This window comes from Schistocerca piceifrons, chromosome 3 (genome assembly GCF_021461385.2).
Source record: "Schistocerca piceifrons isolate TAMUIC-IGC-003096 chromosome 3, iqSchPice1.1, whole genome shotgun sequence".
NCBI classification, from domain to species: domain Eukaryota; kingdom Metazoa; phylum Arthropoda; class Insecta; order Orthoptera; family Acrididae; genus Schistocerca; species Schistocerca piceifrons.
The window spans coordinates 825495834-825567922 of NC_060140.1; the positions used below are offsets into that span (position 1 = coordinate 825495834).

At 39.0% G+C, this 72089-nt stretch overlaps 1 protein-coding gene across 3 annotated transcripts; it reads left to right on the forward strand.

Annotated features, from left to right (window-relative positions):
• The first annotated feature begins 22036 nt into the window (after positions 1 to 22036).
• Positions 22037 to 57602, forward strand: LOC124788087 (general transcription factor IIH subunit 3). 3 transcript variants are annotated; one of them, XM_047255186.1, is made up of 9 exons: positions 22080 to 22176; positions 22264 to 22350; positions 22454 to 22631; positions 35657 to 35884; positions 35972 to 36095; positions 36382 to 36504; positions 55577 to 55712; positions 57143 to 57179; positions 57257 to 57602. In XM_047255186.1, the coding sequence occupies exons 2-9, from the start codon at positions 22341 to 22343 to the stop codon at positions 57321 to 57323; spliced, it is 903 nt and encodes a 300-aa protein (XP_047111142.1). In that variant the 5' UTR covers positions 22080 to 22176; positions 22264 to 22340; the 3' UTR covers positions 57324 to 57602. The 3 variants fall into 3 exon arrangements, with proteins under 3 accessions (XP_047111143.1, XP_047111140.1, XP_047111142.1); XM_047255184.1 differs by having other exon boundaries at positions 22040 to 22350; XM_047255187.1 differs by lacking the exon at positions 55577 to 55712 and having other exon boundaries at positions 22037 to 22350.
• Positions 57603 to 72089: the final 14487 nt, after the last annotated feature.

Sequence of the window (72089 nt, forward strand, 5' to 3'; positions counted from 1 at the left end):
AATAGAAAAATTTAAGTCTTAGTAGTAGTAATAGTGTAGTAGTAGTAGTAGTAACAATAATAATAATAATAATTTATTCAACATCAAATGATTCATTACATATGTATAAAAACAGGTTACTATTCTTGATACATAAGATGATAACAAATCTTCTGAATATCTCATTGGTTAAAAAATGATTAAATTACAAGTAAAATGATTTACTTAACCCTATTTATATATTTCTTCAAAAGTCGTCTTATTTTGCATGTAAGTATAGTATTCGTCTAATGTATAAAACGGACTTTATAACAGGAATTTCCTTAGCTGAAATTTAAACTTAACTGTGGGTAGGCCATAATTTTACTGGGCAGTGCATTGCCTAGCTTTAAACCTGCATATCATTGACCCTTTTCTCAGAGTACTGTTCTGTGGCTGCAGACGTAAATTTTTTCTTTATTTCTGGTATTGTCCTGATGCAAATCAGGCTTGCAGTCTTTTAAAGAGTAATATGGCTTTTAGAATGTACATGTTTACTGCAGTTAACATACTATGTTTTGGAAACAAGCCACAGCATGATTCCTTATATTTTGCTCCACAGATGATTTTTGTAGCCCTTTTTTGAAGTAGCAATAGCTTATTTAGATTTGCTTTGGTTGTTGCTCCACAAATTTCTATTCCATAATTCAGGTGAGAGGAAAATAAAGCATGGTATGCAGCTTTTAGGACAACAATATCTTTGCAGAACTTGTGAATCATATCAACTGCAGATGTATTCTTTGACAGCTTATATGCCAGAGTGGCAACATCTGCATCCCATTTTAGATTGCTTTAAATTGTTAAGCCAAGGAACTTTTCACAAAACCCTTTTTCTACTAATTGATTGCCTATGTACAATTCAATTTCATCATTAAAACTATTGTTGTTAGTAGATGTCACTGTCCCAGTGAATGTTATATTCAATACTTTCAGGTCCAGGACCCTACTTAAACATCAATATACCTTTAAAGATTGTGTCGTGAGTAAAAGTCAACAACAATTAACGAAATTTTTAGATTTTTCTAAGGTCGGGCGTAACATATCCTCTCCATTATTAGTACTCATTACTGTAAGTGCACTGATATTGATAACAGTGTGCTAAAAGATATTTTCGAATTCTCTGTTCTAGTTATACATCAGTACCTTTTTAAAATGTATGTTGTTAATACAAGTTAACAACAATTAAAGAATTTTGTTTAGTTATTTATTTTTGAAAATGTGTTGGTATTGCTAGGATTATTGTGACAAGTTGTTGTTTCCTTTTTATGCATTATATTTGGAAGACCAGCCCAGCCATCTTCTTCACATGCTGCGAGGTTTTCCTGTTACTTGTCCTCTCAGTGTGGACTCCAGTTGGACAATACAGTTGTGTGCACTTGCTGCCTGGACTCCAATCAGAAAGTGCTGTTTGGATCTAGGCTCCATGTACACGTAACAGCAAAACTCATGGCACCTGAAGAAGATAGCTGGGTCAGTCTTCGAAATATTGTAGATAAAATGGAAACAGTAATTCGTCACAACACCATGAAGTACAGCATTAAAATAGGAATCCTTGTGTAGACTCCCTGTCTTCTCTGCTGCCAAAATCTGCATTCACATAGAAGAGAACCATCTCTGCTTGTCTGCCATAGTGCAAATGAAAATCCAGCTTTCCTTTAATGTCTCTTTTGGCACTCCACTGGTTGACTTTGGTATTTGCTGAAATAATTTACTGCTACACTCAGGTCCAATCATGTTATAAGCATAGCATAAGTAAAACACCCTATTAACCAATGAAACATGTGTGTGTGATCTTGATCATTATTCAGGTCTGGTCTGCTTTCCTTTGTGGGTTTGATCTCCTCTGGTGTCTTAACTAGGTTACATTTGTACATGTCAAAGTGTTCTAGTAGTTTTCACGAGTATACAGGTTGACTGATAATCATTCCATCACCTTTTGAAATCAATGCCAGAAATTATTTAAGTTCTCCCATACTTCTAATAAAAAATTAATTTTCCGAAATCTTTTTAATCTTGTTCATCATATCAGAATTATTTGTAGCTATTGTAATATCATCTAAATACAATAGCAACTATCATCCAAATTGACCATATACAACTGTGTGTCAGTGTCTGACTGTCATAGTTGAATACCTTTGACAAGACTATCAAATGTAGCATTCCACGTATGAGGAACCTTCTTAAATCTGTCCAAAACCTTTTCGATTTGAAGATTTGATTCTTTCGATTGTGATACCTTGAGAGATATTCATGTAGCCATCTTCAGGTAGCTCACCATTTGGCAGATATATAGATCCTCCTCATTGACGACTGACACCAGTGTTCTCAAAATAGCCAAGTGATCAACAGGTATGTATGTGTCATCATAATCATAACCTTTCATTTGAGCACAGTCTTCGATTACAGGCCCCACCTTCCCCTTCTTTATTACATTTAATTTTGGAGACCCAATATCTATCAATTTGTTTCTTCTCTGGGCAGCACGCAGTCAACTCCCATGTCTCATTTAATTCCAGTGGCTTTATTTCTTCATCGATCACTTGCCTTCTTTCATGTTCATCATGTCTCCCTTGTGCATCTTCATAGCATTCAGGAACACCATCGACAAATGGTTCACTATGCAAGGCCAGTACTCCAGAATCGTCAGATCACACAGACATCCTTCATTCCCTGTTGGTTCACCGTGGAGTTTGCATCTCCTCAGGTGTCTTGACCAATGCACTTGAATTTTCTGTCTTCTTTTCGTATTTCTTGTACATGCCTGTCTTGCATCTACCTGTCCTGTTTTCTTCCTCTCCTGAAAGCCACTGTTCACGAGTTGTCCCATCGAAAGTGAACTTCATTTCAACAAAAATTGCATCCTTTCCAGAAATTACTTTCTTCGGCCCTGTGCACCTAAAACTGTTTTTATTTGGACAATAGTCAATAAAAGTGCACGTAACTAAACAAGAATCTAAGTTTCTTAATAAAAGTTCCTTTGGAATTTTTGGAAAAGCTACATTACCAAAAATGTTAAAATTCTCTAAGGTGAGTTCTCTTCCATGCCATAGAGCCACTTGTACTTTTCCTTCAATTGCTGTAGCTAGACTCCAATTTGTAATATGGCTAACACTGCCTCTGTCCAGCAACTCTTGACAAGTTTTGTTTTGAGATGCAAACAAAGTGCTTTAACCAAAACAGTCTATTTTGACGTTCAGAAATCCCACTCCGCTGCAGTTTATATCGCATTGTGAATTCAATTTTAATGCCCAAGTTCCCACAGAAACTCTTCAGTTAATTCGATACATACTCTTACCCATTATCACAATGCAGACTACTCATTGCCAAATTTAAATGAACTGTACACATTACTCTAAAATTTTGAAAAACTTTGGCACTCCTGACATTGGACATATATCTGCAGACTGAAGTAACGAATGAAAATTTGTGCCAAGGCTGCAATTCAGACCTAGGTCACTGCTCACTAGGCAGATGTGTTAACCACAAAGCCACCCTGGCACTACTGCGACCCCAGCATGCTTCGCTCCTTAATCCAAACTCCCATTCACACCTCTGCCCAGTTGGTATTCCCTCTAAAGTGGGCTGTTGTATGACTAGGAATTTCGATTGAGAGGGAGGTGTGCTAGGATAGTCTGTGAAGTCGTGCAAAGCCACTGTGCCAGGGTGGCACTGTGGTTAGCACATCTGCCTAGTAAGCAGTAGACCTGGGTTCTAATACTGGCCTCGGTACAAACCGTCATTCGTCATTTCAGTCTGCATATATACCTTGTAGGTGTTTGCGATTTGGTCTCAGAGACTGACGTATGGCTGGGAGAGCGGTGTGCTGGCCACATGCCCCTCCATATCCACATCGAGAGACGCCTATGGGCTGAGGATTACACAGCGGCTGGTCGGTTCTGCTGTGCCTACACTGCCTGTTCGAGATGAGTTTAGTTTTTTTTAGATGTTTGAGAACTGAAAAGGTCTCTGGAAACATAAAGTTTCATTGGATTATAGCATGCATACAGGTGGCTCAGGCTGGACCCCCATTTGAACGATGCTGAGGTGGTATTCCAGTACAACTGCAGATCCTCTGCAATGCTCTTTGAGTTTAGGAGAAATACCAAGTCAGCTAGGGAATGAACGGGAATTTGGGCAGAGGAGGGAGGCATGCTATGGTAGATCACACAGTTGTGCAAAGCCACTTGGCCAGGTCGGCAAAGTGCTTAGTACATCTACCTAGTGAGCAAAAGATCTGGGTTTGAATCCTGGCCTTTGCACAATTTTTCATATATTCCTTCAGTCTACATATATACATCACACGTATTTGAGACTTGATAAGTCTCTGGAATTATAGTTTCATTTGATTGAAGTACGTTTTCCTGGGTTTTAGGCAAGATAGCCCCTTCCGTTTGATACTGAGGTACTATTTCAATACCATTGAAAAGCCTCTGTAATGCTGTTCAAGATTAGGGGAAAGATCAAGTGGGCTGAGGTGTGAAGGAGACTTTGGGATATAGAGGGAGGAATGCTACAGTAGTCCATACAGCTGTGAAAAGCCACTGTGCCAAGGTGGTATAGTGATAAGTGCATCTGTATAGTGAGCAAAAGACCAGCATTCGAATCCCAGCCTTTGTACAAATTTTCATTTGCTGTTTCAGTCTAACATACCTTTCATTATCATGTGAACCTGGAGTAAGTGGCCCAGTTAGATCACTATGAATACATTGTAGTGATCTAGTTGTTTCCCTTCAATATACGTCTGGCAAATATTGCAGTCTGACTTGCTATATTTGAGGTTTATTCCATCAGCTTACGTCTGCAACTTACAGATGCTGTGGTGGGCCAGCCTTTCATTATGTAATTCAGTCGTCTCTATTGGTGAACCTACATAACACTGAAGTTCCTTGTGTATAAAATTTAGTATGTACATATATGACTCACTTCTCTGTGCAACATCCAGAGGTGCATTGGCGTTTAACATAACACCTTTACAGTTCACAAAAACTACTAGCACTTCTTTTGAGTCTTGTAACATACTGACAGGTTTATAGATGATTTCTGGCACTGACAGAACATCTGTAATGAAAATCAGAATTTTCTTGCCAATCACATAAGTTATAAACTGAATTTCACCAACATATTTAACATATAAAAATGCTCAATACTTAATAACATTAATTATAATTGGCTCTGGCAAAGTTTTCACGTTTTTCAACTATAAATTACTATTTATTATATACTCTGTAGCTTCGGAATTGAAATACCATTTCATTTCAGTTAATGTTGCCGAACTTTCATGACTAGCTGCAGGGAGACAATAGTTACTCTCTTTTCCATCTTGATCATTAGAAGGTACCCTTGCAAAATTTTGTTTTGGTTACTATGTTTCTTTTTTTTTTTTTGTTTCTGACATTCTGGTATTTGAGTCCTTTCAACTCACAGTTATAATGCTGAGAAGTAAAACGATTAGTACCTTTGTTTTCTGATTTAATATTCTTAGCTGAATTTGGTTTCTGCCCTGATTCTGACAAAAAACTGTAGATAACTTAATGTGTTCTTTCTTGACAACATCTTTCCTATTTACCTCTTCATCCAAAAGTCAGTTCTTTCGAAATCTGGAATTATCATAGCACTGTGACTAGATTTTTATGATCTGGAGACATTGTCAACAACAGGTGGCAAACAACACCGGATTCTTCTAATCTTGCTCCAGATGTACGGAAATCACGAATTTATCAGTAAGCAAATTATTTGTTGAGTTAAATTTCATTATTAGCAAAGTTTTCCGAATTAACAATTGACTTACCACTCGCCTTTTCTCGAAAACAGCGACATCTGCAGTTCAAACAAGGTAGCTTTGCCTTTGGCATACTCCAAATAAGTATCAGCAATTTTGTATACGATTTTAGTCCTACATTTGATGTCACATTCCTTCAGAGTTCCTAATTGCACATATAACTTTTGTTTGCTACTGCTGTATCATTCTCTTCAAGTACACCCATTTAACATTGTTTCATTTGAATAAATTCAAACATCTAATTTCAGTGAGAAATTTTGAATTACTTAAATTGCTCTCATCAAGCAGTGGAATTTCATATTTCTCTGCCTCATCAACTTTATCAATAGTGAGATCATGTCTATTGTGTTATGCGAGCAACTTATGTGTCCTGTAAATCAGCTCAGTGCTGAGCCCATAAACTGATAAATTAAGAGAGCTGTGGGCATTCCTCAGGCACACAAAATATAAGTCTTGTAACAATAATGATTTATGTGATGAACTTCTGATATAATATTGACTTCTGAAAAATCACAAGCAAATGTAACACTTGACAACCACAACAACAGAATAAAAAATAATATCACAGAGTTGCCATCTGGGGAAATAATCACTTTTACAGAGATGTTGAAAGTACTGAACTGGCAAGTTCTTGAAGAATGATGTAAACTGTCCTCAGAAAGCTTGCTTACAAATTTTCAGGAACTGGCTTTTACTGCTGACTCTAGAAATATACTACAACTGCCTACACATCACACCCTTGGGGGATCAAAAGGACAAGATCAGACTAATTACAACATAAAGAGAGGCATTTAATTTGAGAGATTTGAATTGCAACCTTCAACTATATATATATATATATATATATATATATATATATATATATATATATATATATATATATATATATATATATTTTTCTTACTCAGGCATTGATGATGTAATTCACAGATTTCACTGTCGTTTTCTTGATAATTTTGTGTAGATTCACTTACTAGCTTAGCAAACAAGATAAATATTTGGCTTTTTTTTTAACACATCACTGCCAGTTTTTTTTGCACTTGAAAAGGTTGTTTATGGTCTGCACAGATTTAAGCACTATATCTTTCAATATCTCATCAAGAATCTGATACCTGACTTGAGTAATAATAGCCAGAAATCTTTCTGTGTTTTCTGATTTAGGTCTAACGTTATTCAGCAGTCGATGTTGATCAGTTCCAGTCATTTTTTAGTAAAGTATCTTCAGCCTTCAGACACAGATTTTAACTTATTAAAGCCTCAACTAATGTTGATAGCTTACTCTTATGTGAAAGTTTTTTCCATTTGTTATTCGTCCTGAGTTTTCAATGCAGTATCAACTACTGTTCTAGCTTATTACAAATTCATTGGTTTCTTTCAGTGGCGAATCAAGTTTTGCATATCTAAAATGAAATGGATTATTGCATTCCCTACACACAATTTTCTTGCCTCTCACCACCTAAGATCGGGTGATCTAAGAAACATTTCACTTCTAACTGCTATCATGTCGACAAGTTTGCCCATTTACCCAGTGATGCGAAGACTCTAACAGATAATAAAATAAACTTCAAATGTAAAGTGAAATAATATCTGCATGAATACTATTTCTCCTCCACAGAAGAATTTCTGAGTGTCTAAATAATATAATGTGCATGTGTGAGAGAGTGAGTGAATAAGTGAGTATATACGAGATTGAACACAACTAATTATAAAACAAAATATAAAAAAGGGCACAGTAGCTTAATGGTCGGACCACACAGAATTATCTGTCCATGCAGGTATCTGCACAAATTTACGTCCATGCAATAAATCACCACAAATCTTTTGCACTTACTCTACACAGTTTCAGTATACAGCTGCAACACAATCAGTCAGATTATGGAATAATTTTCAGTGGCAAGAGTTTACCTACCTGGAAAAGATATGTCATTAGTTCAGGACACTATTGATAATGCAGGTAAAGCTACTAGGATAGAATACTAATAAAGTGTCAGACGCAGAAAAAGAGCTAAGTAGTCAATAAGTGGCTCCATAACTGACAGCAATCTTCACATATAGTAGATATTAATTTACTTCGCAAGACACACAGTTAGTGAGTTAGTTAAACAGATGTCCCATGGATAATTTTGCATGATAAACGCAATAATGTGGAATGAGTCATTTTGCATCCACACTGCATATTACTTTTTAAATATGGACACACACTGTACATCTGTAAGTTTTTTTACATTTATGCAGCTATGAGATAGTAATACCCGTCCACCGCCTTTTGTACACTACATTAAAAGAAATTTTTCTATGAGATGGAAAGACTTATCAAGGAGAAGATTCTTCAGGATGTTTTAAAATTGTACTTTGTTGTTTGTCAGACATTTTATATAAATGGGTAAGTGATCAAAAATGTTTGTTTAAGCACTGTGCTTCTCTTTGTGCGCCAAAGACAGCCTAAATATGCAGTAATGAATGTCATTGCTCCTTCCAATATTATAATTCCATACCCCATTGTTCCTCTTGAACTGTAGTGAATTATTTACAACAAACTAACTGAGGGAATGAAAATATTGTGAAGCAGTCGTCAGAATGCCCAACTCCTTAAACAGATGTCTATAAGATTATCACTGCTGTGAAACACATATTATTCTTACAGCATGTTTTTGAGCAATGCAGACTTTCTTTCTTAAAGATATGTTACTCCAGAATATTATTCCATGTGACCTTATTGAATGAAAATATGTCAACTTACTGATGATCACTGATGAAATTGCTTGTGAAAGGATGTGGGATATATAAATATCTATAAATCCAATAAGTCAGTAAAATACTTCAAGAATAACTTCAACACATGAAAGACTGATTGTGACATTTAAGTATGTGGAAACAGGAATAAGTTACAAAGATTTAGAATTTTCGACAGAAATGGAAAAACAAACATTGAGGAAATCAATTACTGACATATGTGATGCTATATAACTGTCCTGATGAAGGGGTTCATGAATTCAAGTGAAGCGTCTCAATCATGTACTATAGCAACTATGAAAAGTTATGGATAATATTCTTACACTTTTCGACCATTTTGAGTGCCATATATTTTAATAGATTGTAGGAGCGGTCAATGAGGTATCTTTTACTTTGTTTCTGAAGATCTGGGGATTTTTAATTCCCTGCCTGAACTCTAAAACCAACATGTGGTACACATTTTCACCTGAGTATAAGACTCTATTTGAACTGTAGATAGGGATTCTTAGTCTATATGACAAGTTTTAACATTGTTGTGATACTGAATTCTTGAATTTTATGATGAATCACATATTCCAAAGTAAGTAAATGAATTGACACATGGGTATGAGTAATCCTATGTCTATTATTGTGAGATGGTATAACAACAGTACCTTATTCAGGTCAAAATGACAGAGACTAATAATTTTGGTTTAGTCTGGACTTATTTTTTTTAGAATCACAGCTTCCTTAATTAAATTTTCACTCTGCAGAGTAGTGTGTGCTGATGTGAACCTATGAGGCATGTGTACCAGAGTAGGTAAACAGTGAGAAGTCTGGCATTGAGTAGATCACAGATGGTGTCATCTGGGCACAAGACCGAAATTCATTTCTAAAATTATGCCACTAAACTAATAATAAGGGACACAAAAACAGCATAATTTTTTTTCAAGAACTTACCCTTAACCACTGTATTGTACCGACTATAAAAATAACCAAATGGCAGTGATCATTTTTGAGCAGTTTTTATTCATTTACTTTTTTCTTTTATTTCCCTAAGATTTTCCTAAGTGAATTAAGAAATGAAATCATTTGTGTATATACATAATTTTTCGTATTTTTCGTTTTTTAAAAAATAATTTGACCATCCATCAAGATTTCGTAAGAAATTTTGTAAACATTTAATAAAATTATGTATTTAATAATTCTAGAGTGGATGCTCAAACACACTGAGATATAATAAATAAAGCATGAATTACCATTAGTAATAAAAAATAGGGTAAGCAAAGTAACTAAGGTAAAATTTTTAATGGAATTCACCACCAATTGCATTCATACTAAAAACTCCAAATCATGAAACTCATTATCGTTATTTCTAAGCTTCTTCATTCTCATGTATCTCAATTTACACTTTCCATCTTAAAAAAATTGATCAGTTTCAAACATCTTGTAGGCGACTTGCATACAACAAATAATCGCATAGCCATCTGGTATAACGAGTTAACGAAAAAATATTTATTCGTGAAAACTCACAATTAGAAGAAACTAAAAAAACAACAGAGAAGCAACAAAAACTAGGAGATTCTATAGTCTTACGGCAAAGATAAAAAGCAACACATGACCAAAAAAAACTCTCGTGCACTTTTGATATCACTTTGCACCAGACATGAAAAATATCACTGCCACAATCTCTCTGGCAAAATAATTTTAAACTCATTGGGCTCAATATAAATTTTCTTCCACAACCAGTTATACTATACAAAACATTTACTTTTAGCTCATGAATTAGTTGCTTCCATTATTAATCTTCTTAAGTACTGCATCCATTTGTTTAGATTTTTTTTAATAAGATAAAAAATAAATTCATTCTTTAAAAGTGAATAATTTCTCGGTGAGATCAGGAAAGAAGATGACAAAATCCTATTAAATCTTCTCTTGAATTTCATTTTTCACACATCAATTTTTGTTCTGTATAAATGGACAACTTGAGAATTCTAAAAGTAATCTAGCTCAGAGCTGGAGCAAAAAGTTTGGGAATTCGATGATATTACAAACTTCATAAATCTCAGCTTATTGGTATTCTCAGCAACAATAATAATGAGCTACCAGAACTACCATCTACCACATTAATGTAAAATAACTTAAAAATATTTGTAAGAATAGAGGCATCAAAGGTTATTCTAAACTTATAAAATCTCAACTAATCCAACTTATAAAATATGATGGAAATGTTTTCATAAAGATTTTTAAAGATGATGACCTTCAAAAATTAGAATCAAGAGTAGCTAGAACTGCGCATAAATAATTTATAAAAGATGTTTGAGGATTATGGTTTCCATTACAAAACTATAAATATTTAGAGTAAAGCTACGGTGTTCAAAAATAGAATCCAAACATTTGAAATCAATAATATTGATAATAATGTAGAACCAGCCAATCAAGTTAAAGATTCTGCAATTCAAAAAATCAAAACTCTTCTGATACTGCTTTTTCATAAGACAAGAATAAACACAAGAATTTAATTTTAAAAGAGAGGACTTAGTGATATTAGGATCAACAAATTTAGAAGAATATTACCGCAATTCCAAAGAAAAATACAAACTGAAATGCAAAATTTTCAGAGAAACAATCTGGGTGGTCTTTATATGCAATAAACAATTTGGAAATGAATGTTAATAAGCATGACCCTATTTTTGGATCTTCATATATTGATCTATATAAAAATCAAGGATAAGAACGCTGTAATAAACGCTAAAAGTGATGATCAAAAATGCATTCTCTATGTAACAAAATCAGCTTTATATCCAGAAGACTTTTGTGTGATGGATTGTAACTCATAACCTTACTTTCACCGTTTGGTACTGTGCTACACAAATTGACATGTCATGACATGGCGAACAGTGTGGATACTCCTAGATGTGATGGTACTATGACATTGTGTGATTTGGCATTCTGTATGAACTGACCTTAATACCAGTGTTGCAATACCTGACAACAAGAAGAAGCTACATCCACTTAGAATTGTCGACAGCAATGTCAAAACATGAACTGAAAGAAATTATATCTGACATGTGTGAAGATATGTACACTGAAATGAAGAATAATTTCATGTTGGCAAGTAAAGTACCTCAGACATTTAATATATCAATTGTGTGCGAGAAATTACAGATAATATTTTCACAAAATCTTATACATGTTTTGAACTCCATACACTCTAAAAAATTGTAAAAACAAAGAAGTAAGACATCTCTTTCTCTTTAACTGAGTAGCTGATGATTTTCAATTCCTTTGTTTGATTTAGGTTTTCTTATGTTTCTGTAAATTACTTAGGTAAATGTCAGGATAATACCCACTTCAAGGACATGGCCAACTAAATGTACAACACTTGTAAGAAAAAACATATAAGGAAGTACACATGTGTATGTGTGTAATATGTTACTTTTATTGTTTTCAAACTGTAGTACCACAACATGTCCAGCGTCCTTCTAAAAATAATCTATGTATGAATAGAATTACTACTGCTGTGTCTACCTGTAAACTCAAGTGACACAAGCTGCTACTTAGGGCACCCCAAATATTATTAGATTTTTTTACAGGAACTATCACAATTAATAATGGCCACTTGTGGTAAAAACTGAGAATGTCGCCAGGGATTGCCAGCTGCAGGATTTGTATACATTGTGTATTAGCATTAGTAGTGAAAACTGACAAGGATGAGCATCTACATATGTAAATGGTGGGGGGTGGGGATGGAGGAGATGATAAGTAGCTTGTAGAGGAAAAATGTTCTCAAATCAACCCTGTAGGTTGCTCTTATAGATTTTTGTGTGTGTGTGTATAAAACTCCATTCTGAACATTAGATAGGGGTTCATAGTTTATATGTAAGTTTTAGTTTTAGTACTGTGGTAATGAACTGCACAGTTAATCTTCAATTCACTACATCTACATGTATATTCCATAAGCAAGCATTACATGCATGGTAGTGATTCTATTGTACCATTACAAATCATTTGGATTGGAGATTCATGCAGATAAGAGCAGTGAGGAAAGTTGGATTTGGAGGTTTGAGCAAACTTGCTCAAATCTGTGGGAGCAAATCAAATCTGAGCAGAAAAACTGTGCTTTGTGTCACAATGTATTTCGGTCAGTGCTTCGTTCAGCCTAGTGTTTCTCATCTCTGCATAGACATTGAATTCTAAAAGGGTTGATAAGTGTGGGTACATTGGGGGATTCATTGTTGAGTTTATTGAAAAAACACTTGACCCTTTGGCAAACAAGGAAACTGTATGAAACTTCCTGCCAGACTAAATCTGTGTGTCATATCGAGTCTTGAACTCGGAACTTTTACCTTTTGCAGACCAGTGTTCTACCAACAGAACTACAAAAGTATGATGCAGGACCTGTCCTCAAAGCTCTATTCCCACCAGTTCCTTGTCTCCTACTTTCCAAATTTCACAGAATTTCTCCTGCAGAACTTGCAAGACTAGCACTCCTGGAAGCAAGAAGATTGCAGAGACATGGCTCATCCACAGTGTGGAGAATGTATTCAGAATAAAATTCTCACTCTACAACAATATACTTTCTTCCAGTAGTGCTAACCCTGCAAATTTCACAGGAAAACTTCTGTAAACTTTGAAGGTAGGAGATGAGGTACTGATGGAAGTAAACCTGAGAGGATGGGTCCTGAGAGTAAGTTAACATTGAGAGTTATATAAATTATTTAATCTTTCTTGCATTTCACTCAAAATTGCTCCAGTTAGAAAATATCCTGCTAAAGCACAATTAGTTTTATCATAACAAGGATAATTCTGATTCTCTTTATCTCAAAATTTAATGTCTTTCTTGTATAACTTAATTTTGTCTTAATGATTAATTAATACATAACTTCCTCAATTTTTCCAATTTCCTTCTCAGATCGTTTTCTGGTTTATCTTTCTTCAATAATATAATGATGTGGTCTTAATTTATATTTGCTTGGATTTTTTCTTACCAGTTGTAACTGCTTTAGAGATTCCATTGTAAATCTAAATAATATTTATTGTTGATAATGTCTCTAATTAGTACAAATTTTTAATTAGGTAAAATTTGTCTTTCTTTACTAAATTTTTATTCTGTATAACTAGATAAAATTTCTGCAGTTATATGCCCAGTGTGTGAACAAGAGAAAGAAATTCACATAGAGATGAACATTACAAAAAAGGAATTTACCTTCGAAAAGAAACGAAAAAACAAGTGAAAAGAGTGGATAGAGAAAATAATTTAAAACGCCTAAAGAAACTCATTGATGAGTGGAGAAAAAGGCCATTTGTTTGCCCAATTTGTTAAAAGGTAGTTGTTGTTGTTGTTGTGGTCTTCAGTCCTGAGACTGGTTTGATGCAGCTCTCCATGCTACTCTATCCTGTGCAAGCTTCTTCATCTCCCAGTACCTACTGCAACCTACATCCTTCTGAATCTGCTTAGTGTATTGATCTCTTGGTCTCCCTCTACGATTTTTACCCTCCACGCTGCCCTCCAATGCTAAATTTGTGATCCCTTGATGCCTCAGAACATGTCCTACCAACCGATCCCTTCTTCTAGTCAAGTTGTGCCACAAACTTCTCTTCTCCCCAATCCTATTCAATACCTCCTCATTAGTTACGCGATCTACCCACCTTATCTTCACCATTCTTCTGTAGCACCACATTTCGAAAGCTTCTATTCTCTTCTTGTCCAAACTGGTTATCGTCCATGTTTCACTTCCATGCATGGCTACACTCCATACAAATACTTTCTGAAACGACTGCCTGACACTTAAATCTATACTCGATGTTAACAAATTACTCTTCTTCAGAAACGATTTCCTTGCCATTGCCAGTCTACATTTTATATCCTCTCTACTTCGACCATCATCAGTTATTTTACTCCCTAAATATCAAAACTCCTTTACTACTTTAAGTGTCTCATTTCCTAATATAATCCCCTCAGCATCACCCGATTTAATTTGACTACATTCCATTATCCTCGTTTTGCTTTTGTTGATGTTCATCTTATATCCTCCTTTCAAGACACTGTCCATTCCATTCAACTGCTCTTCCAAGTCCTTTGCTGTCTCTGACAGAATTACAATGTCATCGGCGAACCTCAAAGTTTTTACTTCTTCTCCATGAATTTTAATACCTACTCCGAATTTTTCTTTTGTTTCCTTTACTGCTTGCTCAATATACAGATTGAATAACATCGGGGAGAGGCTACAACCCTGTCTTACTCCTTTCCCAACCACTACTTCCCTTTAATGCCCCTCGACTCTTATAACTGCCATCTGGTTTCTGTACAAATTGTAAATAGCCTTTCGCTCCCTGTATTTTACCCCTGCCACCTTCAGAATTTGAAAGAGAGTAATCCAGTTAATGTTGTCAAAACCTGTCTCTAGTCTACAAATGCTAGAAACGTAGGTTTGCCTTTTCTTAATCTTTCTTCTAAGATAAGTCGTAAGGTTAGTATTGCCTCACGTGTTCCAACATTTCTACGGAATCCAAACTGATCTTCCCTGAGGTCCGCTTCTACCAGTTTTTCCATTCGTCTGTAAAGAATTCGCGTTAGTATTTTGCAGCTGTGACTTATTAAACTGATAGTTCGGTAATTTTCACATCTGTCAACACCTGCTTTTTTTGGGATTGGAATTATTATATTGTTCTTGAAGTCTGAGGGTATTTCGCCTGTCTCATACATCTTGCTCACCAGATGGTAGAGTTTTGTCATGACTGGCTCTCCCAAGGCCATCAGTAGTTCTAATGGAATGTTGTCTACTCCCAGGGCCTTGTTTCGACTCAGGTCTTTCAGTGCTCTGTCAAACTCTTCACGCAGTATCTTATCTACCATTTCTTCTTCATCTACCTCCTCTTCCATTTCCATAATATTGTCCTCAAGTACATCGCCCTTGTATAAGTAGTTAAGGTAGTTAAGTGCAATAATTTACAAAATCACAAATGTGATTATAAGCCTCCAAAAGAAAGACAGTATACAAAAGAAACAAAATGTTCAGAATGTGCTAAAAATATATTTGTAAAAAGAATGTTCCAAAATTTATTCTGAAAATATAAATCAAAATATTTAGGAAAAAAGTAGAATGTTTTTTTGGTAGGATCATTTATAGAGTTAATTTAAGAGATCATCTATAACGACAGTGTCATGAAAAATTCTACAAGTTTATAATAATTTTTGTTTTATTAAAGTGTAGTGTCCCCAAGCTAATGTGTGAATTCCTTTTTTTTAGTATATATCTTTTATCATAATCTCCACTTAAAACAGTTTTATTGTACTCATGTTTGTATATGATCAAATTCAGTGTTCTATATTGATTCACTTTATCATCCAAACATTTCTTCATAATGATCAAAAGTAACTTCATTCTTAACTACAGATTTCTTTACCAATTGAGATTTCTTATATTCTTTATTATCTTCTCTATATTAATATATTTTTGATCTCAAAGTAAAGTATCCTCACATAATCTTGCCACAGTTTTCATCTTTCATTTTTCGTAGAACTTTCTTTTTAATTTGAGGAATATTATATTCATTACTTTTGGGAAAATTTCTTGTATCGAACTCGGTCAACATTGCCTTCATATACGTCATAGAAATCTTTAGTTCTTACATCATATATAAAGGAACCACTGTTCATATAGCAAAGATCTACTTTCTCTCCATATTTTAGTTTCATGATGTTATAGTGAAAATCATACCTACCGATTTCCGAAATATATGAAATACTCATTCAAATGTAGATGGATCTATTGAACAAGGTTTCTGTTTTCTTCATGTGAACTGCTAGCAGATTTGCGGAAAATATGGTTGTTTGATTATATACATCTACGTGGATACACTGCAAATCACACTAAAATGGTTGGTTCACCGAACCACCTTCACAATAATTCTCTATTATTCCACTCTTGAACAGTGCACAGAGAAACCGAACGCCTATATATTTCCATGAAAGCTCACTTCTTCCTTTATTTTATTATGATGATGGGTGCTCTCTACATAGGTCAGCGCCAACAAAATATTTTCTCATTTGAAGGAGAAAGTTCGAGATTGAAATTTCGTGAGAAAATTCTGCCGTATCGGAAAACGCTTTTGTTTTAATGGTGTCCATCCCAAATCCTCTCTCATGTCCATGACACTCTCTCGCCTATTTCGCAATAATACAAAATGTGTTGCTGTTCTCTGAACTTTCTCGATGTACTCTGTTAACCCAATCTGGTAAAGAACACAGACTGTACAGCAGCACTCCAAAAGAGGATGGACAAGTACAGTGCAGGCAGTCTATTTAATACACCTGTTATATTTTCTAAATGTTCTGACAATAAAACGCAGTCTATGATTTGCCTTCCCCAAACATTTTCTATGTGTTCTTTCCAATTTAAATTGTTTAAAATTTAATTCCTAGGTATTTATTGGAATTTAGAGCCTTTAGATTAGATTTAGATTAGATTAGATTTAGAGCCTGATTTATCGCATAACGGAAGTTGAACAGATTCCTCTTTGCACTCAGGTGGATGACCTCACACTTTTCATTACTTAGGGTCAACTGCCAATTTATGCACCATTCAGATATGTTTTCTAAATCGTTTTGTAATTTGTTTTGATCTTCTGATGAGTTTACTAGACGATAAGCGACTTCTTCATCTGCAAACAACGTGATGCAGCTGCTCATATTGTCCCCTAAATCGTTTATATAAATAAGGAACAGCAGAGGACCTATAACGCCACCTTGGGGAATGCCAGAAATAACTTTGTTTTACTTGTTGACTTTCAGCCAATTACTACAAATTGTGACCTCTCTGACAGGAAATCGCGAATGCAGTCACTTAGGTGAGATGATATTCCATAATCATGCAATTTGACTACAAGCCGTTTGTGTGCTACAGCGTCAAAGCCTTTTGGAAAACTAGAAATATGGAACTAATTTGAAATACCTTGTGAAGAGCAGTCAACACTTCGTGTGTGTAAAGTTTTGGTTGTGTTCGCAAGAACGATGTTTTTTAAATCCGTGTTGATTGGGTGTCGATAGACTGTTCTCTTAGAGGTAATTCATAATGTTCGAACACAATATATGTTCCAAAATCCTGCCGCATACTGACGTTAGTGATGTGAGCCTATATTACTTCTACCACCATTCTTGAATATTGATGTGACCTGTGGAACTTTCCAGTCTATTAACAATAATAAAGTTTATTAACTGTGAAAACAATTTTGTGTGGTAAAGTGTTGAGAAGTGAAACAACATCTCAGAACATCGACATATATTTGATAGCGAAAATATGTACATACAAACACATCAAACAATATTTACATGCGAAAAGAGCGTTTTTGTCTTATACATTTTTCCTTTATATAACTAATAACATCTCACACAACTATATTCTTCTCTGTCATTAGAGCTGCCTTTTTCAGTCAATTAAAATTAGTTTATTACCACATCTTCTTTTTTAATATACAGTGTGGATATCAATCCTGTTTTGTTATCATAAAAAACCTAAATAATTTTTCGATTTCAGATATCTGAACTTGTTTGTGGAAGAACACTCAATGGAAAAAAATCAAGTGATCATAGAACATTCGCAATTTTCCACAAAACAAAACACAATTGTAAAATAAAAATTATGAAGCCAAAAGGCACAAAATCGACTACTTTAATTGTGTGTGATTGCGGCGAAAATTGGTTAATTTCCGATGTTAGCATACAACGCCGCCATTAAAACCTTTCTTCCCGTGAAACCTTGACTTAATGTAAATGAGGTGATGGTCTACTGAAGAGCGATGTGAATGCTGTGACTTTGAAACGAATTATGGAATGATAGTCACGTGATTTCACATGATGGCCAGTGTGAATTGTTCTTTAGCCATTTATGTCATGCAATTGTCTCCTCTTAGTACCATTTTGCCGTGTTATATGAGGAGTTACGAGCTTCAATAGATATTCATATACCTCCATGTGCATTCGCAAGTAATTTCGCCAGTCTTCAGGTAACTTGCCAAGTAAATCATTACATAAAATTTTAAGGACCATTTAACACTTCCCATGGGCACTTGCGAACACAGATGACAATAGAATTTCCTGGATTACAGGTTATTGTTCTATTCTGAAACGTCCTTTGCTAGAGGGTAGCCACCTGCCGCTGAAAGTTTTTTTCTTGGGTGACAAATGACTGGCCAGCAGTAGAGTGAAATTGTATCGCATGGACACATGAGGTTTGCAGAGATGTATTGCATTCACAGACAGGTCTGCGCAGACGTTTCGTTGTGTGTAGGTATTAACCAGCCAATTTAAAGTGCAAGTTGAGTGATAGTCTACATTCCACAATCCCATAAGTGGTCTACAGTGATCAGCAGACACAATGAGTAGTGGCCACTTTTAGGGTAAACTTACATGTGAAATCTCTCGATTAAAATTCTATAGTTAAAATAAAATATGATAGGCCATATGATTTACAAAAATAATTTACAGTCTGCAGTATATGGTTAGGAAAACGAAAGACAGATGGAGTAGCATCAGCCTTCTACAATTTTGTTAGTTCGCAAGAAACAACTTCCCTCGGAATGTTCTGAGAAAAAAAAGATTTTCTGTCGTTCTGAAACCTTGCCTTCTGACAGCATACAACCATTTTTCTAAAGCTGTGGTTTTGAAAAAAGAAACCTGCATGTTAATGCATTTTCACTATATTATCATGTTGTAAACACATTTATCAGACAAATGCTTTTACATACAAAACATCTCAAAATAATCATGTATGTATGAAATGTAATATTGACTCCATTATGGAATTTATTTGTGTAATTAAATGCTGCACAACTCTTCACCACTACTCTCGTATAAACTGGAATATGTAGACAGCGCAAATGCTGCTTAAAAATACTGCATGTATCCCCCAATAAACACATAATTTTCGATCTGTCCACTTAAAAGTCACGATACACTTCCACTTAACCCTTTTGCAGGCGAATTTTTGTGGCAATTCAGAGGAGATAATTTTTTGCTATCCTATTAGAATTGTTATCAACTGACTATATTTATTTTTTGATAATTTTGTTTTTGTGATTTAGGACCAAAAGCTATGGTGATACATATACCATCATGGCACCTTTGTGGGGTATTACAACTGCGGTGGTAAATGAATTTGCCACTTCCCTTTTGGTTCTGTTATGTGTTGTCATTACATGTAAAAAAATAATAAGCTGTGATTCTGCTTTTATTTTATTTTTTCTTTTACTTTATTTAAAAAATACACACATCAAAAAAAGTTTTGCTTCACCCCAGTTCCCAGAACTGCTGAAGATAGACGTCGACTGTGGATATTGTGTCACAGACACAGTCCCTTATCTGTTCATAGATGTCACTAAACCCACCCAAAGATGTAAACAACCATGCACGAGCAGCACCTATTGGACGGAGGGAGACACAGTCCCTGTAACTGTTCAGAGATGTCACTAAAACCACCCAAAGATGTAAACAACCATGCATGACCAGCGCCTATTAGACGGAGGGAGTCTGACAGCCGATCAGTTCCAGTCATTCCACCAGGAAGGAGGTATATGGCTCATGTTGCCTGTAATTCAACTGTGCCTAGACGGTCAATACCGCCGTTCGATCGCGTCTGCATTGTTACTTTATGCCAGGAAGGGCTCTCAACAAGGAAAGTGTCCAGGCATCTCGGAGTGAACCACAGTGATGTTGATCGGACATGGAGGAGATACAGAGAGACAGGAACTATTGTTGACATGTCTCGCTCAGGCAGCCCAAGGGCTACTACTGTGGTGAATGACCGCTACCTACGGATTATGGCTCGAAAGAACCCTGACAGCAACGCCACCATGTTGAATAATGCGTTTCGTGTAGGCACAGCACGTCGTGTTACAACTCAAACTGTGTGCAATAAGCTGCATGATGCGCAACTTCACTCCTGACTTCCATGGCAAGGTTCATCTTTGCAACCACGACACCATGTAGCATAAGCCCAACAACATGCTAAATGGACTGCTCAGGATTGGCATCACTTTCTCTTCACCAGTGAGTGTTGCATATGCTTTCAACCAGACATTCGTTGGAGACGTGTTTGTAGATAACCGGTCAGGCTGAACGCCTTAGACACACTGTCCAGCGAGTGCAGCAAGGTGGAGGTTCCCTGCTGTTTGGGGTGGCATTATGTAGGGCCGACATACGCCGGTGGTGATCATGGAAGGCACCATAGCGGCTGTACGATACGTGAATGCCATCCTCCGACCGATAGTGCAGCCGTATCGGCAGCATATTGGCGGTGCATTCGTCTTCATGGACAGCAATTCGCGCCCCTATCGTGCACATCTTGTGAATGACTTCCTTCAGGATAACGACATCGCTAGACTAGAGTGGCCAGCACGTTATCCAGACATGAACCCTGTCGAACATGCCTGGGACAGTCTGAAAAGGGCTGTTTATGGACAGTGTGACCCACCAAACACTCTGAGAGATCTACGCCGAATTGTCATTGAGGAGTAGGACAATATGGACCAACAGTGCCTTGATGAACTTGTGGATAGTATGCGACGACGAATACAGGCAAGCATCAATACAAGAGGACGTGCTACAGGGAATTAGAGGTATCTTTGTGTACAGCAATCTGGACTACCACCTCTGAAGGTCTCGCTGTATGGTGGTAGAACATGCAGTTTGTGGTTTTCTTGGGCAATAAAAAGGGAGAAAATGATGTTTATGTTGACCTCTATTCCAATTTTCTGTACAGATTCCGGAACTCTCGGAACCAAGGTGATGAAAAACTTATGTTGTTGGGTGTATTTGTTACTGATATTAAAGTTTACTTACCACAATGTGAAAACAATCCTTGAAACTTTATCACACAGTAAAAGTATGAGCTGATACAAGTCATAATAATGCAAGTTACAGAAGCGATGTGTTCCAACAATAGTAGTGATCCCACAACAAACAGAAACTGATTTGCTGTAGCAGTTTTCATACATCTGGTGCAGTGTACTGCCATAAGATGTCAGGCATAGACAGTGGTGGTAAGACGTATTCCCAAAAGCTTTTAGATAACCCTAAGTTGGTGGTATGTATGGTTCCCACGGACCACAAATGACAGATTAACTTTATGCTAAGTATACTTCCCAAGCCCTTCCAGAAACTACTTTGGTCGTAGCCATACTTCCCAATAACGCTTAAAACACTGTTGTTTGGTGAGATATATACTTCCTACAGTGCTGCAGACTATATTTCACAACAAACAGAAACCACTGCCTGTACAGCGCACAGCCACAACATGCCAGGAGCGTACAGAAGTCGCAACACGTTTCATTAAACGCGTTACAAAAATACATCTGGTGGGAAGTATATCTCCCCACGGCCCACGAATAGGTTAACAAACTCTTAACACCACAATAGTGTCCAGCCCATGATTCAAATGTATCCCGCGACTGTAGAGAGTGTTAGACTGTGGTAGAGAGTCTAGTTATCTTTATAACACCTTTGGACACCGGTTGAGCTATGTAAGATCTTTGTGCTTCTTATCTTTGAATGTGTTTGAAAGCCGCGTGCTGTGCAAAATTGTAAATAAACACCGGGTTTTGTTATGTTAGGTAGATAGGGATTGATGTGACAGAGATATGGGCAATAGCAATAATGTTATGGTGTGGTGAGCATTCTGAAGGAAGGTGAAAAATGGAAAGAAGTTGTGCTTGTTTATTCTACATTGTTTTTGTAAGTTTTTACTAAATTGCAGCGCCAGTTGCGAGTATGGTGGGTCATGTATTCGTAAAAGAATAAAATAAGAGGCAGTGCGCAAGAAACGTCGACACCATGAGTGACGGTACAGATGCTTTTCTAATTGTCTTTTTTGGAGAATGGGTCTTGTGGCGCCTATATAAAATAATACTTAGCCAACTATGTGTTTACTTCACCGTCCATTTCAGAAATTGAAGTGAGTCTCCTGATAGTTATCCTGGATACTAATCCAAGTCAGCGGATTATTAGGGAAGATGTTCATGTTTTGACGCAGTGTATGGAATCAGTAATCGCCTTTGCAAATTCACATTTGATGCTCAAATCGACCAACAGACTGGCTGTATTGGCGTGCCACGCGAGAAGCACGTGAGTATAATTTATTTTAAGTTGCAGACAGTATGATATGTTGTCAGAAATATTTTATCGTCTCGATTTGGGCACACTATTTTTCACCTTTGTTTTTTTAGAAAAATAATTACAAATAGAAGCTAATTATTCCGGTGAGTAATAGTATGGTTCTGTTACCTTAGTTTGAAGGTGCTAGTCTGTCCTGATTGCACGGAATATGTTATAGTAGATGGGCTTTGAAAAAATTTTGTTTTTCACTGTTGTGACCTTTCAGATCGTTTGTTTTCTTTTGAGTGTTGGCAAGTTTCTGCTACTTTATTTATTTTTTATTTTACGTTTTCATTTATTCGTCTATAGGCCGTTTAGTTTAACAGCATCGGACATGTCACATACATTGTAGAAATAATATATTTATACATAAAACAATAATTTATCATAGAATTAGGTTCTCGCTTCCCGCGCCCGGGTTCGATTCCCGGCGGGTCAGGGATTTTCTCTGCATCGTGATGACTGGGTGTTGTGTGATGTCCTTAGGTTAGTTAGGTTTAAGTAGTTCTAAGTTCTATGGGACTGATGACCATAGATGTTAAGTCCCATAGTGCTCAGAGCCATTTGAGCCATAGAATTAGGCGAGGATAGGGTGGGAAGTCTGCCAGGTCCTAATCAGAGGAATCATCCCAGCATTCGCCTTAGCACCTTGGCGAAATCGTGGCCAGATCAAGTCAGGATGGCTGGGCAGGGAATAAACCCTGAATGCGAGTCGAGTGCATTAAACTTGTCATAGCCCTCTCACTCGATACATGATTGGAAGGGGAATCACTAATGCACAGTCTTGACTGCAACATGCATAGTAAGTAAATCAGTTGTATAACAAGAATATGAAAGTATGAAGACGAAAACATCACAGAAAAGTGTAAACACATGAAAGCATTACATAGCATTGCTGGAAGGTACAACATGCACAGTAAGTAAATCAATGATATAACGAAATCAGGACATTCTGATGTAAATAAAAAATTAAAAAAATTTGGCAAATGATGTAACACTGCTGAAAACTATAAGATGCAAATACTTGTATTCATCACAACTAGGGATGCACCAGATCCCTTCTGAGAGGAGATGTATTGCACAGCATCTGAAACAGCGGAAACAGCAACATTCTTTTGTAGAGACACACACAGTGTAGATAGTACGTCAGTTAACAGAATCAAAATAACTCGGCAATAAATGAGGGCCTAATAATTCTTTAACCTAACATATGAACTTCCATTGTACAAACACTTCTCAACAAGATATTATTTTAATTCTCCCCTAAAAGCCATTTCCACCCCAAAACTCTTTATGTATGATGGCATTGTACTGTAAAAAATGGCAGCAATGTGGCTCACATGTCTTTTGTGTAAGAGTAGTTTTACATGGAGGGACCCACTGTTGCAGGTATTATAACTGTGGTAATTGGAGTTAGTTCACAGGTCAGCATGTCTAGCTCTTCTCGTCAACCTGCACTTGTATATGTAAAAGGAGAGTACAGAGGGCAAACACAACTTTTTAAATAGGGGTTTGCAGTGAGTCCTAACATATCTAGCTATGTGACAAGATTTGAATAGCTTTTTTCTGTAATAAAACTATTCGATAAACTATGAGGGACTGGAAGTAATTGAAACAAGCTATTGTAGTACTCCTGGAGGAGAACTTCTGTGAAGTCTGGTAGACATAAGATGAGGTACTGGCAGAAGTAAAGCTGAGAAGGGCTTCATGAGTCATAGTTGGGTAGCTCAGCTGGTGGAGCACTTGCGTATGAAAGGCTTAGAGACCTGGTCTAACACAGAGTTTTAATCTGCCAGGAATCAGTGCACACACTGCTGCAGAGTGAAATTTCATTATCACACTGGGGTTTGGAAATTTTAATATGTTTTCTGTCTCTATTAAAATTCAGTCTTTATTTTTTTTAAGGGCTTGTGGTGCATATTTTTTAAGTACAAGGTTATAGGTTGTGCACTAATAAGTTCATACACCTCTGTTATTCTTTTCTTCTGTGCTGCTACAATTATTTGTGTTTTCAGTAAATGTAAGATATCGTACCATGAAAGGATCCAAATTTGTTTCTAGGAATGTACTGTTTGAATACCATATGTGATGTACTTATAGATTGTTTCTCTTTGTAAGAGCTCCTGAGTTTATTGACAGTTTTTGAGCACACCAGTACAGATTGATTCTCAAAACTGAAAATCCACTGGAACTTTGGATAATTTCTGAGTAATGTGGCAGCCCTAGATATAGGCTGTTCCAGTATTTTTTTCTATGATAAAATTTTCATCAGAAGATCGGTAGGCATCAGAAAGGAACAACATATCAAATTTTCCTGTGTAGATCTTGATAACGGTATTTCTCATAACTGTAGACTTTATCTGTAAAAGGACAATGTTTGCATTTCTATTCTATGATTCCCGTGACCACAGCTATTACTGTTTAGCTGTAAGCTTTTAGTTCCAGAAATCATCATATCTTTGTGCTCTATCCATCTGCTTTTCTGTAATTACATATTGACCATTGTCTGGTTAACAAATTGTCGCCATTTGGTATAAAGAATTTCCACCAACAGAATTTGTGAGTGTCATTTGCATGGAAATACGGAAGCGTCCGATCCCGCCCGTCTGCTTTGACCCATGACGTCACAAATATGGCGGAAACAAAAACAAACACACACACTTTCCACAAGAAGCCTAATGACACTAACCGGACAAGCGCGGGAAATGGGGAAATACGGAAGCGTCCGATCCCGCCCGTCTCCTTTGACCCATGACGTCACAAATATGGCGGAAACAAAAACAAACACACACTTTCCACAAGAAGCCTAATGACACTAACCGGTCAAGCGCGGGAAATGGGGTGTTTTGGGTGGGGGCAAACTAAATATAAACAAATTTAGATGCCTTGCGTAGCTACATCGTGTAAGTGAAGACAGCCATGCATGAATACCCACCCACCTCCCCAGGGCTCGTAACCCCTGCAACCCATAGAAGATGAAGATGCTTCAGTAGCTGGTTAGTGTTTTTTGTCTTTTTAAAAAAAAATCTCATGGGATAGAACGAACAGATCAGAAAGATAAATATAATAAACTAAAACAAAAATTGGAGGAAACAGATAATTAAAATAAGTAATAAGTGTTTTTAAATTAAAAAAAAAAGTCTCACGAGATAGAACGAACAGATCAGAAAATTAAATAAAATAAGATAAAACAGAACTGGAGACAGCCACACTCAAACCAAACTCCGCGCCGTCATGGCGTCACACACGACAACACCCTTACGTCACGGGTCAAAGCCGACGTGTGGGATCAGACGCTTCCGTCGACCCATTTGCATTTGCTTCCACAACATAAAGCGAGTATGACAGTAACTATTATTCTTGGCGATTTTAATGTTTGCAGTTATTGTGTAACAATAAAGTACTCATAGTACTTTAGCAGTACATGTGGACATATATCAAATAAATTGCTCTATACGTCAATGTGTAATTATAACGAGAACTAATGTCGAAGGTGGTAAAACAGTCATGCATTCGGCCATACTGATCTGTGAGAGTAAATCTTTTACATCAAGATTTCTTAAGGGATTGCACATCACACTTTCATTTTGAAATAGTCGGTGACATTTTATTTTTAGGAACATAACAAGAAATTTACATTTGTATAAATTCATATAAAACCAAACAATGAGACCAAGAATTTGAATGAAAATCCTATGACTATAGTAAGACCCTCATGAAAGGGGTGTTTATAATGAGAAGTCTTTGACTGTATTGCAGTTATCCTCCACCTTTCCCTATCTTGTGCTAATTATTTCATTTCTGAGTCACTATTATACTCAAGATCCCCTGTAATATGTTTTGAATATTGTAGTCATGTTCTGTCTCTCCTATTTTTTGCCTCTGATGTTTCTTCTAGCACTGAATTAACTATTATTGGATGGTAGCAAACATTCCAGTACTCTATCACTGCTTCAGGTAGGCTAAGTGTTTTCAGTAGACTTCCATTCTCTCCTACTCTTTGTAGTACTTTCGACCTTCTTCATTTCATACTTCTTGACCACATAATTTTTAATATTCTTTAACAGCACCACATTGCAAATGTCTCAATTTTTTTCTTCTCTTGATTTCAGATGGTCTATGTTTCACTTTGATACAACACTGAGCTCTCACTCAAAGAAACTAAAGGCTCATGTTTTGATCACCTTTGCTGTGGTCCTCTTCAGGGTGACCTAAATTGCTGATGAAATGTTTCTTCCTACTTTACTTAAAATTGGTTTGTATATACCAGACTGTGATGTCATTTGTCTTGTAACAACTGAAATATGGTGGTACATGTAGAGAAGACCAGCCTCAAAACCGAGCAGTTTGGACACCCTGAAGTGGACTGCTGCAGTGACAGTCAAAATGTCAGTTTTGTGGTTGTTTAAGTGTTTCATAATCTCGTGGCCTAGTAATCCAAAAGGATTTCATTAACATTTTGGGAACTTTATCTCTCATTTCCATCAGAATATGTGATACCAGAAGAGGGCTCTCTTATTGAAGAAAGCTTTCATTGACTAAAACAACCTACTTCTTCTGTCTTCATTGCTTTAGTATTTCTGTGTAATCTTACTTCTGAAATATGATCTCTTTTGCCACTGTGTCATTTCCAGTTTTGCTGTGTTTGAAATCTTAACATTGATTTTTGCTTCCTTTCAACTTTTATTCCTCTTATAAAATTTTCTTTTGCCTCTTTATTGCTTCCTCAGTGTAGAAGTTAAACAACAGTCGTGATAAGCTGGAACTCTACTTTTTACTCTTCCTGGTGTAAACCTTCCTTTTCTGACCGTTCAGTTGTATTGCTGACATTTGTTTGTTCTAGGTTATGTTGAGTTTTCATCTGTTTCTACTTTAACAATAATCTTCTAAGGATTGCGAATATCTTATTCCACATTACATTGTCAAAGATGTTCTCCGGACGCACAAATGCTGTCAAGGTGTGTCTTTCATTACCAAGTATAGTGTCAGAAATGCTTTCCCTTCCTGCAACCAGACTGATTTTCCTCTATTTCATCTTAAAGTTTTCTGTCCATTCTTTTGTATATTCTAATCAGCAGTTTATAAGCTTGATTTGTTACACAATTCATTCAATAGTTCCCACATTTATCCATGAATATCTTCTTTGGTAAAGCGATAACAGTGGTTTCCTGGAAATCTGATTGCAAGTAAATCACACATTTCATAGAGCATTGACACAAACACAAATAACCTTCTAGTTCCTACCCACCCACAGGTTTCAGTAACCCCTAAGGTATATCATCAGCTCTTGCTACCTCGTGCTCTATCATATTTTGACTCCAATACTGGATCAGCTATTTTTTTTTAGATCAGCTTCCTCCTCCTCTTCTGTCGCACTTTGAGACAGTTCTGGTCTATTGTACAGGCCTTCAAGTTATTCCTGTCGTCCGTATGCCTTTTCTCCAGTTTTTACAGAGATTTTACATCTGCACCTTACATTTCACTTCTCCGAACTTTCATTTAATTTTCTTGTGTGCTGTGTCAACTCTTCTTACAATCGTATCTTTCTAAATATTTTTATAAGGTTCCCTGATCCTCTCCAGTTTAGCTTGTTTCCACTTCCTGTAACTATGCAAAGAAAGCTGTAATTTCCCATATACATTAATGATGTTCTCTCTAATGTACAACAAGCAGAATCAGTTCTTTTTGCAGATGACAATAATATTGTAATCAATCCCAACATACATAGAGCAACGGAAGAAATGGTGAATAATGTTCTTCAAATTATTATTGAGTGGTTTTCTGCAAATGGTGTCACTCTAAATTTCTAAAAGACACAGCTTGTTCAATGCTGCACATCTTGAGGCACTAGACCAATGATAAATGTAGCTGGTGATGATGAAATAATAACCAGAGTGAAACCTGCAAAAATTTTAGGTATCCATATTAATGAGAATTTAAACTGGGGAAAAAAGATAATTTGTAGTGATTCAAACTGCAGATGTGGCTGAAAACAACTCATATAAATAGTCCACAAGCCACTATAAGATACGCGGCAGAGGGCACCTTGTACAGCTGCTAGTCATTCCCTTTCATATTCCATGTGAGAGGAAAAAAGTGTGTCTATGTGCCTCCTACTGAGCCCCAATTTCTATTGGCTGATATGGTATTTCCACAGGATTTACAGTTCTCTAGCCTTTCTCAATAGTGCTATGCACAGAACATCGTGTTCCCTCCGTGAAAACATTTCTGTAATACTTGCTTGTTGAATGATCATACCAATAATTAATCTAGCAGCCTGCCTCGGAATTACTTCAATGTCTTTTTTACTCTGATCTGGTGGGCATTCCAAACACTCGAGCAGTACATCTACATGGATACTCTGCAAATCACACTTAAGTGCTTGGCAGAGGGTTCATCGAACCACCTTTACAACAATTCTCTGTTATTCCACTCTTGATCAGTGCGTGGAAAAAACAAACACCTATATCTTCCCATGCAAGCTCTGATTTTCCTTATTTTATTATGATGATCGTTTCTCCCTATATAGGTCGATGACAATAAAATATCTTTGCTTGCAGAGGAGAGAGTCTCTCCCCTGTTTTGTGATAATACAAAACATGCTGCTCTCCTTCGAATCTTCTCTATGTACTCTGTTAATCCTATCTGGTAAGAATTCCAGCAGTGCTCCAAAGGAGAACAGACAAGCATAGTGTAGGCTGTATCTTTAGTAGAGCTGTTACATTTTCTAAGTGTTTTGCCAATAAAACGCAGTCTTTGGTTTACCTTCCCCACAACATTTCCTGTGTGTTCTTTCCAATTTACATTGTTTATAATTGTAATTATTCTGTGTTTTGTTGAGTTTACGGCCTTTAAATTAGACTGATTTATTGTGTAACCGAAGTTTAATGGATGAGTATGAACTTACATTTTTCATTATTTATGGTCAATTTCCAATTTTTGCACCATTTAAATATCTTTTCTGAATCATTTCGTAATTTGTTTTGATCTTCTGATGAGTTTACTGGACAATAAGTGACAGAATGATCTGCAAACAACCTAAGGTGGCTGCTCAGATTGTTTCCTAAATTGTTTATCTAGATAAGGAGCAGCAGAGGGCCTATAACACTACCTGTTTTACTCGATGAATTTCCATCAATTACTACGAACTGTAACCTCTCTGACTGCAAATCACAAATCCAGTTGCGTAACTGATGCAATATCCCATAAGCATGTAATTTCACTACAAGCTGCTTGTGTGGTACAGTGTCAAAAGCCTTTTGGAAATCTAGAAATATGGGGTCAGTTTGAAATCCCTTGTCAATAGCACTCAACATTTCATGTGTACAGAGCTAGTTGTGTTTCACAAAAATGATGTTTTCTAAATCTGTAGTGACTGTGTGTGTCAAGAGACCGTTCTCTCGAAGGTAATTCAGTATTCAAGAATAGATCACCCAATGGTTCTGTATTCTGTCTCCTTTATATATGAGCTACATGTTCCTAAAATCTTCCCAATTAACTGAAGTTGACCATTAACCTACCCTCCGGCTTCTTTCACATGCTCATTCCATTTCTTATCACTTTGCCACATTGAATCTAGATATTTAGCTGATGTGACCATGTCAAGCAGCACACCACTTATACTCTATTTGAACATTACAGTAATGTTTTCTTACTCATACGCATTAACTTACAATTTCTCACATTGAGAGCAAGCTGTCATTCATCAAATGAAATAGAAATTCTGAGTAAGTCATTCTGTGTCATCCTGCAGTCACTCACTCATGACACTTTCTCATACACAACAGCATCATCAGCAAAGAATTGCAGATTGCTGCTCTCATTGTCCAACAGATCATTTATGTATATAGAGAATAAGAGCAGTCCTATCACACTCCCCTGGAGTTCACCTGACGATACCCCTACCTTTTATGAACACTTGCCATCCTGGACAGCATACTGGGTTTTATTACTTAAGAAGTCCCCTATACACTTGCGTGTCTGATAACTTATTCCGTATATTCTGATTATCATTAGCACCCTGCATTGGGACGCTATGTCAAATGCTTTCCGGAAATCTAAGAATACGGAATCTGCCTGTTGCCCATCATAGATGGTTCATAGGATATCATGTGAGTAAAGGACAAACTCACTTTTTTTTGAGTGATGCTTTCTTTGATTTGTGGACAGAAGCTTTTCTGTCTCCTGCTCAAGAAGTCAGCAACAAACCAATGTCAAGGATATTGACATGTAATTTTGCAGGTCCATTCTTTTCCTCTTAATTCGAGGTGGAATCCAAAATTTTCGGAACTCGTGCTGCCATCTGGAAAGTAAGAGTAGTAGACCTTTGCACAGCAAGGTGGCAAGAACTGCATATCTGATTAGTCAGTGTGCAGAGTGGTATTCAGCTGGGAGGACTTGTTGCGTGTCCACAGTGATTTCAATTATACTCTGTGTTTGGTGTATGGTGATTTTACGATGGATCCGTGAACAGAACAGCGCATGTGTAGCAAATTCTTTGCGAATCTTGGGAAAAGTGCTAGAGAGACCCTTGCAATGATTCAACGAGTGTTTGGGGGACAGAGCATAGCCGCACAACACCAGACATTGTTGTTGAACTTCAACAATTGGTTCGTGCGGATCGATGTCGAACCATTCAAGACCTTGCGGATGAAGTGGGTATTGATTATGGGACATGTCAATGTATGTTGACTGATGAATTAGGCAAGCGTTGTGTCGCCACAAAATTTGTGCCAATGGTCTTGACTGCCGATCAGAAGGCACAGAGTGTTGAAGTGTGCACGGATCTTCGTCAGATCGCATCTGATGATCCAACCTTCTTATCACGGGTTATGACCAGTGACGAGAGCTGTATTTACGGTTATGACCCAGAGACAGAGCAGCAATCGTCCCAGTGGAAGAGCCCGAACTCTCCAAGACCCAAAAAAGCGAGACAGGTGAAGAGAAAAGTGAAGAGCATGACCATCATTTCTTTTGATACCAAGGGAATTGTGCACAAAGAATTCGTCCCACTCAACCAAACAGTGAATTCCGTGTACTACTGTGACATTTTGTGACAGCTCCGTGAAAACGTGCGGCGCCGACGGCCCGAACTTTGGCATCAAGGGAACTGGCCGCTGCATCATGACAATGCGCCCTGTCACACGTCCTTGCTCACCAGGACCTTTTTGGCAAAAAACAACGTGGCGGTTGTACCTGACCCACCATACTCGCCAGATTTGGCACCTTGCGACATCGTGCTGTCCTCAAAACTGAAACTCAAGTTGAAAGGCTGTCGGTTCGACAATCTATAGCGAGGATTCAAGAAGCATCACTGGTGGTGATAAACACCCTCGAAGAACAGGACTTCCAGAAAATGTTTGACCAGTGGCAGAAGCACTGGGACCAGTGTGTACATGCGGATGGGAACTACTTCGCGGGTGACGGTGACCATTAGTCCAAAGGTAAGGTTTTCAACAGATGGCAGCACCAGTCCTGAAAATTTTGGATAGCACCTCATATATGTATAAGAGTTGCATGCATTTTCTCCAGTTGTTTGGGATTTGCTTTGGGCAAGAGATTTTACAATTTTTCAGCTCTCTCAGTTTCTTAACACTAGGGATGCCTATTTTGAAGTCCTCCATATGAGAGTCTGTGCGAAGATCGGGTGGCGGTATGACTCGTAGTGATATTACATGTAGTGGATGGTACTTAGTTGTGAATGATTGTGCTTTATAATGTTTTGTTGGGTATCTACTGCTGGGTGTAATAACCACTTATTTATATTTACTAGTTTGCAGGTTCATCTATCTTGAGATAGAATAGGAGCAAGGAAGAATGGTAATTTCATGTTAAAAAAATTGTGGATTAAAGTTATCATTGCATAGTTGTTGACTGCTGTGTTGCTTCAGTTACCAGTAATTGTGTTTATTATAGCACTTATCTAAATACATTGAATCTCTAGAATTTGTTCTCATTCCGAGATAAATTTTCAACTTTAATGAATTTTGTAGTTATTTTCACTTAAATGAAGTTAAATAGTTTTAATTTTTGTTCCAATAGTAGCATGCCTTGCTTTGAGAAACAATTATTATTCAGTTTAAATAATCTCATAAATCTATTTCAAAACCAAGAATATCATTGTTTTGTTTCCTTTTGATACTGTACACAGTATAAATACTTCTTTCAATATATGGATTCTATGGGTCAAACCGTCATAAAGATGCGTATCCTTTCTGTATGAAATAGGAAGTATGCAAAACTCATTTCTTGTGTTTTTTTTTTTTTTTTCAAAATCACATCAACTTCATTTATTGATGTCATCACGATGCCACATATTTAAAAGTTTTAAGTAACTGTAATTTGTGTGTCCTGCACAATTGATTATTTTAAATGTGAAATTTAAATTGTCAGCTTTTCTTTTGTTATCTTCTATTGCTACAGCAGGCTGGTCAATGAGTGAGTGAACTGGAGTCTTTGACATGCTTTGCAATTTTATTGAGCACTAGAATTTTCTAGATTCTCGAGAACCAGAATTTTCTATTCCCGAGAAGATCTTTCACTATTTTATGACAGTGGAACTTGTTCTATGCTTAGCATGCTAATGTTTTTGTAGATGCATGGCTCAGAGTAAGCCACCTTGTTACTTGTTACCCCTAGATCACAGGCTCCATAATAATAGAATATTAAATATGGAGTGAGAAGAAAATTGTGTGTGTGTGTGTGTGTGTGTGTGTGTGTGTGTGTGTGTGTGTGTGTGTGTGTGTGTGTGTGTGTGTGAATAGGATTATTCTTATGTACACACTCCTTTGTATAATTTGGGTTTGGGAAGAAGGAACACTCATTTTATTTACCCATGAAGCTGATAGTCATCACATTGTATCACCTCTGATGCAATTTTATTTTCTAGGTTTCCAAAATTATTGTTTGAAATATATATTTTATGTTAATTATTTCCAAGGCCCTTCTAGAAAAAGACAACCCTTTTGCAAAGGTGGAAGTGGCAGCAATGATAGAATATGACTTCAATAAAGAACAACCAATATACATTGTTGGATACTTGTACTACCGTATGTCATTAATAATACATTGAACCACTAAAGAAACTGGTACAGGAATGCTTATTCAAATACAGAGATATGGAAGCTGGCAGAATATGGCGCTGCAGCTGGCAACACCTGTATAAGACAAGTGTCAGGCACAGTTGTTAGATTGGTTACTGCTGCTACACTGGCAGGCTATCAAGATTTAAGTGAATTTGAGTGTGGTGCTGTAGTCAGCTCATGAGCAATAGAAAACAGCATCTCCAAGGTAGTGATGAAGTGGGAATTTTCCAGTACGACCATTTCATGATTGTACCGTGAATATCAGCAGTCTGGTAAAACATCAAATCTGTGACATCGCTGCGGCTGGAAAAAGCTTTTGCAAGAATGGGACCAACAACGACTGAAGAGAATCGTTCATGTTTCAAAAGTGCAACCCTTCCACAAATTGCTGCAGATTTCAGTGCTGGGCCATCAACAAGTGTCACTGTGCGAACCTTTCAATGAAACATCATTGGTATGGGCTTTTGGAACTGAAGGCCCACTCGTGTACCCTTGATGACGGCACGACACAAAACTTTACACCTCGCCTGGATCTCTCAACATCGACATTGGACGGTTGATGACTGGAAATGTGTTGTCTGGTTGGACGAGTCTCGTTTCAAATTGTATCAAGCGGATGGACGTGTACGAGTATGGAAGCAAACTCATGTATCCATGGACCCTGCATGTCGGCAGAGTTCTGTACAAGCTGGTGGAGGCTCTGTAATGGTGTGGGACATGTGCAGTTGGAGTGATGCGGGGCATCTGATACATCTAGATATGCCGCTGACAGGCGACACATATGTGAACATTCTTTCTGATAACCTGCATCCATTCATGTCTATTATGCATTCCAACACTTGGGCAATACCAGCAGGAAAATGTGACACCCCACACGTCCATAATTGCTACAGAGTGGCTCCAGCAACATTCTTCTGAGCCTAAACACTTCTGCTGGCCACCAAACTCCACACACATGAACATTATTGTGCATATTTGGGGATGGGTTGCAACATACTGTTCAGAAAAGATCTTCATACCCTTGAACTCTTACAGATTTATGGACAGCCCTGTAGGATTCATGGTGTCAGTTCCCTCCAGCACTACTTCAAACATTAATCAAGTCCATACCACATCCTGTTGCGGCACTTCTGCGTGCTTGCAGGGGCTATACAATATTGGGCAGGCATGGCAGTTTCTTTGGCTTTTCAGTGTATAATGAAAAGGATGGATGCTACTCACAATAAAGTGGAGATGGTGAGTCACAGTAAGTCTTGTAGCCATCTGTTGTGCAGTCATTAATTTTATCATGTCTGCCTATTTTTAAAAAATTCCCTTGATGTGCACTTTAAGTGGATTGCAGTTTATTATTATTATTACTGTAGCAATAACTAGCTATTCACAGATGAAAGGGGAGTAACTGATTGTGTTTGATCTTGTAAGTATGGCTGCAGCATTTTAATATATACAGTGAATAATGATACCCCTTAAGGAATTTGCGGCAAAGGATGGGAAGAGTCACTATGTGTACTCTATGTTATGCATGGATGTTTCATCCACGTTGAAGACACTACTTTGGATGTTATTGAGGAAACAAAGTGCCACCAACTTAAGACTGTGGCGCATGTTGAAACAAACAGTACATGTCATATTAGCTTAAAGATCATACTTGGATCTTTTGGTGACTGCCAGAGAGGGTAGACATAACAGCCTTGCTTAAAGAGTTCCTTTGAAGCTCATAGTCTTCAGTATAGTCCCCAGAACTGATAGGGCCCAGTTCCATGTTCTTTCAGGTGTATTATATTTCTGCTTCACAGTCAGACTTGATTAAAGATACCTCTTCAAGTTAAAAAAGTCACATGGGGTAGTGTAGCTGCCGTGTTCTGGAAAATATGATTTTTCTTTTTCTACAGAATTTTATTGTATTTTTAGGCAGTTTCTGTTCCCACCAGTTGATGGAAGCTCTGGTCAGCAAGTCCCAACACTTCGTCAGTTAGATGGGCAGTATGAGCTCTTTACTTATGTTGAGAAAACATTACGGCAGAATCTGCAACAGATGGTGGTCCGTGATGTTGAAAAAATAAAAGCTGGAAATGCAGAGCTCTCTGGAGATTCCCTCATTGCTGGTGCTATTGCAATGGCACTTTGCTATATCCATCGGTGAGCTGTTTTGCCTATTACAGGGATTGTAGAGCAATGCTTCAAGTGTAAAGAGAGCTAACTTCTTCTTTTGTTCTTTTATTTTAGATTGGATCAAGAGAAAGCTACAGGAACGAAGATGAATTCTCGTATCCTAGTTGTAACCGGTAGTGGTGACAGTGCCTCGCAGTATATGAACTTCATGAATGTATTCTTTACAGCTCAGAAACAGGTAGAATTATTGGCTCCGTTATTGTTTATCTATATGACTCACTAAGACTGAAGTTAATAGGACATCTGATACTTAAGTTAGATTAGTCTTTTAATAATTTCTTATTTTGACGGAACAAATAATCCATTTGAAGCAATTAGTAGCTCAGTCATTCCCTCTTACTTGTGGGTAACCTATTTAGAATAGTAACTGTAATTCCGCAGTACCACAAGCTGCTCAGGGGTATGTTTGCTCTTTCCTCACTTTTAAATGTGAGTAAATGTTAATCTTGCTGACTCTCTTTCAGAATGTTGTCTTAGATGTGTGCAGTTTGGACAAGGAGCTTGGACTCCTTCAGCAGGGCTGTGACATCACTGGTGGACTTTATCTTAGAGTTCCTCAGCTACAAGGGTTGCTGCAATACTTACTGGTAAGAATCAGATTGACTCACTAGTGATGGAACAAAATGCATCTGCAATGTTTATCTTAAATAAATTTGCTGCCCACAGAGGCCTCTCTGATATTCCGTAGAAATAACATCACTGAGAAACACAGTGTTGTAAAAAAATAGTTTAAAGGAGAAGACACATATCTGTGACCCCTGAAATGAAAAGGAAAATAAATCCCGAGAAAGATAAGGTTTGTTACGTTATATAAAAGTCTAAAATATATGTCGTCCTGTATGTACTGGTTACATGACATTGAAACCACAGGTCATAGCACAGTACTGTCAGCGTATTTGATAGTCTTTTGGCAGAACTTGAATTGATTTTCAACCCCTCAAAACTATTATGTGTGCCTTTTTCCCTTCGTATATTGACAGTCAACTTTACCACAGACATTGACTCAGAGATGTAGTCATCTATTTATGTAAATTAAATTGTTTTCCTTGGACCAGCTGTAAATAATACATACAGGCAGGTATGTTTGTGTATTTCCAGAGAAGTTGGAGATGTAAAACACGCACAAAGAGTAATAAATGCAATGAGAATCTAGTTGCCAAAAGTCATGTTATTGGATATAGTGTAAATTGATTTATTACTGACTAATAGCTTGAAATGTTCCTGTTTTTATTTATGATGTAAATTAATTATGTACTTTGGTTTACACATTGAACTGTACTCTATTACCGTACAATAAGTTTCTTACAGGTGACAAGAAGAAGTTTTGTAGAAGGAAATAACATATTAACACACAACTTGATGAACTGAGAATGTCCATGTTTGTCGATGGAGTTAAAAATTGTTCTCATTTGCTGGCAGTTGTCCACGGGTGCTGTACGGAACATTTTGCACTCTTACGTGGTAGTAAATGAACTTCTCAGAACCATAAAATCATTCTCATTTGCTGCAGATGTCCTTGGGTGCTGTATGGAACATTTTGCATTCTTACATGGTAGTAAATGAACTTCTCATAACCATAATCCTGCAATATTTTTCATTTATTTGTAGGTCTTATACATTCATCTTTTTCATTGGATGATTTTATAATTCTGCCATTGACAATCAATAGATCGTAACAACTAACTAAATAGAACTGACTTACATATTCTTGATAACAACAACTGACTAAGAACTAACTGCTGTGGCCTAAAATCAGCCATTATATAGAATCTTATAATTTTTAATATCATTAAAATTAATGTTTTATGTAAATTACAATGAAAAAATATAATGGAATAGATAAAAGATCTGCTCACCAGGTAATGGCAGTAGAAAACATATATAAGTTTAGGAAATGTGCAAGCTTTCAGAGCCAGAGGCTCCTTCTTCTGCAGAAGGGTTGAAGCAGAAGGAAGAGGGATAAAGGAAAAGGACTGACAAGGTTTAGGAAATGGGAAAAGTTACAGAAAAGTTGCCCAGAATCCTTGGCCTGAGGAGACTTACAGAATTGGTTGAGAGGGAAAGAGATTGCTGGGGATTGCACCAGATGAGATTAGAAAACCTTGGAGCTTAAAGGTGGAAGATAGGGTAATAAAAGCAAGACAGAGATTACTAACAATACATATTGCAAAAGTTAATGAGTGCGGAAAGCTAAATGCATTATACATGATGGACATATGTGGATATGTGGTGGAGGGGGGGGGGGGGGGGGTCAGAAAATAAAAGATGAAGATATAGAAAACCAAGCGAGAGTGAAGAAGGGTGTAGTTACTGAAAATAAATGCTGAGACCAAAGAAATTATGTAAATTAAGGCTAGGTGGGTGGCAAGAACAAAGGACAGAGTTCTGAGAAGCTTGTTTTGGGGGGAGAGCACAGAAGGCATGTGTGGTGTAGCAGACACTGAGATCATGACTGCCATGTTGTAGATCACACTATACAACAGTATACTGTGTGTTGCCAGTATACATCTTCTGTCTATGCCAGTTACATCAAGGTATCAGTTAGGGTGAATGGGTATAGACAGAGGGGACATACTGGCACACACAATATCCTGTTGCCGAGTATGATCTTCAACACGACAGTCATGGTCTCAGTGCCTGTTTCACCAAACATGCCATTTGCTTTCTCCCTTGACACAAGTTTCTCGGAACTTTGCTGGTGGGAACTGGTGTTACATATCCTTGGTTCTCAGCACCCACTTGGCCTTAATATATGTTAATTTATTTGGTCTCAGCATTTCGTTTTACTAACTACTCCTTTCTTCGCTACTTCTTAGTCTTCTATATCTTTTATTTCCTGACTTGTCTATTCCCGCCCCCAATCTTGCGTGTGTACCGCATATAATGCACTTAGCTTTCCACTCTCATTAACTCTGTTGCATGTTTTGTCAGTAATTTCTGCCTTGCTTATTACCCTATCTTCCACCTTTAATCGCTCAGGTTTTCAAATTTCATCTGGTGCAGTACCCAACAATCACTTTCTTTCTGAACCCATCATGTAAGTCTACCCTGACCGAGGGTTCTGGGCAACTTTCCTGTAACTTTCTCCATTCCCTGAACCTTCCCAGTCCTTTTTCTTCATCCTCTTCCTGCTCCTTTAACCCTTCTGCCAGAAGAAAGACCCAGTGACTCTGAAAGCTTGCATATTTTCTGAACTGTTATATGTGTTTTCTCCTGCCGAGATCTGGTGAGTAGATTTATCTATCCAGTCATATTATGATTTCAAAAATTTATTATTTCCGTTACAATGAAAAATTACAATGGAAAACTTAATACAAATAATTTCACATATGACAATCAAGGTCATGGAAAAAATATAAACGTTTTTTCAGTTAACCTGTTTGTCAACTGCAAAGCTTTTCAGTGCTAAATTTTGTACAATAAATTCATTTAACTATTAATATTTAATTGTAAGTTTTCATTAAAATATATTCATACTTCACCTCCCCATAATAGCACTAACTCTAATGCCAAATCTTTATCATTCTAGCAAATTAAAAATTTTTTAAATTATGAACAGTCAACTGTGTCATTATATAAGATTCTATTAAGTTACTTTCCTTCATGGGCTGATTATCATTCACAGTCGTCTTGCACAGTGAATGATATAAGCTGAAAATTAAGACATGACCACACATAATTATATAACCTCTGACAATAAAGTTCGGTGAATAGTACTGTAACATTAATGTAGGTGAACTAGGGACTACAGTTACCTTACTGTCCTTCGAAATAGTCACCTCCCATAACTATGCACTACTGAGCTCTGGAATACATGTCCTGGAAACTTTGCACAAAGCCTTCCTTTGGGATGGTTTTCAAAAAGTGTGTCACATTTCATTGAATGTTGTCAAATCTCCTTCATTTCAAAGCAAATTCAAGTTGATGGAATAGGAAGAAGTCTGGCGGATTGAGATCCAGTGAGTATGGTGGATGTTCAAGTTGCATCATCCCCTTTTTTTCCAGGAACTGTTTGATGATATTGGCTGTGTGTGGGCAAGCGTTGTCGTGAACAAAAAACCAGGAACCTTGTTGTGTATCCTGGGGTCGTACCCTGTGTAGACGTTGCATGAAATGGGTCGAAATTTGAACATACCGTGCAGCATTCAACACTGTTCCCTCAGGTAGAAATTCCTTTAGGATAATACCTTGACTATTGAAAAAGATGATGATCATCATTTTGATGTGGGATTTTTCAGCTCTGACCTTTTTCCGACGAGGTGATGTCGGAGAATGTCATTCTGTGCTTTGCCGTTTCGTTCCAGGGTTGTACCAGAGACACCATGTTTCACCCTCAGTGACAATACGGCTCAAGAAATCAGGTGTCGAATCCACCATTTCAACAAAATCCTGTGAAGCCTCTAAACGTTCCTGCTTCTGATCATCAGTCAAGTAATGTGGCACAAGGTGACAACACATTTTCCTCTTCCGTAACTTCTGGGTAAAGATTTGTTGCACAGATTCATGGTTCATCTGCAGTTCATCCGCTGTAATGCAGACAGTTAATTGACAGTCATTCGTGATTTATGTCCTCACTTTCTCAATGTTTTCGACACTGACAGCAGTCGTCGGTTGTCCGCTATGGGCATTGTCAGAAACACTTTCCCAGTCTCCTTGAAAAGGGGTGAACCATTCATACACACACTTCACGGACAGTGCTTGATCCCCATAAACACGTACCAGCATTGGATGCGTTCATTTCGATGTCTTGTCAAGCTTAAAACAAAACTTTAAATTGATCCTTTGCTCGTTCATTGTCCTGTTCTCAGTTTAGAACCAACGCACCAACAGGTCTAACACAGAATGCACACAATACTCAACTGAACTATAGTGGGTGCAGGTTGTCAATACTGGCCGCTACGCAAATGCAGTGTTGTGAGTCGCCCGTTTTGTCCAATCAACAGTTCTGACTTCATTCACCGAACTTTATTATCTGAGGTTGTATGTTCACATAACAAAATTACAGTGTATCAGGATGTTTATTAAAGAGACATATTGTATACTACAAATGACGAACCTCCACCTGTTACACTGTAAGCTACGGTAGATGTGACTAATTAAAGATCATGTGTAGGGGTGATACATAGCTGTAAGGCAAAGATGGTATTCACTGTGACTGTCACTCCCCATGTTATTGCGTTGTAATATAATGCTGCTTGCAGTTCAAGTGTATTTCACCTTCTGCCATGTAGATGGATAACTCCATGTGCATATGAATGGACAAAGTGATTCCAACAAGGGTGAACATCATTGGATGATGACCTGTACTGTTGTCAATGAAGAAAATATTGCATCATACAGACATACCTGGACAGAATGTTTGAATGAAACTTTGCACTGATGTTCCCTATAGAATAAAACTAAGCTTTGTAAAATTGGAGCGCAAGAAGCAAAAAATTCAAGGTTTTGGGAGGCTCTCTCTGCATAGTTGCCAAATGTTGTGCTAGCTCTTCAACAGTTTTGGCCAAAATTAGGATAACGTATAATTGAAACTAGTTATGATCCAAGGGAGAGACCTGGGTTGGATGCACAACTTTTTGTGCTCTTCACAGTGGTTAAAATTTCTGTGCTGTGTCATTCACAGTTTTTGTGCTAGTTCAACATCAGTTGGGCGTAAAGAGGTTGTGACAATTTTTCAGTCTTTTGTGGCTGCAATAAATTTGAGCAAACAAATTTTGCTAGTCACCCTTTAATATTTCTGCAGAGAAGTTCCTTGTTATCAGTTCTACCAAGCAGCAGTGCCAGAAGTTATTAATGTGTAAACATATCATCAAAATTTTTTCAGCTTATTTGTGTTTACTTTAATGTCCTATTGCTAAGTATTACCACATTCTATTTTCTTTATTTTTGTTTCACAAGAAGTAGCTTTGTTTATTTTGGAGACACTCTCGTTTTGCAAACTTGTTATGTGTAATGGTGATATGTTTTGATGATTGTTTTTAGATGCTGCAGTTTTGTGTGGTTTGCTAATAATTTTTTTTATTTGTATTTATTAAAAATTACTCACTGAATACCAGAAGCATTGAGTTGTCGACAAGCACTTACAAAAGAAAAGGAGAACTTGCTAGCTTTTGGAGTAAAAACTATTAAGTTTTTCTTTTCTTTTATGTGTGCACCTGTTGAAGACTAAATGCTTCCACTATTTGGCGAGTGGTCTCTCTTACTCCTAAGTTTTTTACAACAGCGGAAACCAGTATGGAAATTGAAACTTCCTGGCAGATTAAAACTGTGTGCCCGACCGAGACTCGAACTCGGGACCTTTGCCTTTTGCGGGCAAGTGCTCTACCATCTGAGCTACCGAAGCACGACTCATGCCCGGTCTCACAGCTTCACTTCTGCCAGAAGTATGGAAATTGTTCAAAACTAAAAACAGGCTGCCACTCCCCTATTTATGATTGTGCAAATAATAGTTGTTAAAGTACTTTACACACTGATACATAGTCATTGGCAGGTACACAATGGCTAATGTGTACTGAATTTTAATTGTTGTTGGCAGCCTGCTCATTATAATTGAAACAGCAGCACCCATTTGTGAATGTGCGTGGAAATAAATGTGTGGATGCCTCTAATACTTGAAAGTACATTTGTACAATCACATATAGGTAGCCTGTTCCTTTTAAATTATTATCAAGAAATTAGTCCAAGGACACATTGAGGAATCTGTTGTTAGCTAGTTGTCAAGCAGGTGTCTCAAAGGTGTTACACAAGAGGCATCCAGAACGTAAGTTTTAAGTTTTACCATTTTTTTTAAAAAAAAACAACAACACAGTTACATGAAAAACTTTATTGGCAACAGGTACAGCAGTGTTTGAGCTATTTTTTGACATAGTCACCAAAAGAATTGAGACACTTTTCGTATCACGGGACCAACTTTTCTATTCTTGTGTCGTAGAAGTCTACCATCTCTTTGTCCTTGTCAAAATGCTGCCCAGAGGTCAAGAATTTCTTGAGGTGCAAGAAAAGATTAAATCGCTAGGAGCAAGATCAGGACTATATGCTGGATGATCAAACAGCTTCCAGCCGAACTTCTGCAAAAAGGTTGCTGTGTGCCAAGCCGTATGGGGATGAGCATTGTCATGGAGCAGCACAACAACTGCAGGGGGCATGTTGCTTCCTCCTCTGTATTGTTCTGAATGGCACATTGCAGTTTCCACAATGTTTCACAATAACGATCAGCATTCACTGTTTCACCTATGGTCAGGAAGTTAATGAGCAGAAAGCCCTTCCTGTCCCAGAACACTGTGCACATCATTTTCTGCACCAATACAGTCTGTTTGAATTTTGTCTTGACCAGTTACCCAGTTTTAATACCAATGCATTGACTGCCATTGGGTTTCCAGGGTTAAGTGGGAAATCCATGTCTCATCACCTGTAATGATCCTGTCAGGGAGCTCTTCGCCATCATTATGATACCACTCTAGAAATGTCAGTACTACTCGAAAGCATTTAATTTTATGCTCGGGTGTCATGTTTTCTGGCACTCACCTGGCACACAATTTCTTGAATGGCATTTGCTTAGTGACAGTTTCAGGTAACAAGGATCATAATATGTGCAGAAAATGGCTGCTGAGCTCCATAATTGTGAAGCAACAATTCTTCAGGATGTGCTGCAGCACCAGCTCAATCAGGTGATCATTGATGAGGGATGGTCGCCACTGCGCTCTTCATTACAGACACTTTGATGACCTTTGGAAAAAGCCTGCACCAGTGACGCGCCACCTGTTTGCTTATGATGTTTTGCCCATAGACTTGACAGTTAATTTTGACGGGCGCTATGTTTTGTGCATTCAAGAACCTTATCACTGACTGAACCTTGCAGGCTGTGGAAGAATGAGTAAGAGACGCCATTTCGGGGCATGCTGTTGCATCCATGGCATCTGGCGAGGCCTGTCTGACCGGCATTTGATTGTCATGTCATAGATCTGTTGCGCATGCACATTTTTCCCAGCTAAATATATCTACTATAAAGGAAACAACATTGGAAAACTTACTTTCTAAATGTGCCTTGTAGCACAACATATCTCATTAAAATTATTTTGTCTAGTTGGACAGATGAATCCAGATTTTGTGCCTGACTTTTATACAATTGGTGGTTTGGACAGTTTAGAGTACCATCAGGTTGTTTTTAATAATTGTAAAAAAGACTTGAATCACTGAATAACACTTCATAAAAATCCCTGCCTGATTGACAAAGACTGTTGAAACTACACTATGATTATGACCTTGAAGCAGATTCTTTGATATGTTTCTGTGTGTTTTATTCAGTAACTAGTTTTGATTGATCTGATCGTCGCCAGATTGATCGAAAAAGGAATATACATATTTATGAATAAATGCCTAATGATAAGTTAACAACATTATAAATTGTAGCATTGATTCACATTAGCTGAAAAGTATCTAACAACATTCCTGCTTCTTTGAAGTTAATAAAAGAGGCAAATAAAATTTATAGTCCTGGTTGGGATTGCCACATAGTATAGGAACATGATAAAATTGTAATAAGCACTCATGAGCCCTGATATAGGGCTATTGTTGACACACTGTGCTTACAGCTGCATTACAAACAGCTAATGGGGCTGGTATGTGTTGCTGATCATATGCACTGTTTACAGTGGCATGTTACAAAGCCAGGGATATGAAGTTTAACATTATACATGACCCGAAATAGGATTAGCCGACAGGACTCTGTTTTTGCGAGCCATTGTGCCTGTGACAATTTCCTGCGTGTTTGGATGCTGCTTTCAGTTAAGTTCATTATGTACTATATATATACAGTGCATACGTCTGTTTGAAAGCTAGCATTTGTAATTTTAACTAACTTTTTGCTGTGGACCAATTTTTGATCTCTAGCACTTTTGTTACTTTTGTTTTTAACTCATCCTGTTTTGGTTTGTGTAGAATGTTAAACATCAATCTCTACCTTATTAACATGCCATTGTAAACATTGCTTATGGTCAGTGTCACCTAGCAACCACCACACCCCCTCAACTGTTTGTACTGTATGTGGAAGCACAGTGTGTCAACTAAAGCCATTTATAATGGACTGCAAGTGTTTACTACAATTCTATTTTACTATGATTCTATCATGTTTTTATACTACATGACAATGCCAACTAGGCTATAAATTTAATTGCCTCTTAAAAAACTAACTTCAAGCAGACAAGCATGTTTTTTGTTAGGTACTCTCCAGATAATGTGAATTAATGCTACTACTTCCCGGCGGGGTCAGGGATTTTCTCTGCCTCGTGATGGCTGGGTGTTGTGTGCTGTCCTTAGGTTAGTTAGGTTTAAGTAGTTCTAAGTTCTAGGGGACTGATGACCATAGATGTTAAGTCCCATAGTGCTCAGACCCATTTGAACCCAATTAATGCTACTACTTTTAATATTAACTTATTGTAATACTCATAATCTATGCACATTCTTTTTTAGATGAATCCTTGGTGATTATAATGATCGAAACAGGTCACTAGATAAAAGAAATATTTTTGATCATATGCTATTTTGGTTTCCAAAACTAACGTCATTAAATTGATGTAAATACTCTTTATAAAGCAGTAGCATTTGTATTGAGAAAGCCCACAAGATGTGGATTTTTACCATGCTAAAAACCATACCCAATTTGTGAGAAACTAGATTCGCAAGCAACTTCCTACTATGTTATCTTCCTATTCGCAAGGAACTTCCTAATATGTTATCTTTCTCAAAAGCTTCCGATGCTGATGTACAAATGGAAACTATAGACAGGGTCAGCTCAAGTTTGTCAAGTCATGGGCATATTTGTAAGCAAGTTGCAGTTTCTTGGTGGTTGAAGCCAGATACCACAAAATGCTTATGACTGATTTTTCTCCAAGTTTGATCTGGTGCAACATGAAAATAATGACTGAAACTGCTTTGAAATTTTAATAGTTTAAAGTGTACAAAACATTGTGCAGCTGACCCAGACATCTTCTTTAATTATGTGCAGAGATGTCGCAACTGTAGAAATTTGTAGAGAAATGCAAGAAGAACTGCAGAGGTTCGATGCTTGGTGCAGGGATTGACAATCGAACATAACCAAATATAACATACTGCCTATTAATAGGCAGAAATACTCATTATTGTAAGACTACATGATTGCAGAACAATCAGTGGAAGCAGTCACATCTATAAACTATACAGGAGTATGCATAAAAAGTGATTTACAGTAGAATGACCACATGAAACTAACTGAAGGTACAGCACCTAACAGACTGAGATGTACTGGAAACATAGTCCACCCACAAAGGAGGTAGCTTACAAAACTCTTGTTTGACCAATATTTGGATGTTGCTCATTAGTCTAGAATCCATACAAGATAGGATTGATAGAGGCAATAGAGATGATCCAAAGAAGGTTCATTTAATAAGTGAAGAAGTGTCACAGAGATGTTCAACCAACACCAGTGGCAGATGCTGCAAGAGAGCTATTCTACATCACAGTGTGCTTTACTGTTAAAATTCCAAGGGTATACATTCCTGGAAGAGTCTACCAGCATGTTGCTTCCTCCTCTGTATATCCCATGAAAAGACGATGAAGGTAAAATTTGAGAGATTGGATCTCACATGGAAAGTTGTATGCAGTTCCTGTGACCTATTCATGACTGATTTCTGTGACCTATTCATGACTGGAAAAGAAAAAGGGAAAACTGACATGGGTACCCAAACCACAAGGTAGCTTGCAAATTAGTAGGTGTAGAGTATTGATGATTCCAGTATTAATCAATCTTAAATTTGACCAAATTCCTTTGTAGAGCTCATATGACACTTTGCAGCCCCCTTCTGAAGGCCTTTATGTTCTTTCGCTTAACGTAATTGCAAAATTTTATTCAGATTGGAAATGATCAGGTAGGGACTGTTTGTCCACCCATTGTGGAGTGACCATATCGTGGTTTGCAGTGCTGTAAAATTTTTGCCATATGTTGTAAAGGTGAACAAAAACATCACTGAAAGGGCTTGAGTTTTCAGATCTGACTCTGTATAAGCTGGATGGGCATGTTTAACTGTTCAGTTACACTAGGTAGTACATCATGCAAGCATTGTTGCTCAGTGATCTTTCAGAAGTGCAGTCAGTTGTTGTTGTTTCCTATCATGCACAATGTTTCATCTGGACACCTGCCGCAAATCTTGTAGTGTTTTGGGATATTTGTAAACATCCCAACACACCATTGGAAAGCCGTTGAGAAGTGATGCTCGTGAGTAAGTTGAATAAGGATAAATGTAGTGGGAAACGGAAACTGTGTGTTTTTCCTTTCTTGTATGCAGTGAATGTGGAGCAGTTGTGGAGCCGGCAAGAAGGGGACCAGTAAAAATGGTTTTACAACCACTGGTCGTCCGGGAGTCATTTGTGCCATGGTGCAGCAAGTACCTGAATCCAAGAGCCATGGAGTAAACGATGCACCAACAATGGTATAATGAACAATTGAAAAGTGGTAGTTGTTTAGCTGTCCCCTCCCTCCCTCAGATCCTACAGTACCCATGTACGGACGTTTTGAATGTACTCAAGAGAGTGGTATTACTGTAGAAATTGTTAGTTGTGTTGTTAAAAGTAATAGTGAAAATGTTGGGCAAAATATACCCCTGTTTGTGAGAAATGTGGCTATTTATTTAGTAGCACAGTAGAGTGAACTTACGGAAGCGTACCAGGAATCTTCACCACAGTTGGATTGACAGGGAGGTCACATGGAAGGATCCGGACCACCAAAAAGCTACCTTGAGAAGAAAGGATAAAGGTAATACTACTTTCATGTGGCGGTGTATTGGGGTCGGCAAAGTACTGCCTCATTATATCAGCCAGGGATCCAACTTCCCGCTAGTGCTGGTATAAGACCCACCACACATCTTACAAAATAAACAGCAGGAAAAGAAGGAAAAATACACCCCAATCTTCAGGTGGGCTGTCAATGAGATATTGGCATGGTGAAAATAATGACCAGCTGCAATCCCAAATATCATTGAGTACTCAATACACCGGGAAAATGTTAATATTCTCATTTGATGATGCTCTTCTTGGATTCTCTTGCTCATTTGCTAGTGCTCTTCTTGGACTCTTTTGGGTCACTTCATAATAATGGGAGAATCAGTAACCTCAAATATATATTCTGAACACTTATGTACTTGGTTCCTTGCCTTAAAAAAATCCACGACCACTGTCTCTGGCTACTGTGGCCAGTGTGTGTGTGTGTGTGTGTGTGTGTGTGTGTGTGTGTGTTCAGCATAGTCTCCATATAAATTAAGACATTTACCCCAGTGGTACGTCAGCATGTTAATTCCATTGTCATAGAATATTGCTGCCCGAGGCCTCAATCGTGCTTGGACACCAGTGTGCAATTGCTCGTCATCGTCAAAGCCCTGTGTGCTCCCATGTGAAATCATCCACGTTCTGTCAAGTTTAAATGAACAGCTGTGTGGGGTCTTGAATTATCAGTTTTTCTTTTTTAGACGCTCTGAAGACTTCTGTTCTGTCTCACAAGTCACAAACTGCAGCCATGTCTCTTCTTCTAATGAGAAATGAGTGAGAAGTGATTCACAATGCTCATTGTTAGGCCTTGAGAAATGTCAAAGACACTGCCATACAGTACTTTTTATGTTCTTCTGACAAGAACCTCGGTACTCGTATGGGACAAAACTTGTGATAGCCTAGATTTTATATCACAACATGAAGCAACCAAGTTCATGAAAGTTTTCATCAGTTTTCTTCATCAGTTCAGCACTGAGTGCTTGGCTGGTAACTTTGCCCTTCCTCGTCAACTTTAGTGCAGCCACTGTTAAACATGATGCACGGTGGTCTCACTCCAGCTTCACTCATTTCATTGTTTCATACACAAGAAAAAGTCCCTAATAAACTTCATTTGGTCTCAGTTTTTTGGCAGACGAAACATAATCACTAACTGCACTTCACGACTCGCAGAATTTTCTATTGCAACTCACATTTTAAACATTAACAGTGAAAACAGCAGAGGCAAACCACACAGTAAATAATCAAAATCTGAGTAATGATTCAGCTGATGATCCGACACCAAATGAGGACGCTACAGCCATCTCTCACCACTGAGCGGCAAAATGTAAGTTATTTTCTGAGTAGTCCTCGTAAATAAATAGAATTGCACTATTGGTCTCATTTCTTTTGTGTCATATTTGCAGCTTGACATTTTCCAGTCGAGCACAAGATGTATTTGTAATAAACTGTGTTTTGACTTCCACTGAGTGATAAAACTTGTGATAGCACAAGGACCCAGTCGAAGGCCAAAAAATGGTTGCTAAATAGTACACAATGACGAATTGGCACCTGCCAGTTGTGATACATCAGGGGAGTATCAAATTACTTAGTTAGCTTGTTCCATATGTGTTTGCCATTTAATTTGCAAATTAGTAGAAGTAGGACGGATAAGATTCGTGAACATCTGAAGACGGTGTTGGCTGCAATCAGCCATCTGCAGGCTGCTGCCTCAGCGTGTAGTCGTGGAGAATCTGTCGCTTCATATGGAACACCTCAGATGTCGCTTGTTTTGTCCTCTGCCTCTGCTACCAAGGCAACTTAAAGTGCGGTGATTGACTGTAATGCCTTCATGTTGCTTGAGGCAGAGAGTCAATGTGGGGACTGGCCATCTGACCTTGTTTGTTTAGCCTGTGAGTGGGCAGGTAGCTGCTCCTTCAGTGGTCATTGGGAGCTCCAGTGGTAGGCAAGTTATGGAGCCCCTTAAGAAAATAGTATCCAGGGCTGGAAAGGAATCCAATATGCACTTGGTATGTCTACTAGGAGGCATCATCTGAGATGTGAGGGAGACCCTGCCTGTTGCTATTGCGGGTGCAGTGTGCAGTCATCTGCAGGTTGTGACTCATGTTGACACCAATGAAACAGGTTGCTTGGGTTCTAAGGCCATTCTCAGTTTGTATGGGGAGCTGCTGGGATTGATGTGGCTGCTATCCTCACAGAGTGCAAGCAGAGCCCGCAATTTACAGAATCCTGCCCAGAATTGATATGGGTCCTTTGATTTGGAGCTAAATGGAGGGACTAAACACCGGCTGCGGTGGTCTCGCGGTTCTAGGCGCTCAGTCCAGAGCCGCGCGACTGCTACGGTCGCAGGTTCGAATCCTGCCTCGGGCATGGATGTGTGTGATGTCCTTAGGTTAGTTAGGTTTAAGTAGTTCTAAGTTCTAGGGGACTGATGACCACATATGTAAAGTCCCATAGTTCTCAGAGCCATTTTTTTGAGGGACTAAACCAGAGGCTTTGCTGATTGTGTGACACTCTTAGCTGCAGATCTCTGGACATGCATTATGGGTTGGAGAATTGTAGATTTCCCTTGATAGGTCAGGGGTTTGGTGCACACAGGAAGCAGCTACTTGAGTGGCAGAGTACTTGTGAAGTGCACATGGGGGCTGTTTAGGCTAGGCGCTAGTTTGAGATCAACAGTCAGTATGCAGAGAGCAAAATCAGATTGATACAAAATAAAGGAACTTTGGCAGTCAAAATTTTAGCAGTAAATTGCTGAAGCATTTGTAACAGATTTCCTGAATTTACTGCCCTCCAGGAAAGTTTTCACACTCAGATTATTCTCAACACTGAAAGCTAGATGAAACCTGAAGTAGAAAGCTCCAAAATATTTAAAAAGTCATCAAAAGACAGGTTTGACACCATAGGAGGGGTAGTGTTCATTGTAGTTTACAAAAAGATTATACCTGTTGATGCTGAAACTGAGTCTAACTGTGAAGTTATTAGGACACGAGCAATTGCATCCAAGTAAACTCAAGTTAATCATCAGATGTTTCTATTGGCCACTTCATTTCACTGTAATATTTGTAGAATTGTTCACAGGAAGTCTAAGTTCAGTAGTTCATAAGTACCCCCAACGTACACTATTAGTTGGAAGTGACTTTAACCTACCAAGTATAGTTTGGCACATCTAGAGATTCATTGCAGTGGTTCGACAGACAGAATTGTGAGTAGTACTGACACATTTTCCAGAAACTGTCTTGAGCAATTACTTCAACAACCCACACACAATGGAAATACTTTAGACCTTGTAGCTGCAAACAGACCTGATCATACCAACAGTGTCAGTGTAGAGACAGGGATTAGTGATCACAATGTCATCACAGCAGAGAGGATTACTAAAGTTAATAAATCCATCAAGAAAGTAAGGAGGATTTTATGCTGTAAAGAACAGATAAGCAGTCTTTAGCATCCTGCTAAGAGAATGAATGGACATCATTTAGTCCTAATGTGATGGACATACAGGAAATGTGAGTAATGTTCAAACCAATTGTAAATCGTACTCTGGAGAAATGTGTGCCATGTAAGTGGATTAAGCCGAAAAGAACATGGAAATGTTGACAGACAAAAGTTAGTGGAAATTCATGTGTCCATAAAAATATGATGTACAAATCTCACAACTTCTTTCACCATTATACCTTAGTGAAGTATCAGTTTGAGAACCCAAGAAAATTCTGGTCCTACATAAAGTCACTGACTCGGTCAAATGATTCAGTTCAGTCTCTCATTGACAAGTCTGATGTTGCAATAGAAGACAGCAAAACAAAAGCTGAAATTTTAAATTTTGTGTTTAAAAAATCATTCACGTAGGAAGATTGTACTGACATACCATTGTTTGACCATCACACTCACTGACTCTTGTATTGAGGAGCAACTGAAAAAGTTGAACACAAATAAGTGCCAAGTCTAGACATAATCCCAATTCACTTATACGGAGAGTACTCTATGGCATTGCCTCCTTACTTAGCTTGTGTTTATCAGAGATGCAAATTTATGCAGTGAAATGTGTATCCAAGCCACAGCAACATAACAGGATGCAGTATTTACAAACAAGCAGGAGAAAACATGAGTAAACACTGTCAAACTACAAAACATAATTTATAAATAACAAACCACATGAAATTGTTCACCTTACCTAATTTTCACAAAACTTTTATTGATGTTCACAGGTTCAGCTCAGCTAAACAAAAACATGTTTCATACATAAAAGCAAACTTGTCACAGCTGAGAACTACCAAAATACTATTATGTTAAGACTAAAATCAGGCATATGCCATGAATTTTACCAGAACATACATTTTAAAGGTTGGTTGATAAACAAAAAATTAAATGCAGACAATTTTCTAACATTTAACTGATGACATGGTATACTAATTTAGACCTGTGGCAGAATTTTTATGGCAGCCACAGGACAAACACATGTTAAATAGAAGGAAAGTGGACATAAAATTTAAGTGGAAACAAAATCTGATATATCATATTCCTTAACCTAAAAATAACCTGTATGAAAATATTTCAGGATGCCACAACTGTGGTGAAACATGTTTGGGTGATAAAGCAATAATTTGTGTACTTGCAAAAAGATGGAGCCATCCTTAATTTATTACAAAATATTATTTTTGTCATGCTGTCGTGGTGGCTTCATGATAGTTTTTATGTTCCTCATGCACCATGCTTAGTATTAATTCCTTGATGGCAGATAGCCACAATGCTTAGAGCCTGTAGCCATCATCTCCATTTAAATAGCACTGATTCTTCAAGAATGCAACAGCTTCCTGAACTTTCCTTCTATAAATATTACTTTCTTTGGCTAGCACTTGTATTTTATTAAAGTCAATTACCCAGTCACATTCTTCATGACGACTCACTATCACAGACTTTACACTTCTTCTTAAACAAATGTCACTCACGGTTAGTGCTTCCTTGTCCTTCACTATCTACTGTGGTAGTATTTACACAACGGCAATGGCCCACCAGTGGCAGCCTGAAGATCTTCACACTTCCCAGAAAAATTGCAGGAAAAAGTCTATTATAAGGGGACATGACAAGGCTTTTTCAATTGCGTTCAGCCATCTGAGGTCACCAGGATAATGCTGGAGAAGATGCCAGCAGAGGGATTGAAATATCGAGTATTTTAGAATTTTGAAAAGGAATATTATGCAGTCTAACAGCTTAGAAGATCAGTGTATTATTACACAGAAGGTAGTATTTACAGAATTCAGTAGTAGTGTAATATTTCAAACAATGGAAACTCCAAGTAGGAATATCAACAATGTAGGAAAAGACACATTGCTTATCGTAAAGGATATACGTCAAGTTGCAGACAAGCATGATTAAAAGACACTCACATATAGCTTTTGTCCACAGCCTTCATCAGTAAAGAGAGACGCACACAACATTCACACACACAAACAATCAAGCACTCCTCATGCACCTGTGGCACAACATGCAGCTGACCATCACACACTTGATTTCAAAGGCTGCTTTGCCACCCGAGCCATCTGGATCCTTCCCTCCAACACCAGATTTTCCGAACTGTGCAGATAGGAGTTATCCTTACAATACATTCTCTGCCCCCGTAATTATCCCGGCCTCAACCTACAGTAACATACTGTCTCCACACCCTCCACCCAACAGTTTCCAATCCATCTGTCCTGTCATCTCCTCCCCATTTTCGTCTCCCATCCTGTTTATTTACAGACCTCTGACAATGCATCTGCCTGTCTTTCCCCACTCCTCTCCTTGTTTGTTCCTTTTTTCCCCACCCCCCCTACTCCCACAGCCTCCTGAAGTAGTGCAGTCCAGTCCCTGCACACTCCACCAGGCAGCATTTGTCTCTCTCCCCACCCGTACACTACTACCCCCTCCCCTTCCCAAACCCCTCGAGATTACTGTTGCTCCATGTGACGTTGCATTCTGGCCTGAGGTGCTGGAGATAGTGGTCATGTTTGCTTTTTTTTTTGTGTGTGTGTGTGTGTGTGTGTGTGTGTGTGTGTGTGTGTGTGTGTGTGTCTTTAATAATGAAGGCTGTGATCGAAAGCTATATGTGAGTGTCTTTTAATTGTGCCTGCCTGCAACTTGACATGTCTTCTTTACTGTGAATAGTAATTTGTCTTTTACTGCATTGTTTTTTGTAGTGTAATATTTTTGACCCCTAGAACTGACTTTGCATATATTTGGCTCACATATTTAATTCTTGAACTGAAGCTTCCATATGTTGGACACTGACTATGCACAGGAGAGATAAACACTTTCCAGGAGACTATCCCTAATTCTAGGTTGTGCTGCAGTGTGTGCTGGATATGAATTGCTGTGAGTGCTGCAAGTACCCACCACCTATAAATTAACGTGTGCCACTCTGATGCCAAAGGAAGTGCAATTCAATCTTTTTTTTTTTCCCCCCTAAGCTAAAGATCTGTGCACTGGTGTATTCAAAATTCTGATGTCTAATAATGGGTCTGTCTCCTTGAATCACTTCATCAGCATCTCCTCGATTAGTACCTGGGACAGAAGTTGTCGGTCAGCCATTGCGCAGCTTATCTGCAATGACTGTTCCTTGATTACCAAACTACTTCACCCAATGCTGCACATTGTTGATGTCCATTACAGTATCTCCATACACTTTCCTCGTGAATGAGGTTAAACAGCTTTAAAATTGGGGATCATGAAGCAGAACTCTGAAATTTTCCAAACTGATTTTGAAGCTTGGATTTAACAATGGTGCAAATGTGTACAAATGCATGGTGACTATGTTGAACCACAGTGTCATGTAGAGGACAGTTCAGGCTATGATGTGTACCGATTCCACTGTAATATGTTCATTATAAAATTTTGGTATGACACAGAGGCATTACTTTTTCCTGACCCTTGTGTCTTGTGCTTTATCTTCCATGGTAACAGCTGCTACAAAAAGTGATGTTTGAATTTCTTCAATAAAGATTTCAGTTTTACTGGTGAATGAGTATTGTATAGTGAGGTCTATGGGCAGTCTTAAATTAAGGAGGGCATTAGTTTTAACTGTCTCTTTTTTCAGACTTCGTCAGATATTTAACGTTCATATTTGAGTCTGTCACAGAAGGCTCTTTTTATGGTACCAGTTGTTTACTACAGTATTAGATAAGAGAAAAAATTTCTCTTTCCTAACAACAATTATTTTATTCTTGTGGTTATTCCTGTGTTTGCTAAAGTCATATTCTGTTGTGCATCCAAGTTTTATTTAATCTTATACTTGCTCGAACAGTCCATGGGTGTACTGCCGGTCCATAGCGTCCAACGGGCACAATATTTCGGCGATCAGACATGTCGCCATCGTCAGGTGCGCTGATGAACTGAGCTCCTGAGGCTGTGCGGCCGTATTAAATCCCCTCCCCTTGGACCGGCAGTAGATCCGTGGGCTGTCTGTGCAAGAAAAACGCCAGGAGAAACTGAAGAATCTAATCTTATACTGCTCCTGTTCTAAATCCAATCCATATGTCACACACATGTGATTGATTTTGTTGTAAGGCCTATCCTGTGCATCAATTTTTTGACCCCTACCACGACTGGAACCACTTACTCTAGTGTAGATTGAGGAATCTGTGAGAGCAGACATGTAATATATGAATTCTGCACTAATAACTGTGCACAGAATTCTGTAAGGGAATACCCTGTCCATTCGAATGAATGGTCCCTACCAAAAGTAACATAGATTTCTCAGTTATAGACCATCCAAATCACGACAACAGAGTTGATTTCAGCAGCTGCTTTGTGCCTGGTGCTATATGGATGTAAAGCTGTAGGTATTTTAAGTCATGGCAGTATTACTGAATCACAGTTTTCCTTCTGTTGTAGTGGGTGTTCCTTCCTGAGCCTCCAATCCGAGGAAAGCTGGTCCTCCCTCCACCTGTCAAAGTGGATTATCGTGCAGCATGTTTCTGCCACCGGGAACTCATAGATATTGGTTTTGTGTGTTCTGTTTGTCTCTCCAGTAAGTTGATAGTCTACTATAGTTTAATTTTGCATCGTATTGTGGATCACTGGTAAATGAGTCATATTCATTGCATATATGAAGATAGATCACTATTCATCAAGTAGAGGAGGCTGAACAACATACAGACTGATAGATAGAAAAAGATAAACTTCTAAGCTCTCAGACAAGAGTTTTCTTCACAGCTAAAGCACACACACACACACACACACACACACACACACACACACACACACACACACACACACACACACAGTACTGTTACTGCCCTAAGTCCCTAAGTCCGTGTGTGGGGGGGGGGGGAGGGGGAGTGCAGTATGAGATGGTTCCTCTACCACACTTCTAGTACTGATACCAAATTTGCACTCAGCTTCAGAGGTGAAATATTTTGTCACTGATGAGAGCGTTTTGTACCCTTCAGCATCCTATGTAACAACTTCAAGAGTTGGTTCATGCCTGCTTTCATAGTGTGCACATGACACGCCATGTTTAACAAAATGAATTGTAGTGGTCGTTATTCCTTCTTTTCTTCCGTTGAGATCAGTGTTTACATCTGTTCTCTTTCTGCTTTATTTTTCCACTCAGTCTCCATTGATCTTTTATTCAATGTGTTTTCCAAGCCCCACACTACCTCTTTACCTTTCTTTCTGTTCTTTTCTACCCATACTTAGTTATTCACCTACCTGCAGCTCTCATCCTGCACCTCCTGCTTGCCCCATGTCTCCTTACAAGCCCCCTCCTGAATGACTAATGCACATTTCGTATCTCCTCCATTATGTTTCATTACTCTTGTTCTGAAGATAAGAACATGTAGTTCCAGACTCTAGGCCTATCTTAAGTATAAAAATTACCTGTACTTGTACCAGCATACACAAAGGTAAGTACTGGCCACTCTGCATTTTTCTCTTTGCAGATAATGTTTTGTATTAGATTTTCATTGACTAAAAAAAGCCATGGTAGTGTCTTAAATTAGTAATAACAAACAATGGAAAGTCCAGGGTGAGCCAAAAACAATATTATGAAAAGGATAGATTGCTACTCACCTTGCAGAAGAGTGCTTGAACCACAGATGGGCACAACAAAAAAACTGCTAAACATGTAAGCTTTCAGCCAAAAGGCTGTATTCTGAAGTAGAAAACACACACACGTTCACACAAGCACAACTCATACACACACAACAACTATCCCTGGTAGCTGTGTGAGTTGTGCTTGTGAGAAAGTGTGTGTGTTTTTGCTATTTCCAAAAAACATATTTTGCCAAAAGATTAAATGTTTAACAGTTTTTTCATTTTGCGTGTCCATAATTCGTTGCCTGCTCTATGTGGTGAGTACCAATATGTCATTTTCATAATATCATTGTTAAATTAATAATTTGTTGAAATTGTAACTTTGTATAATAAGGTAACTGCATTGTGTTTTGTTTTTTACAGTATTCTGCAAATTCAGTCCCATTTGCACAACATGCCAGTAAGTAAAACAGCAGCAGAATTATACAAGCTACTTATTTTGTTGACATGCCACTAATTAATTCTGCTTTTTTTTAGCACTGTATTCAAGAGTCCTGGTCCCTTGCCATTGAAAGGCAAGAAGAAAAAGATAAAACTGACATAAGGGGTACTCTCTTGTTCAGAGTTTCAGCTAATATAAGTGCATTTTGTTTCTTTTATAACAATACAGCAGTTGACAGCTTACTGCATTTTAAATATTCACCCAAAGCCATAAATAATATCATTTTTTCCTGAATTAAGTTCTGATCTTTGTTATATCAAGTTACAATTTCACAGATAAATTTTCTTGACAAAAGTGTCAGTATATTAAAAAACAAAAGAGTACATTATACATTCAGTTGTACATTTTTTCTGTTAATAAAACAAGCTATATAAAACCAAACAGGTTTCTTCTAGTTATTACCATATGAATTGTCTGGTGTCAAACATTGCTATAGAAAGATATAAGCAAAGTGATTAGAGATTGTTTGCCTTCATAAGATCTCTGACACCATAGCATTGCAGTTAGCTTCAGTGTTCCTCCAGTCAGCCAACTATCCTAAACAACTTTTAGTTCAGACATTGTATAGTTTTTTTTGTAAATAACAACTGAAAATTTAAATACATCCATTGTGAAAGGTGGTATCTACTACTGGGAAGGAGATGGGGGGTGCAGGTGACTTAATGACTGCTCAGTTAGACTTAAATTTCTGGATTAAGTTTGATTTTAAACATTTAGAACAACTATGGAATCTGGTAGAAGAATTCATTGAAAACAATAAACAGTTTTTTTGTTCATAGTGTTTAACTAGATTATAATGCATATAAAAGATGAGCATAAAGTACCTTCCCCTTCTCAATTAGTACTGCTAGGGTTGAACATCTAAGCTCTGCAATTTTGGCATTACTGATAGCATCAGATACTGGAGGTGAAAATGTCAAAAGGTTTACTAATTTTCTTATTTTCAGTCACTGATATATAAAGAGAGCAGATTCTGGGGTAACTAGTCATTGAAGAAAGAGTATTTGTGGTGCAGAAGCATATAATAAGGATAATATGTAACATGTGTGCTTCTAGGTTGGTAATTCTGGAAAACCTGGAGCTTTTGGGGAATTATATTTTACCTGGAAAAATCAGTGAAATTCAAGGTATTTCAGAAATCTCATAAAATCTCAGAGAATCTTGTGTTCTTAACCTACCATTGAAAATTAATTTTATTGAGTTTTATAAATCACAGATTTTAAAATAGCTACATAATATTTCAAAGTGTGTTAATTGTGTGAATATTATTCCATATAAATTATTTACGATTAAAAACTGCTATAAGGGGGTTTGTTTGTGTTGTTGCCCCAGATGATGATTATACGAAGATTTTGTCAGGATTTGTAAGCAGTGGGTCCTTGTGGTACGGCAATACGCGAACACCAAAAAGTAAGTTTAAACAGTTTTACTAACAAAGGCTGATTATAAAACACGCACGCTACGTGCACCCATCATCACTGTGTCTGACATCCTAACACTGGCTAATTACGGTCGTATCGAAAGGCTCCATGGTGAGCTAAGAAGAGAGACATATTCGTGCCCGAGGCCACGCTAGTTAATACTGCGCGCTGCAGACGGCGGCCAGTGGCGTACTCACTCAGCGTTGCACTGCGGTCGGACCCACTTTTACTGACCAAGCAAATTGTCAGCATTCCAGATAGGCCGCCTGGTGAGTGCATGTTACATACCGTATGGCTGCGTACAACCTGTAGACCCTTACATCACTCTCACCAGAGAAAAAGAGCAACCATAGGTGGCTCAAAATGACCTCCTGGGTGTTATGAATCTATTTCGCCATTTGTGGCATCAGAAGGCATTGCAACATGTATTTCATTTGCAGATGCAGTAATGTTCGGTACAGAGAAGTGTGCCTTCAAGATGACAATTTCATACATGACAAATGCTGTTGACAGAAGGCAGATTAATAAAAGCAATAAAAACACAATACTGACAATCATGTATGCATTAATATTACTGGATGAATCGAAGGACTTAATTCTATTTGCTGCTTCAGTGAAGTTTAACTCATTATTGGAAGAGATTACATTTTCGTGGATGTCCTTAATTAAATTATTGTCTTCAGAAAAACTTGATAAGGAATGCTTTCCATATGTTAATATGTATGAATCATTGTAATAAACAGATAATATCCTCGTTAATGGCAAATGTCCAGTTGCATGAAATGTAGTTAGCAATACACTAGACATATCAAATAGTTCACATGATAAATCACAATGTGCAACATTCAAGATTAATCCACTGTTATTCAATTTGAGTGTAAAGGATAGCTCAGGTGTATCATAATTTTTACATATAAATGAGACATCAAGGGTGGAGTTAAATGAGAAAATTATACCTTCAGAACATCATTTAAGAAATGGATGATAAAGATGCATTAAAATTCTTGGGCAATCATCTCTTGGGAGATGATTCATAAATAGTTCGTTCTCACAGCTGTTTAGATTAGATTATATTTACTTTCATTCCAATTGATCCGTAGTGAGAAGGTCCTCCAGGATGTAGAACATGTCAGAAAAACAACAATACATGACAAATATTTATAACTCAAACAAATAAGCTAATGTACCATTCCACGGGTCCCAAGTGGAATGATCGTCATTTTTTAATGAACACTTTATGAAAAGGTCATTTTACAAATACTAATGCACTGGATTTAAAATAAAAAAGTTTTATTTATTTATTTATAAGGTAATAAACGTGTAATACAACTATTATAATACTTATTTACAATGAACACATTACTGCACTGAAATTGTGCAGAAGTTATAGAGGGAAACATTCCAAATGGGAAAAATATGTATATAAAAACAAAGATGCTGTAACTTACCAAGCGAGAAAGTGTTGGTATGTTGATAGATACAATAAAAAACACACACAAATTTCAAGCTTTCACAACCCAAGGTTGCTTCATCAGGAAAGAGGGAAGGAGAGGAAAAGACGAAAGGTTGTGAGTTTTAAGGGAGAGGGTAGGGAGTCATTCCAATCCCAGGAGTGGAAAGACTTACCTTAGGGGGAAACACTCGCACGCACGCACACACACACACACACACACACACACACACACACACACACACACACATCCATCCGCACATATACAGACACAGGTGGACATATGTAAATGCAAAGAGGTTGGGCAGAGATGTCAGTCAAGGCAGAAGTACAGAGGCAAAGATGTTGTTGAATGACAGGTGAGGTATGAGCGGCAGCAACTTGAAATTAGCGGAGGTTGAAGCCTGGAGGGTAACGGGAAGAGAGAATATATTGAAGGGCAAGCACCCATCTCCTGAGTTCTGATAGGTTGGTGTCAGTGGGAAGTATCCAGATAACCTGGATGGTGTAACACTGTGCCAAGATGTGCTGGCCGTGCACCAGGGCATGTTTAGCCACAGGGTGATCCTCATTACCAACAAACACTGTCTGCCTGTGTCCGTTCATGCGAATGGACGGTTTGCTGCTGGTCATTCCCACATAGAAGGCTTCACAGTGTAGGCATGTCAGTTGGTAAATCACGTGGGTGCTTTCGCACGTGGCTCTGCCTTTGATCATGTACAGCTTCCAGGTTACAGGACTGGAGTAGCTGGTAGTGGGAGGGTGCACGGGACAGGTCTTACACCGGGGACAGTTACAAGGTTCCCCTTAAGGTAAGTCTTTCCGCTCCACAGCATCTTTGTTTTTATATATATATCTAAAAACAAAGATGATGTGACTTACCAAACGAAAGCGTTGGCAGGTCGATAGACACACAAAATTCGAGCTTTCGCCAGCAACGGTTGCTTCATCAGGAAAGAGGGAAGGAGAGGGAAAGACGAAAGGATGTGGGTTTTAAGGGAGAGGGTAAGGAGTCATTCCAATCCCGGGAGCGGAAAGACTTACCTTAAGGGGAAAAAAGGACAGGTATACACACACACACACACACACACACACACACACACACACACATTATATATATATATATATATATATATATATATATATATATATATATATATATATAACCTGACAACAGCTTTCGCATCCCGCAACTACCCTTCCGACCTGGTACAGAAGCAAATAACCAGAGCCACTTCCTCATCCCCTCAAACCCAGAATCCCCCACAGAAGAACCACAAAAGTGCCCCGCTTGTGACAGGATACTTTATGGGACTGGACCAGACTCTGAATGTGGCTCTCCAGCAGGGATAAGACTTCCTCAAATCCTGCCCTGAAATGAGATCCATCCTTCATGAAATCCTCCCCACTCCACCAAGAGTGTCTTTCCGCCGTCCACCTAACCTTCGTAACCTCTTAGTTCATCCCTATGAAATCCCTAAACCACCTTCCCTACCCTCTGGCTCCTATCCTTGTAACCGCCCCCGGTGTAAAACCTGTCCCATGCACCCTCCTACCACCACCTACTCCAGTCCTGTAACCCGGAAGGTGTACACGATCAAAGGCAGAGCCACGTGTGAAAGCACCTACGTGATTTACCAACTGACATGCCTACACTGTGATGCATTCTATGTGGGAATGACCAGCAACAAACTGTCCATTTGCATGAATGGACACAGGCAGACAGTGTTTGTTGGTAATGAGGATCACCTGTGGCTAAACATGCCTTGGTGCACGGCCAGCACATCTTGGCACAGTGTCACACCGTCCGGGTTATCTGGATACTTCCCACCAACACCAACCTATCCGAACTCCGGAGATGGGAACTTGCTCTTCAATATATCCTCTCTTCCCGTTACCCACCAGGCTTCAATCTCCGCTAATTTCAAGTTGCCGCCACTCACACCTCACCTGTCATTCAACATCATCTTTGCCTCTGCACTTCCGCCTCGCCTGACATCTCTGCCCAAACTCTTTGTCTTTAAATATGTCTGCTTGTGTCTGTATATGTGTGGATGGATATGTGTGTGTGTGTGAGTGTATACCCGTCCTTTTTTCCCCTAAGGTAAGTCTTTCTGCTCCTGGGATTGGAATGACTCCTTACCCTCTCCCTTAAAACCCACTTCCTTTCGTCTTTCCCTCTCCTTCCCTCTTTCCTGATGAGGCAACAGTTTGTTGCGAAAGCTTGAATTTTGTGTGTATGTTTGTGTTTGTTTGTGTGTCTATCGACGTGCCAGTGCTTTCGTATGGTAAGTCACATCATCTTTGTTTTTAAATATATTTTTCCCACGTGGAATGTTTCCCTCTATTATATATATATATATATATATATATATATATATATATACGCACACACACACACACACACACACACACACACACACACACACACAGACATATATATAAACATTCCACGTGGGAAAAATTTATTGAAAAACAAAGATGATGTGACTTACCAAACGAAAGCGCTGGCAGGTCGAAAGACACACAAACATACACACAAAATTCAAGCTTTCGCAACAAACTGTTGCCTCATCAGGAAAGAGGGAAGGAGAGGGAAAGACGAAAGGATGTGGGTTTTAAGGGAGAGGGTAATGAGTCATTCCAATCCCGGGAGCGGAAAGACTTACCTTAGGGGGAAAAAAAGGACGGGTATACACTCGCACACACACACACATATGCATCCACACATATACAGACACAAGTAGACATATTTAAAGACCCAAAGATGTTGTTGAATGACAGGTGAGGTATGAGTGGCAGCAACTGTAAATTAGCGGAGATTGAGGCCTGGTGGGTAACGGGAAGAGAGGATATATTGAAGAGCAAGTTCCCATCTCCGGAGTTTGGATAGGTTGGTGTTGGTGGGAAGTATCCAGATAACCCGGACGGTGTAACACTGTGCCAAGATGTGCTGGCCATGCACCAAGGCATGTTTAGCCACAGGGTGATCCTCATTACCAACAAACACTGTCTGCCTGTGTCCATTCATGCGAATGGACAGTTTGTTGCTGGTCATTCCCACATAGAATGCATCACAGTGTAGGCAGGTCAGTTGGTAAATCACATGGGTGCTTTCACACGTGGCTCTGCCTTTGATCGTGTACACCTTCTGGGTTACAGGACTGGAGTAGGTGGTGGTGGGAGGGTGCATGGGACAGGTTTTACACCGGGGGCGGTTACAAGGATAGGAGCCAGAGGGTAGGGAAGGTGGTTTGGGGATTTCATAGGGATGAACTAAGAGGTTACGAAGGTTAGGTGGACGGCGGAAAGACACTCTTGGTGGAGTGGGGAGGATTTCATGAAGGATGGATCTCATTTCAGGGCAGGATTTGAGGAAGTCGTATCCCTGCTGGAGAGCCACATTCAGAGTCTGGTCCAGTCCCGGAAAGTATCCTGTCACAAGTGGGGCACTTTTGTGGTTCTTCTACGGGAGGTTCTGGGTTTGATGGGATGAGGAAGTGGCTCTGGTTATTTGCTTCTGTACCAGGTCGGGAGGGAAGTTACGGGATGCAAAAGCTATTGTCAGGTTGTTGGTGTAATGGTTCAGGGATTCCGGACTGGAGCAGATTCGTTTGCCATGAAGACCTAGGCTGTAGGGAAGGGACCGTTTGATGTGGACTGGATGGCAGCTGTCATAATGCAGGTACTGTTGCTTGTTGGTGGGTTTGATGTGGACGGACGTGTGAAGCTGGCCATTGGACAGATGGAGGTCAACGTCAAGGTAAGTGGCGTGGGATTTGGAGTAGGACCAGGTGAATCTGATGGAACCAAAGGAGTTGAGGTTGGAGAGGAAATTCTGGAGTTCTTCTTCACTGTGAGTCCAGATCATGAAGATGTCATCAATAAATCTGTACCAAACTTTGGGTTGGCAGGCCTGGGTGACCAGGAAGGCTTCCTCTAGGCAACCCATGAATAGGTTGGTGTACGAGGGGGCCATCCTGGTACCCATGGCTGTTCCCTTTAATTGTTTGTATGTCTGGCCTTCAAAAGTGAAGAAGTTGTGGGTCAGGATGAAGCTGGCTAAGGTAATGAGGAAAGAGGTTTTAGGTAGGGTGGCAGGTGATCGGCGTGAAAGGAAATGCTCCATCGCAGCGAGGCCCTGGACGTGCGGAATATTTGTGTATAAGGAAGTGCCATCGATGGTTACAAGGATGGTTTCCAGGGGTAACAGATTGGGTAAGGATTCCAGGCGTTCGAGAAAGTGGTTGGTGTCTTTGATGAAGGATGGGAGACTGCATGTAATGGGTTGAAGGTGTTGATCTACGTAGGCAGAGATACGTGCTGTGGGGGCTTGGTAACCGGCTACAATGGGGCGGCCGGGATGATTGGGTTTGTGAATTTTAGGAAGAAGGTAGAAGGTAGGGGTGCGGGGTGTCGGTGGGGTCAGGAGGTTGATGGAGTCAGGTGAAAGGTTTTGCAGGGGGCCTAAGGTTCTGAGGATTCCTTGAAGCTCCGCCTGGACATCGGGAATGGGATTACCTTGGCAAACTTTGTATGTGGTGTTGTCTGAAAGCTGACGCAGTCCCTCAGCCACATACTCCCGACGATCAAGTACCACGGTCGTCGAACCCTTGTCCACCGGAAGAATGACGATGGAGCGGTCAGCCTTCAGATCACGGATAGCCTGGGCTTCAGCAGTGGTGATGTTGGGAGTAGGATTAAGGTTTTTTAAGAAGGATTGAGAGGCAAGGCTGGAAGTCAGAAATTCCTTGAAGCTTTGGAGAGGGTGATTTTGAGGAAGAGGAGGTGGGTCCCGCTGTGACGGAGGACGGAACTGTTCCAGGCAGGGTTCAATTTGGATAGTGTCCTGGGGAGTTGGATCATTGGGAGTAGGATTAGGATCATTTTTCTTCGTGGCAAAGTGATATTTCCAGCAGAGAGTACGAGAGTAGGACAGTTAATCTTTGACGAGGGCTGTTTGGTTGAATCTGGGAGTGGGGCTGAAGGTGAGGCCTTTGGATAGGACAGAGGTTTCGGATTGGGAGAGAGGTTTGGAGGAAAGGTTAACTACTGAATCAGGGTGTTGTGGTTCCAGACTGTGTTGATTGGAATTTTTGGAGGGAGTGGAGCTGGAAGTGGGAGATTGAGTAGATGGGAGAGACTGGGTTTGTGTGCAATGAAAGGAGGTTGAGGTTTGCTGGAAAGGTTGTGAAGGGTGAGTGAGTTGCCTTTCCGGAGATGGGAAACCAGGAGATTGGATAGTTTTTTTGAGGTGGAGGGTGGCATGCTGTTCTAATTTGCAGTTGGCCTGTAGGAAGATGCTCTGAACAGCCGGTGTGGATGTGGGAGAGGAAAGATTAAGGACTTTTATTAAGGATAGGAGTTGACGGGTGTGTTCATTGGCTAAGTTGATGTGTAGGTGAAGGATTAGGTGGGTGAGGGCAATGGATTGTTCAGTTTGGAACTGGTATAGGGACTGATGGAAGGAAGGGTTGCAGCCAGAGATGGGAACTTTAAGTGTGAGGCCTTTGGGAGTGATGCCAAATGTTAGACAAGCCTGAGAAAATAGAATATGGGAGCATAATCTGGCTAGGGCGAAGGCATGTTTGTGGAGGGAATGTAAATAAAACTTAATGGGGTCGTTGTGGGGGTGTTGTGAGGGGACATGGTATTAGAAGGTGGAAAGTGTACCATGAGGCTTAAATGCAAATGAAAATAAAAATATATGGAAAGTAACTGGAGATCTGGTGTGAAAAAGGCAAAAAGGTGTTGGTTACATCTGGGCTATGTTGGACTTGGGTTGGTAGACAACGACGTGCACAAAGGTTAGGTGGTTGTGTTGCCGCCAAAACACGTTAAAGGACGGAGAAATTCGGGAAAATTTCGAAAAAACTGCGTGTAATGTATTAAAAGGAGTGGTTTTGTGGTGGTAGATTATGAAAATGAGGCTAACAATTGTCTGACGAAGAAATAATGACGTTAAAACCTGTGGGAAGCGGCTAAAAATTATCAGTGATGTGGGAAAAACGGAAATGGAAATAAAGCGAAAGTTATTAGAAATTGCCGAAATGGTTGTTTAAAAGGTGAAAGGAACTGTTTGTGAACTAGAAACGTTGGATTTTATAGCAGCGGTAGTGTTGAAAGCGGCAAAAATTTTTTTTTGGTTATGGTTTGGAAGTGGGTTACGTATTATTGAGTATATATAGGCGGGATAAAATTGTATAGCAGATTACGGTAAAAAGGAGAAGGTGAATACAAAGTGAAACTACTGGCAAAAACACAAAGACAAAATAAGATGACAAGAAAGATTTCGAATTGCAACAGTGACAATAACAAACGTAATTGTTGGGTTCAAATTAATGATATTACTATAATAGAGGGAAACATTCCACGTGGGAAAAATTTATCAAAAAACAAAGATGATGTGACTTACCAAACGAAAGCGCTGGCAGGTCGAAAGGCACACAAACAAACACAAACATACACACAAAATTCAAGCTTTCGCAACAAACTGTTGCCTCATCAGGAAAGAGGGAAGGAGAGGGAAAGACGAAAGGATGTGGGTTTTAAGGGAGAGGGTAAGGAGTCATTCCAATCCTGGGAGCGGAAAGACTTACCTTAGGGGGAAAAAAGGACGGGTACACACACACACACACACACACACACATATCCATCCACACATATACAGACACAAGTAGACATATTTAAAGACCAGACTTGTGTCTGTATATGTGTGGATGGATATGTGTGTGTGTGTGTGTGTGTGTGTGTGTGTGTGTGTATACCCGTCCTTTTTTCCCCCTAAGGTATGTCTTTCCGCTCCCGGGATTGGAATGACTCCTTACCCTCTCCCTTAAAACCCAAATCCTTTCGTCTTTCCCTCTCCTTCCCTCTTTCCTGACGAGGCAACCGTTGGTTGCGAAAGCTAGAATTTTGTGTGTACGTTTGTGTGTCTATCGACGTGCCAGCACTTTCGTTTGGTAAGTAACATCATCTTTGTTTTTAGATATTTTTTTTCCCCACGTGGAATGTTTCCTTCTATTATATTCATATCTTTAATTTGAACCCAACAATTACGTTTGTTATTGTCACTGTTGCATTTCGAAATCTTTTCTGTCGTCTTATTTTCTCTTTTTGTTTTTGCCAGTAGTTTCACTTTGTATTCACCTTCTCCTTTTTATCGTAATCTACTATACAATTTTATCCCGCCTATATATACTCAACAATACGTCACCCACTTCCAAACCATAACCAAAAAAAATTTTTTCCGCTTTCAACACTACCACTGCTATAAAATCCACCGTGTCTAGTCCACAAACAGTTCCTTTCACCTATTAAACCACCATTTCGTCTAGTTCTGATAACTTTCGCTTTATTTCCATTTGCTGTTTTTCGCACATCACTGATAATTTTTAGCCGCTTCCCACGGGTATTAACGCCATTATTTCTTCACCAGACAATTGTTAGCCTCATTTTCATAATCTGCCACCACAAAACCACTCCTTTTAATACATTTACACTCAGTTTTTTCGAAATTTTCCCGAATTTCTCCGTCCTTTAACGTGTTTTAGCGGCAACACAACCACCTAACCTTCATGCACATCGCTGTCTACCAACCCAAGTTCACCACAGGATCAACTTAACCAACACTTTTCCACCTTATTTCATACCAGATCTCCAGTTACTTTCTAGTTCACCCTTATATCTCCCCATATTTTTATCTTTCATTTTCATTTCAACCTCATGTAACACTTTCCACCTTCTAATACCATGTCACCCTCACAACACCCCCACAACGACCCCATTAAGTTTTATTTACATTTCCTCCGCAAACATGCCTTCACCCTAGCCAGATTACGCTCGCATATTTTATTTTCTCAAGCTTATCTGACATTTGGCATAACCCCCAAAGGCCTCACACTTAAAGTTCCCATCTCTGGCTGCAACCCTTCTTTCCATCAGTCCCTATACCAGTTCCAAACTGAACAATCCATTGCCCTCACCCACCTAATCCTTCACCTACACATCAACTCAGCCAATGAACACACCCGTCAACTCCTATCCTTAATAAAAGTCCTCAATCTTTCCTCTCCCACATCCACACCGGCTATTCAGAGCATCCTCCTACAGGCCAACCGCAAATTAGAACAGCATGCCACCCTTCACCTCAAAAAACTATCCAATCTCCTGGTTTCCCACCTCCGGAAAGGCAACTCACTCACCCTTCACAACCTTTCCAGCAAACCTCAACCATCTCTCATTGCACACAAACCCAGTCTCTCCCATCTACTCAGTCTCCCACTTCCAGCTCCACTCCCTCCAAAACCTCAAAATTACAATCAACACAATCTGGCACCACAACACCCAAATTCAGTAGTTAACCTTTCCTCCAAACCTCTCTCCCAATCCGAAACCTCTGTCCTATCCAAAGGCCTCACCTTCAGCCCCACTCCCAGATTCAACCAAACAGCCCTCGTCAAAGATTTACTGTCCTACACTCATACTCTCTGCTGGAAGTATCACTTTGCCACGAAGAAAAATGATCCTAATCCTACCCCTAATGATCCAACTCCCCAAGACACTATCCAAATTGAACCCTGCCTGGAACAGTTCCGTCCTCCGTCACAGCGGGACCCACCTCCTCTTCCTCAAAATCACCCTCTCCAAAGCTTCCAGGAATTTCTGACTTCCAGCCTTGCCTCTCAATCCTTCTTAAAAAACCTTAATCCTACTCCCAACATCACCACTGCTGAAGCCCAGGCTATCCGTGATCTGAAGGCTGACCGGTCCATCGTCATTCTTTCGGCGGACAAGGGTTCGACGACCGTGGTACTTGATCGACGGGAGTATGTGGCTGAGGGACTGCGTCAGCTTTCAGACAACACCACATACAAAGTTTGCCAAGGTAATCCCATTCCTGATGTCCAGGCGGAGCTTCAAGGAATCCTCAGAACCTTAGGCCCCCTACAAAACCTTTCCCCTGACTCCATCAACCTCCTGACCCCACCGACACCCCGCACCCCTACCTTCTACCTTCTTCCTAAAATTCACAAACCCAATCATCCCAGCCTCCCCATTGTAGCTGGTTACCAAGCCCCACAGAACATATCTCTGCCTACGTAGATCAACACCTTCAACCCATTACATGCAGTCTCCCATCCTTCATCAAAGACACCAACCACTTTCTCGAACGTCTGGAGTCCTTACCCAATCTGTTACCCCCGGAAACCATCCTTGTAACCATCGATGCCACTTCCTTATACACAAAAATTCCGCACGGCCAGGGCCTCGCTGCGATGGAGCATTTCCTTTCACGCCGATCACCTGCCACCCTACCTAAAACCTCTTTCCTCATTACCTTAGCCAGCTTCATCCTGACCCACAACTTCTTCACTTTTGAAGGCCAGACATACCAACAATTAAAGGGAACAGCCATGGGTACCAGGATGGCCCCTTCGTACACCAACCTATTCATGGGTCGCTTAGAGGAAGCCTTCTTGGTTACCCAGGCCTGCCAACCCAAAGTTTGGTACAGATTTATTGATGACATCTTCATGATCTGGACTCACAGTGAAGAAGAACTCCAGAATTTCCTCTCCAACCTCAACTCCTTTGGTTCCATCAGATTCACCTGGTCCTACTCCAAATCCCATGCCACTTTCCTTGATGTTGACCTCCACCTGTCCAATGGCCAGCTTCACATGTCCGTCCACATCAAACCCACCAACAAGCAACAGTACCTCCATTACGACAGCTGCCACCCATTCCACATCAAATGGTCCCTTCCCTACAGCCTAGGTCTTCGTGGCAAATGAATCTGCTCCAGTCCGGAATCCCTGAACCATTACACCAACAACCTGACAACAGCTTTCGCATCCCGCAACTACTCTCCCGACCTGGTACAGAAGCAAATAACCAGAGCCACTTCCTCATCCTCTCAAACCCAAAACCTCCCACAGAAGAACCACAAAAGTGCCCCACTTGTGACAGGATACTTTCCGGGACTGGATCAGATTCTGAATGTGGCTCTCCAGCAGGGATACGATTTCCTCAAATCCTCCCCTGAAATGAGATCCATCCTTCATGAAATCCTCCCCACTCCACCAAGAGTGTCTTTCCGCCGTCCACCTAACCTTCGTAACCTCTTAGTTCATCCCTATGAAATCCCCAAACCACCTTCCCTACCCTCTGGCTCCTATCCTTGTAACCGCCCCCGGTGTAAAACCTGTCCCATGCACCCTCTCACCACCACCTACTCCAGTCCTGTAACCCGGAAGGTGTACACGATCAAAGGCAGAGCCACGTGTGAAACCACCCACGTGATTTACCAACTGACCTGCCTACACTGTGACGCATTCTATGTGGGAATGACCAGCAACAAACTGTCCATTCGCATGAATGGACACAGGCAGACAGTGTTTGTTGGTAATGAGGATCACCCTGTGGCTAAACATGCCTTGGTGCATGGCCAGCACATCTTGGCACAGTGTTACACCGTCCGGGTTATCTGGATACTTCCCACTAACACCAACCTTTCCGAACTCCGGAGATGGGAACTTGCTCTTCAATATATCCTCTTTTCCCATTATCCACCAGGCTTCAATCTCCGCTAATTTCAAGTTGCCGCCACTCGTACCTCACCTGTCATTCAACATCTTTGCCTCTGCACTTCTGCCTCGACTGACATCTCTGCCCAAACTCTTTGTCTTTAAAGATGTCTGCTTGTGTCTGTATATGTGTGGATGGATATGTGTGTGTGTGTGCGCGAGTGTATACCCGTCTTTTTTTCCCCACACATGGAAAAAATATATCTAAAAACAAAGATGATGTGACTTACCAAACAAAAGCACTGGCACGTCAATAGACACACAAACATACACACAAAATTCAAGCTTTCGCAACAAACTGTTGCCTCATCAGGAAAGAGGGAAGGAGAGGTAAAGGCGAAAGGAAGTGGGTTTTAAGGGAGAGGGTAAGGAGTCATTCCAATCCCGGGAGCGGAAAGACATACCTTAGGGGGAAAAAAGGACGGTTATACACTCGCACACACACACATATCCATCCACACATATACAGACACCTGTTTAGAGAACTAGGAATACTAACTACTGCTTCCCAATATATTTATTCTTTAATGAAATTTGTCATTAGAAATATATCATGAATTGAGCTGTTGGTTTGAAAAAGTGATATATTTCTAATAACAAATTTCATTAAAGAATATATTGGGAAGCAGTAGTTAGTATTCCTAGTTCTCTAAACAGGCTTCTGCAGGATGTTCTTGAGTTCACACTATGTATAACTCTTAGTGCACATTTTGTGCCAAGAAAACTTTAGCTTGGCTTGATGAATTACCCCAAAAAATAATCTCATATGACTTTATGGAATGAAATTAAGCATAGTATGCCAGCTTTTCCGTTTTTATATCCCCTATGTCTGACACAATTCGCATTGCAAATAGAGATTTGTTAAGACGCTTCAACAGTTCTGTGGTGTGCTTTCCCAGTTGAATTTATTATCAAGCTGTAATCCCAAGAATTAAACACTGTCCACTTCTGCTTGTCATCGTAGGTTAGGCATATACTCATGGGACACCCCTTACAACTTCTGAACTGCATGTAGTGTGTTTTTTCAAAGTTTAGTGACAAGGAATTGACTAAGAACCAGTGATTAATGTCCACAAATATTTTATTAGCTGATCTTTCTAAGACTACACTTGATTTGCCTTTTATTGCAATGTTTGTATCATCAGCAAACAAAACGAACTTGGCATCTGGTAATGTTACTGATGAAAGGTCATTGATATACACAAGAAAAAGTAAGGGCCCTAAAATCAAACCTCATGGGACCCCACATGTAATTAGTTCCCAGTTGGATGATGCCTGATAGCTTGATACATGTCTCTTTCCTAACAACACCCTTTGTTTCCTGCCAGAGATATAAGATTTGAGCCATTTTGCGGCATTTCCTGTTACACCATAATATTCTAATTTACTTAAAAGGATATTGTGATTT

Excerpts from the sequence above, each read along its gene's own strand:
- LOC124788087 (XM_047255184.1), top strand. Across the intron at positions 35,885-35,971 it reads GCACTTTGCTATATCCATCG|ATTGGATCAAGAGAAAGCTA; the intron begins GTGAGCTGTTTT and ends CTTTTATTTTAG. Across the intron at positions 55,713-57,142 it reads GTGTTCTGTTTGTCTCTCCA|TATTCTGCAAATTCAGTCCC; the intron begins GTAAGTTGATAG and ends TGTTTTTTACAG.